The following is a 72089-nucleotide window of genomic DNA, read 5'->3' on the forward strand; positions in this document are numbered from 1 at the left end:
GTGAGTAGGCCCCCAGCGTGGCAGGTTGTTAGGCTCAGGGGCTTACAATTGCTATAAGCTTCCAGCCTTTAGGTCTCTTGTCAGCTCTCTGAGGATTGCAGCTGGGTGGGGCTGGCCTCAGGCACGGGAGCACCCAATTGTTTCAGGCTTTGGAAGGTGGGGCAAACCCCCTATGTGGGTCTTTGAGAAGCACAAGTCTTCTGCAGCTGACAAGCCCTGCCACCCACAGGTCCACACACACAGTCAACACAGTCCTGCTCTGTGTGCACACCCTGACCTCTTGAAGTGGACCTAGTCTCTCCACAGCCGGAGCCCCACACACTCCACCACTGCCCCACACTCTCCACCTGCTCCTTGTGCATGCCCTGCCCCACTGAAGTGGGCTCAATTGCCAGGTTGCAGAGAATCCAGTCACCAATCTCTGCAGGCCCACAAGTTGCCTGAGGGCTTGTTGTTGGGTGGGGCCAGTCTCTAGGGTGGGCTGCCTGCCCTGGCTGAGCTGGATTAAATCGGTGCTGTACTGAGTGGGGCAGACCTTGGCTAGCAGGCCCCAGGGAGAACTACAATGGTGTCTGTGTCAGCACGCCCACACCAGGCCACAACAATGGCCGCCGCCAATGTCCCAGTCCCTGGAGAGGTCTCACCTCTCAGCGAGATGCACTCAGGGCATATCAGGTGAGTCTCTTTTCACCAAAGCACTGTGCACCTTTCTTTCTGGTGATTTTAGGTTGCTTTCTGAAATGGGTGAGTTTGCACGTGGGCCCTTTAAGAGCCGGTTTTAATGTCTTTGTGAACCAGCTTTTCTGGGGGTACTCCCCAATGTTTCAGTAGCAGGCAAAGTCAGATATTATGCCACTTGTCTCGATTGTGCTGGGTCCACAAAATGCCCACAGTGGGGGCACTCCCCGGCTCAGGGCCCCGCTCCTCCAGGAAGGCTGCGTACCTGTGGGCTGCTCCTGCACAGCCGTGAGGTGCTGTGGCTTGTGAAGGTGGTGTTTTTTCTGTCCAGAAGGGAGTTTCTGCCTCTTCCACCTCAATTAGGATTGTCCTCTGTTGCAGGAGTTCCTCTTATCCAGTTTTCAGTTCTGTCTCAGGGGTAATTTTTCCATGAGTAGTTGTCAATTGGCTGTGTCTGTGGGAGGAGGTGAGTTCAGAGTCTGCTTACGCCACCATATTGACTTCTCTGATTTCTGTATATTTGTATTGCATTTGGTCATTTTGCTGAATTTTCTTGTTGTTCATAATACTTTTTTAGTGAATTCTCCTAGGTTTTCCAGGTATATAACTCTACTGTACACAGATAATTTAACCTTTTCCTTTCCAATTTGTATACTTTATGTATCTTTTGCTTCTCTAATTGCTTGGCTAGTACGTGCAGAAAAATGTTGAATAGTGGTGGTGATGAGGGACATCCTTGTCTTATCTTTGCATCTTAATGAGATAATTCTTGTGTTTCTTTATTAAGCATGACACTAGCTTTGGAATTGGATGCATATATTTTATGTTAAGGAAGTGTGCATATATTCCTATTTTATTAAAAGCTTTATTTTATTAAGAGCAGATGTTGAAGCATAAGAACTTTTTCAGAAGTTTTGGAGAATAATGCTTAGAATAAATAATAAGAAACATAATGGAAAATATTGATATATTTGATTAAAGTTAAAAACCTCTGTTCTTCAAAAGAAACCACAAGGAAAATTAGAAGAACTCCTACAAATTAATATTTTTGGCATATGAACTTTACAAATTAATAAAAAAGACTTATGACCCAATAGAAAAATAGGCAAAAGACATAAACAGATGGATATTGAATTTTCTCAAATGTCTTTGCAGCATATTTGGAGATGATCTTTGATAATTTCCTCTCTCTCGCTCTCTCTCTCTCTATTTATTCCAGGAATAAATTCCACTTGTTGATTTAATATGATTCTGGATTCTGTTTGCTGATATTTTAATTAGACAGTTTGCACTAGACATTTTTGAAATGCTCATCTATAGTTTTTATTTTTTTGTGTACTGTCTCTCTCAGGTTTAGGTATTACTTCAATATTTTATTTATATATGCCTTTTTTCTATACTCTGGAATAGTTTAAGTAGTACTGGAATTATTTGTCTTTAAAAATTTGGTAGATTTTCCCCTATGAAACAATCTGGATAAGGTACTTTTATTTATTTATTTATTTATTTATTTACTTATTTATTGTCGAGGAAAATTTGCCCTGAGCTAACATCTGCTTCCAATCTTCTTCTTTTTGTATCCGAGCTGCCGCCACAGCATGGCCACTGAGAGACAAGGGATGTAGGTCCACACCCAGGAACCAAACCCGGGCTGCTGAAGTGGAGCACACTGAATTTAACCACTATGCCAATCGGGCTGGCCCGAGGTACTTTTATAGATGGTGTGTGTGTGTGTGTGTGTGTGTGTGTGTGTGTATGTACTGATAAGGGGGTGGCAGTGAGTAACTCTGCCAACTTTTTCTATTTCTTCTCTCTTAATTATTCTTTAGGTTTTTTAGAATCAGTTTTATAAATTATATTTCTTGAAAATTACCTAATTTCTACCTCTGCTTCCCTCTTATATTACATCTTCACTGTGAAAATAGCTTCCTAACTTCTCCCTCTGCTTTCTATTTATCTCTCCACACCAATCCTTTCTCCACAGTGCTGCCAGAGTTGTATCTCTAAAACATGGATCTGGTGCTCTCATTATTCTGCCTAAGCAAAATCCATAAAAACCTTTCAATGACTCCTAGATAAACTAAGACCAACCTGACTACTATGTGCTGTACTAGTCTCATCTGCCTTGACTCATGTGGTTTACTCCCCCTGAAGTGTCCTTCTCATTTCCTTCACTATTCCTCAGCTGGTGAAATATCTTAAGGGCTAGATTCATTATGAGCTCCTGAAGTCAATGCTTGTATTCTATTCATCTTCATATCTTCGGTGCTGGTGTCTAGGACACGCGTGATCATAGCATATAAGTAATCAGTACATATTTGCTGAGTCACATTGGCTTTACGTATTTGTTTTCATGTTGATTGGATATGTGTGTGGTTATCAAGGTGATTCCTTATGAGATAAATACAGCTGAAAGTGTTGGTTATGGGGAGGTTGGTACAGACATGGTTTATAGACATCAGGACTTGGCTTCGAGCATGCCTACTATTTGATCAAGGGTGACAGGATTCCTCCCCTACCTAAGTGTAATACAGGCACACATATACACACTTGCACACACACATGCAAACATGCACATTTCAGGAGGCTAGTGTGGTAACTGACTCAGTTGATCAGTTTATGTCGGCTTGAATATCTGCCTGATGTTTGAGATCCCAGAGAAAGGTCAAATCTTAGAGTTTTTTTCTAAGAGCAGTTAACAGCCTTTCCCTTGTGCTTTTCCTGATCCAGAGACTGAAAGTATTCCCTAGTCTGTCCATCAGCACTGAATGAGCATTTGAATTTAGGAGTCAGGCTAATATTTCTGTTGGCAGCTTTTTTCCTTTAAGGATGAAAATCTATGTTCTAAGTTTAAATTGCAGAGATTCAAAACTAAATGCCACATAGGAAACCAAATACTTCACTCTGCTTCTCAACAATATCAAGCTCTGCCACTATTGCCAGGCAGCTACTAGGGTAAGTGAGGTTGGATTTCTATTCTTTTACTCAGACTCTCCAGGTCTCTCTGCTTGACTGGCAGTGATGTCATACTAGTGCTGATGTTTGTATAATATTTGTGCATCTGAAGAATAACAATAAACTTTTTTGAAACAACATTCAAAATCAGGTCATTTTAAATTAATGCTTGTTTGTGCTTTGTTCTATAGATGAAGAAAAAATACATGAGATTCATAGATTTTCAGTTTTTATATTCATTAAACAAAACCACTCATCTTGAAAACAGTATTCACATGTTTTTACACTCATTCTACTTGATAGTTTCCTTACAACTTAGATGAATTATGGTTGTGTTTTTTACAATTGATTAAAGCCTAAAGTCACTATTAATGTGTACACTAGAACTTGGAAAATATAGTTTTCTGGAGTGTATATATCTTTTATTTGTCTAGAATGGGAAAAAACCTGCCACACACAATCTTATTCCCAACTGAAATTATATTTTGGCTTTTCAATTTTTATCTGTATACTTTAGGAAATTGTTCCTGTATGAGTCCCATACCAGATAACAGAAATAGAATGTCCACAGTAACTCCCGGCATCTTTTGGTGTTTTGTTCTCTTTTGTTCCCTTCACAGCCATCTTAATCCTTTTATTGCAGCTGCATAAATATATTTTACGGATCTCACATTCCTCCAAAGTCATATTAGAATCCAAATAAGATCATACCAACACGATAGCAATAAGATCTTGAAACAGAGTAATATATCAGTAGTAGAGCTAAAAATGGTTCCCTTAGACTTTGAGCCCTAAGATTCTGTCTACATCATTGGGATAAAGGAAGGAGGATAAAATAATGGATTTGGACTTTCTTAGAGTGATCTGGCTGGCAGTATGAATTCTCAACATTACACTTATAAAGAAGACTTTCAGGCTTTGGGGGAAAAACCTTGCTTTAGTTATTGAGTATTCCAGAAGGAGTTTTGGTGGATGTAAGAGGGACAGTCAGAGAGGAGCAGGTACCAGGGGGAGGGTTAGAGTTAACCTAGGGGCTGACTAGGAGGGCAGAAGGAAAAGAAACAACAATGAGAGTGGACCTAAAAAGAGAACAAGTGTCCTTGGGGTGGAACTCAGCTCTTGGGGCAGCAGCCCCAGGTGTAAATTGACCCAGCTTGTTTCAGACAAGACCCTGGATTCAGCTCTTGACTTGGCAATTTACTAGCTTTCTCCAAAGGAAAGTTACTTCACTTTTCTGAGTCTTGTTTTCCATATCTTAAAATGAGAAAAATAATACCCATTTTCTAGGGTTATTGTGAAGATTAGAAGAGATAAACAAAGATAACATATGCAAAACTCTCAGTCTAATACTTGGCACGCAGTAAGCACTTGACAAACGTTAATTTTCTTTTCTATCTCCGGGTTCTTTCTTATCCTCCCAATGCCCAGGAGTTAATGGAGAAGGTCTCCAAATGCAGAATTTGGTTGTTTTCCCATTAACCTTTTATTTTATTTTATTTTATTTTATTTTGGGGGGGGGAGATTGGCCCTGAGCTAATATCTGTTGCCTATCTTCCTCCTTTTCTCCTTTTTTCTCCCCAAAACCCCAGCAGACAGTTGTATGTCATAGTTGTATATCCTTCTAGTTGCTCTATGTAGGACACTGCCTCAGCATGGCTTGATGAGCAATGTGTAGGTCTGCACCCAGGATCCGAACCTGTGAACCCCAGGCTGCTGAAGCGGAACATGCGAACTTAACTGCTATATCACCTTTTAAATATGGCCTCACCATGGCCTTCATTCTAGTAGAAACCAAATTGTGTTGATGCACACTCAAGAAATTATAGGAGTGAATGTTCAGAAGGTTCCTACTACTCTTCCCAGAATATAGTAGGCTTTGATAAAAAGGCACATATTGTGATTTCACAAGTTCTCAGTCTCGCTGACTTGGTGAGATGGACCTGAGTTGGCTGGAAGCTGTGATCTCCATATAGACCACTTCAGATAGATGGGCACTTCCTTTAGTCCCCACCATCACCTTGGATTTTCTTACTAGTACATCTTTACTTCCATTCCCAGTATAAGGCCAAGATATTTCTTTTAGCTCTTGGTAAAGGGATTTCCCTTGATTTTTAAACTCATTTCCTTCCTCTTCATTAGGTTACTTGTCAATTAATTGGGAAAACTTCCCTGATACTCTTGGACCAGGCTAGGCCTGCTTTATATGCTGTCCTTGTTTTTGATAGTCCTTAGTACAATTATAATTAGAGTAATTATTTGTGTATATAGTGAACTCCATGTCCTGTTCTCTGCTGCATTTTTAGTAACTCTTATTGTTCTTGATCATGAGAGGAGATCAATAAATACCCATTGATTGAATGCACATATAAATAAACTGACCAGTCTCAGAAGATGAATTAAGTTATTAATTGGTCTTCACTTAAGTTTAAAATTTGGCTTCAAATATACAACTAGGCTTTAGTTAAAACTCCAAAGCTCTCTGAGTACTCTCCCATGTGCAGTGCTGCTTGTGGTAAACCTGCTCCCATAGGGGGTAGTTGTGGCACAACTGACTGCTTATTTTAATTATATAATGGAAAACAATTAGGGTGAGAGCTTTCCTTATATACCTACTTTCCTAACTTGGAATAATTTTTGTACTCACTCAAAACAGTATCAAGTTCATAAAAAACCAATTCTAATGTACAGTCTACAAGAAAGTGAAGTTTTATCCAACTCCACTAACTTCATTGAGTTACTCTGCACTGGGCCAGTGGTTCTCAAACTTTAGTACACATCAGAATCACCTGGGGGGCTTGTTACAACCCAGATTGCTTATTATTGGGGACATCGACGTCACACTTTCAATGACTGATAAAATGACTAGACAGGACATTATCAGGGAGATAGAACTGAACAATACCATCAAACAACAGGATCGAATTGACATTTATGGAACACTCCATCCAACAAAAACAGAGCACACATTCTTTTCAAGCACCATAGAACAGTCACCAAAATAGACCATATCCTGGGTTATTAAATAAACGTTAAGCAATTTAAAGAATTGAAATCACACAGAGTATGCTCCCTGACCATAATGGAATGTAGCTAGAAAACACTAACAGAAAGACAACAGGAAAATCTCCAAGCACTTAGAAATGAAGCAACACATTTCTAAATAATGCATGGATCAAAGAAGAAATCTCCAAGGAAGTTTAAAAATACATAAAACTTAATGAAAATGAAAGAACAGTATATTAAAATTTGTGGAATGCAGCTAAAGCAATGTGGAGAAGACTCAATGCTTATGTTAGAGAACAGGAAAGATCAAATCAATAACCTAAGTTCCTACCTCAAGAAATTAGAAGATGAGATAAAAACAAACCCAAAGCAAGCAGAGGGATGGGTAGCAGATATCAAAGTAGCAGAAATCAGTGAAATTCAAAATAGGAAAACATTAGAGAAAATTAATGAAGCAAAAAACTGGTTCTTTGAAAAAAATCCACAAAATTGATAAACCTCTAGTAAGACTGACAAAGATAAAAATAGAGAAGAAACAAATAATCAATATCTATAATGACAAGGAATATAATTATAGATCTTGCAGCATTTAAAAGGATAATAAGGGATAAATATGAACAACTTTACACTCATAAACTCGACAACTTAGAAGAAATAAACCAATTCCTCAAAAACCACAATTTACCAAAACTCAGCCAAGATGAAATAGATAACTGAATAGACCTACAATAATTAAAGAAATTGAATGTATTATTTAAAAACTCTTAAAAAAATAAATTTCCAGGCCCAGATGGCTTTATTGGAGAATTTCATAAAACATTCAAAGAATTAACACAAATTTTACATAATCTCTTCTTGGAAATAGAAGAGGAGGGAACATTTCACAACTCATTTTATGAGGCCAGTGTTTCCTGGATATCAAAAAATAGAAATATGCCCCCAAAAGAAAACTGAAGACTAATAACTCTCATGAACTTAAGTGTAAAAATCCTCAACAAACTTTTAGCAAATCCAATACAACAATATATAAAAGGAATAATACACCATATCCAAGTGGGATTTATTCCAGGTATACAATGTTGGTTCGACATCTGAAACTCAATCAATGTAATACACCATGTCAACAGGCTAAAGAAGAAAAATCACATGATCATACCAATTTATGGAAAAAACATTTGGCAAAATTAAACACTCATTCGTGATAAAACTCTCAGCACACTAGGAATACAGGAGAACTCTTTCTAACTCATGAAGAGTATCAACATAAACCCTACAGCTGACATCATAATGAGGAAAGACTAAATCCTTTTCTTCTAAGATCGGGAACAAGTTAAGGATGTCTGCTTTCATTATCCTTATTAACAGAATGTCTGAAGTCCTAGTCAGTGAAATAAGGCAAGAAAAAGAAATAAAATGCAGACAGATTGCAAAAGAAGAAATAAAACTGTCTTTATTTGCAGATAACATGACTGTCTATGTAGAAAATCTCAAGGACTCTTAAAAACAAACAAACAAACCAAAAATTCCTAGAAAGAATATATGAATTCAGTAAGGTCCCAGAATCCTAGATCAGCACACAAAAATCAATTGCTTTTCTATATACTGACAACAAACAAGTAGAAACAAAAATGAAAAAAACAATACCATTTACAGTTGGTTGCTCCAAAGAAAATAAAATATTTAGATATAAATCTAACACAACATGTACCAGATTGGTATGATGAATATAATAAAATGCTGATGAAATAAATCAAAGAAGACCTGAATACTTGGAGAGACATACTCTGTTCATAGATTGGAAGATTCAACATGGTAAAATTGTCAATTCTTCCTCAATTGATTGTTAGATTTAACTCAATCCCTACCAAAATCCCAGCAAGGTTTTTTTTTGTAGATATAAACAAGAGTATTTTAAAAATTATATGGAAAGAGAAAGACTCTAGAATAGCCAAAAGAATTTTGAAAAAGAAGAATAAAGTCGGGGGAAACACCCTTCTTGATGTTAAGTCTTACAGTATAGCTACAATAGTCAAGACAGTGTGGTACTAGCAGAGGGGTAGATGCATATAAGTCAATGAAACCGAATAGAGGACCCAGAAATAGCTCCACGCAAATATGGATCACAGGTCATATTTGATAAAGGAACAAAAGCAACTCAATGGAAGAGTGATAGTCTTTTCAATAAACGGTGCCAGAGCAATTGGACATGAGAGGCAAAAAAAAAAAAAAATAACATCAATCTAAACCTCACACATTACACAAAAATTAACTCGAAATAGATCATGGACTGAAATGTAAAGCATAAAACTATAAAACTTCTTAGAAAAAATAGGAGAAAAATCTTTGGGACCTAGGACTAGGCAAAGAGTTCTTAGACTTGACACCAAAAGCATGATCCATAAAAGGAAAAATTAATAAGTTGAACTTCATCAAAATGAAAACTTTTGCTCTGTCTCGACAGAACAAATAACGTGCACAGACTTCACTGAAGAAGATATACAGATAGCAAATAACCACATGAAAAGATTCTCAACATCAATAGCTATTAAAGAAATGCAAATTAAAGCCATGATGAGATTCACTACACACCTATTAGAATGACTAAAAGTTAAAAGGGAAACATAATAATAACATCAAATTCTGGTGAGGATATGGGGAAAGTAGATCACTCGGATACTGCTGGTGGGAATGTAAAATGGTACAGCCATTCTAGAAGATAGTTTGGCAGTTTCTTTTAAAACTGAAAATGGACATATTTGATCCAGCAATTGTATTCTAAGGCATTTACGCAGAGAAATGAAAACTATTTGCCTGTAGAAATTTGTACATGAATTTGTAATAGCCTCAGATTGGAAACTACCTAAATTATCCTTCAATAAGTGAATGGTTGGGCTGGCCCGCAGCTTAGCGGTTAAGTGCGCACGCTCCGCTACTGGTGGCCCGGGTTTGGATCCCAGGCGCACACTTACGCACCGCTTCTCCGGCCATGCTGAGACTGTGTCCCACATACAGCAACTAGAAGGATGTGCAACTAAGACATACAACTATCTACTGGGGCTTTGGGGAAAAAAAAGGGAGGAGGATTGGCAATAGATGTTAGCTCAGAGCCTGTCTTCCTCAGCAAAAAGAGGAAGATTAGCACGGATGTTAGCTCAGGGCTGATCTTCCTCACAAAAAAAAAAAAAATAAGTGAATGGTTAAACAACCTGTGGTACCTCCTTACCATGGAGTACTACTGAGTGATAAAAAGGAATGGACTTGGATGCGCATAACAACTTAAATGAACCTCAAGCAAATTATGCTGAGTGAAAAAAGCGAATCCCCAAAGGATATACACTGCATGGTTCCGTTTGAATAACTTTCATGAAATAGCATAATTATAGAGATAGAGAACAGATTAGTGGTTTCCAGGGAGTCAGGATAGGAGGAGGAGTGGGTATATGGGGGCTATAAAGAGGTAGTACAAGGGGGGTCTTGTGGTGATGCTACAGTTAAATATCTTGATTGTGGTGGTGGTTACATGAAGCTACACATATGATAAAATTGCATAGAGCTGCACACACACACACACACACACACACACACATAGAGGAGTACATGTATAACTAGTGAAATCTGAATAAGCTCTGTGGATTGTACTAACGTCAGTTTCCTGGTTTTGAAATTGTCCTATAGTTATGCAAGATGTTAACGTGGAAGAGCCTGGGTGAAGGGATGGGACCTCCTTGTATGAGTCTTCACACTTCCTGTTAATCTGTAATTACTTCAAAATAAAAAGTGAAAAATAAAAAAACCTGATTGCTGAGCCCTGCCCCCACAGTTTTTGATTCAGTAGATCTGGGGTGGGGCCTGAAAATTTGCATTTCCATACATTTTAAGATGCTGCTGCTTCTGGTCTAGAGACCATGTATTGGGAACTGCTTGGCACTCTTGGCACACTGTGGGAAATATGAAGACAAAAGGTAAGAATTTCTATGGTTAATCTGTTTATAATTTAGTGAGAATGACAGGTGAAAAATATAAGACAAGTGGGTATAATACAAATGCTGAAAAAGTCATAGTTCTAAGACTTTTCTAAGGAGTAATAGATTAAAACTGAGGGATCAAGGAAGATCTCATGGAAAGGGTGTGTTTGAGGAGCATATAAAGGGATGAGGAGAATTATAAGATGCACAATTATAAGATGCTCTGCATTTCAGGCAGAGCCCTATATGAGCAAAGGCAATGGGGAGAGAAAACTATTATTAGATTATTCAGGGAACAATGTTTATAGAACTTGAATGGAGTACAGGAAAAGTGTAGGAGGGTAATGAGAAACCAGATGAAAAGTTTGGTTTCAGAGGACCTTGCATGCCAGGCTAAGAACTTTGTTGTTGTTAGTGCTATTGAGTCAGTTTCACTCCTAGTGACCCTGTGTACAGCAAAGCAGAACCCTGCCCAGTCTTTTTGTGTCATCCTTTCACCTTCCCACACTGTTTCAGACAGTGTTCCGCTACTCTTCATAAAGTTTGCGTGGCCACTTTTTTCGGAAGTGGGTGGCCAGGTCCTTCTTCCTAGTCTGTCTTAGTCTGGAAGCTCCACTGAAACCTGTCCATCATGGGTAACCCTGCTGGTATTTGAAATACTGATGGCATAGCTTTCAGCATCATAGTGACACGCAGCTGCCCCAGCATGACAACTGACAGACAGGTGGTGTGGTTCTCTGACTGGAAATGAACTTGGGTCCTGGTGGTGAGAGCTCCGAATCCTAGCTACTAGACCACCAAGAACTTTGTACCCAATACTAAAAGCAGTGGAGACCAGTTGGAGTTTACTGAAAAATGTAATTGGAATTATACTCTAAAGTTTGAGTAGTTTTATTAATAAATACTAAAAATACAAAATTTGCAACTCCATTTATCATATTAGAATTGAGTGTAGTGTGGTGATCAATAGCTTAGGTTTTAGAGTTCCATAAACATGGGATCAAGTTCATCACCTACTCGCTGTGGAACCTTGTGTGTTTTACCTAGCTTCTCTGATCTCATTAGCCTTTTCGTATTTATTCTCTCATAATATGAAGGTAACAATCTCTGCTCTGCTATCAAGACCCTCATGGTCAATAAGACTCTGGCTTTCTCTCTGCGTTTGTTATCAGACAGTCACCATTTACCTGTTCTTGAAATCTTTCCTGCAGTTCATGCCTGCCTTCAGTTCTCTATGTACCCTAAGCTTCTGTATCTTCCATAGCCCTTCAATACGCTGGGCTCGGGTTATCACAGCATTAACTTTTCTTTTGAAGAGCATTATAGGCTTTAGAGTACCATGACCTCATCAGCCATCTTCTGTTAAAGAGATCAGTTACCTGGAGAATGCTCTTGGCCTTGGGCAGTGTAACAGAATAAATATGTAAAAAAACTCACCATCTTAATCACTAGAGCTTATTTTCTTTCTCATCAATATGATAGTCTCAAGCCAACTGTAAGTGGGACAGAAACAGTGAATTCTGTATAAATATCACTAATGTTATGTGACTAGCACATTACCCATGAACCTTTGTTTGGTCTTTTAGAATGGGCCTTTCAGTGTTGACTTTTAGTTGCGAGAGGTTTGATTCTCTGTCACTGCAAGGACTTGTAGCGTGAGAGCACATAATAGGGGCATGATGGATGCTGGCTGAATTGAATTGAATTCTCTAGTCTTAGAGAAATCCTGTCATTGGAAGAGAATATAGTTAATTCTCGTAGGACAAGAAGTATTGGTTGCAAGTTCTTATTGACATATTTGAGCAGAGTGGATTAAAATACCTACTTGCCAACACAATTAATGATCTATGTTATTTTATTTCATTTTCCCGTACAGCTTATCAGGGCTGATTCTGGGCAGAATTCTGAATTCAGAAAACAGTGTCTTCTTTTTCTCCCCTTTGTGACCTGTTACTTGTCCTTTGGTTAGATGTCACTGGACTTTTCCCTTTCCCTCACTTCTGTCTAAGTATACAAATGTTCAGATCTGAAGCCCCATTCTCCCCAAGCAATTCTTGCTACTTCCTCAAAATTGACTAATAAGATAAATAGTAGACAAATCATTTGTTTAGTAAAACCAAATCCAGGCTGATGTGTTCTTGGGAAAAGGTTAACACTCCAAATCCCTTTTCTTCCTCAGTAACTCAAGTACAGTCATGCGTGGCTTAATGATGGGAATATATTCTGAGAAATGCATCATTAGGCAATTTTGCCATTGTGAGACCATCATAGAGTGTACTTACAAAACCTAGATAGTGTAGCATACACCTAGGCTATATAGTACTAATCTTATGAGACCACCATTGTTATGTGGCCCATGACTACGTTTAATTATTGTCTTCGCAGGACCATACCTTTGGTCTAAATTCAAAGGAGTGATTTTTATGAGACTTTCAAGTCAGAAGGAAAGTGGTAGTCACTTCATAGAAAAGGAAAAGTGAAGGGAGGGAGCTAGTATTTGTTGAGGGCTTACTCTGGGCTAGGCATTTTGCTGCAAGATATATACACATGATTTCATTAAATCCACACACCACCCCTGGGAGATAGGTTCTGTTATTATTCCAATTTTCTGTATGAGGCAACTGAAACTTAAAGGAGGTTAAGTTAATCTCCCCAAAGTAAAAGAGAGAGCAAATGGTGAAACTGGACCCACATTCTCTACACTACACCTTTTTTTTTTTTTTTTTAATAATTTTATTTATTTTTTCCCCCAAAGCCCCGGTAGATAGTTGTATGTCATAGCTACACTTCCTTCTAGTTGCTGTATGTGGGACGCGGCCTCAGCATGGCTGGAGAAGCAGTGCGTCGGTGCGCGCCCGGGATCCAAACCCGGGGCAGCCAGCAGTGGAGCGCGTGCACTTAACCACTAAGCCACGGGCCGGCCCTCTACACTACATCTTAATGTGTCTTGAAACTGAACTACTTTCCGGGTTTCAGAGACCCAACTGTTGCTGTAAGAAATACAGACAAGGCTTAGTCCCTCAGCTTCCCATTATCAGTATCTCCTGGCACATGTGGGGCTCACATCTGTGAGTCTTTGCCTGCCTTTATGTGAAAGTGGGCACAAAACTAACCTCTTCTACTCGACACATAGCTATGTGCTGTGGTGTTGTGTGCCTGCATATGGCGAGGATGTAAGAGGCAGACCCCACCAAGCATGCACATTTGGCAGCTCTGTGTGGGTATGGAAGGGACAAGAAAGTTTCCTGTGATCCTTATTTTGGAGACTTTGAAAGTCAGTTAAAAGAAAGGAATTGTCTGGCTTTACAAGGAAGCCACCTTAGTTAAGCAAGAGGTTGCTATCCTTCCAGAAGGAGGTGACACAGTGCATGGAGGGACCTATGGCAGAGTTCATGAACTTTTGAGCAAAAGTACAGTGAGAACTTCACCAAGGACACCATGGAGGTACAAAGTCACATCCTACAGCCTCCATTTAGAACAAAAGACAAGTTCCTTCTGTCCTAACTAATGCATAGGCTCTTGGAGAAGTGTTCCTCTGCCCCTCCATCACCAACCCATCATGCTTTATATGGGTCATCAGTAGTAGAGGCACCTGGGGAAGGGAGGAGACAAGAAGGCAGAGAGAACAGGTGGCCCCCTCCTCCAACCCCATCTCCCTCTCCAGCTGCGCAGAACGCTGCCCAGGCTTGGAGAAGTACTTAAGAACAATAGTACCGGAGTGCCTGAAAGCTGTGGAAAGGGCTGGTGATCCTATTCCTTCGTAACTAAATTTTATTGTCCTTGTTTTCTCTCCCCTGTCTTCGCCAAACATGTGGGGGAGGAGTGGACCTGAAAAGCAACTTGGATAGCACTGTTAGAAACAATGCTAGAGATAATCATATGGAAAAATTGGAGGCTATTTCTAGAGTTGAATGTCAACAGAGGATACTGTAATAGCATAAGTCAAAGTGTCAAGGTTCTGAGGTGGATTGATGTAGTGCCTAGGCATTGTTTTGGATTTGTGCCTCCTCCTTTTCCCATCAGTGCTTGGCTCATTCTGCTCCCCTCCTGGAGTGGCCTCCCTCCTTGGCTCTCCTCACCAAATGCTTCATAGATGATGGTCCCCTCTGACTCTCTGCCTGGATCCCTAGTACTTCTCCTCTCCTTCAGCTGATTCCCCAACCTCAGCTCATTGTTGTCACAGCTCTTCTGAATCTGCCAGGCTCTGCTGTCCCCTCCTGGTTTGCTTGTCTCATTATTATCTATACTGCAGTGGTTTCAGGATTATGTTTGAAAGTGAGTGAATCTTCAAACTCTGATGGCACTAAAATTCAAGTGAAGGCTGCAGACCACACTGCCCAATCATCTGGGGCTCCCAGGTTCCTGGACTTGCTCGTTCTTCACAGTCCTTTTGTCCTTCCATCCTGGTGCACCACTAGGACCTATCCTGCTGACCACCACCAAGTGGGCATCGGGCTTGACCAATTAGCTATCACTGAGGACGGTTACATTTCACTCGCGAAACTGCCATCAACTGCACAATATTTGCAATCTTTTGGAGAGTGTGTCATCTAGGCAAGCGTGACAGAATCAGTGTGGCAGGAAAATAAAGATTCGTGTTTATTCTCTCTGTATTATCCCGCTTCTCTGATCCCTCCCCAGACAGGTAGCTAATCTTTTTTGAAGCAGCAAAAGTTGCTTGAAGTTTCTGCTAGTTTGTGAAAGCTTAATTTTGGTGTTGTTAACAGTAAATGCACTGAAGACATTTTGCTGAGTGTTCTGAGTGGGAGGAGAGGCTTTCAAGGGTCCTAAGAGGGAAGATGGGGATGTGCTTGCAGAGAGGTTTTTAGGGAATAGTTGGAACATTGGTGGGGACTTGTGTCCTGGGGTGGGGACAACATTTCAGAGGCTTAGGTACTTCCAGCCAGAAGCAGCAAGGCCTTGGGATAAAAGGAAATCCTTTGGGTTGGGAGACTGGGCATCTCTGATAACCAGAGTGGATCAGTTACTGGAGGAAAGCCCCAGATACTTTTACGTCATGTAAAAATGATGATGATGATGATGGTGGTGATAAATATTTACTGCACACTTAAGCGCCAGACATTAGCCTAAGAACTTTGTGTATATTAACTCATCTTACCATTCAGTAACCCTATAAAGTAGTTACTATCATTATCTCCATTGATTATTAGAGAGGTTAAGTTACCTACCCAATGTTACATACTAGTAAGTGGCAGAACCAGGAAACAAATCTAGGTAGTGCGGTTCCAGAGTCTTCAAAGAATGTCATTTCCAACTTCTCTAAATGAGAACAGGAGGCCTTTGCATGACCTTGAGTTGGGGGTGGCAATGAGTAGGAGGAAAAGAAACCCCATAATGACTAAAATTGAATTTCCCACCACCTGGTGGGACAGAGATTGAGTTTTATTTAGGTTCATAGAAAGGAAATAAAGAAATGTGATGTTTCTTGTATTCCTGGTTTTTGGACCAAGAGTCAAACATTTTTCTTATATAAAATAACTTATTTTCTAAATATTAGCATTACCACCAACAAATACAAGGGGAGTGGACTTCAGCCCACTTGGTTAATTTAATCCTGCATATTTTGTCCTCTCATCAGGTCTAGAGTGCTTGCTGATTCTCCCTAGCTGTGGTTCTCTGAAGAGGCCTCTCCCCACTGAGACCTACGGGGAAACACAGCTAGACGGTAAGTGAGCTGTGCACTCGTCGAAGATGGATACCATGGTAACCTCATGAAGGAGGGCCAGTGATTCTGAGTTAGGTGGGTGGGTCTTTGTAAAGACATACAAATGCATCTGCATGGATTAGACAACTTCCTGGTGTTTTTCTGTATTTGAAGTATATCATTATACTAAAACAAAACAAAACACAACTTTGGAAGAAAAATTTCTTTCCTTTTACCACCAGCTTGAGGTCACGATTTAGACAGGATTTCTTAAGGAGAAGTGAAAGAGGAAGAATAATTTAGATACTGCAGGCAGCTGTGATTTCAAGATGATTGTGAGCTGTGGAATAACCCATGATGGAGAGGTGGTAGCTACCTCTGAGAAGGAGTACCAGTTTGCAGCCACATGAATTTTCTGGCAGTTCTTTGAATAGGTTGAGTTTTTCTTCCCTGTGGACCTTTGCACTTGCTGGGCCTTTTGTCTAGAAATCTCTTCCTCAATTGTTCTCAGGGCTGGCTCCTCTCATCCTTCATGCCTCAGTTCAATGTCACTTCAAGCATTTCCTGGCCACTCTTTCTAAAATAGGTCCCTCTCCCTGTTCTACCTCTCGGCATCCTGCTTGTTTCCTCCATTGCACTATTATAATCTTAAATATTTTATTTGCTTACTTTTTAATCAAGTTATTTATTTGATCTGCACCCCATCCCCACTCCCCTGCCATAGCGTGAGTTCCATGAGGTTAGAGACCATGCTTGTTCTGTTCACTCCAGTACTCAGCGTAGTGTTTTGTACAAAGAATGTCATCAATTAGTATTTGTTGGATAATGTATGAATGAAACTCACAGGCATCAGGCTTGGATATACAATTGTAGTTCCTTTTTCCTCCACTTGGCAGTGCTGCGCTTGAATAAACACCTCTATGCTTATATCCATTTTTCCTCTTGATAGAATTCTTTCCGTTTTATTATCTTGATTTGACTGGGCCCTAGCCTTTAGCTCTGCAGAAGATTGCTCTGTTTGCTCCCCGTCAACCTGCTTCTCCACTACAGCTTTTACTGCTGGTTCCCACTACTTGACCTGGTTTCTCGCAACTTCTGCTGCTTTCTTCTTAGCAATAGCTCCTGTCTTTGTCCCTGACTGGACTGGGTCTTCCTTCTTTTCTTCTGCTTTAAATTCCCATAGCAGATGAGTTCCAACAAAAATAAAAATAATTTAATTGAACAAAAATAAGCTATTCTCCCACAAAAGAAAAACAAGAAGCAGATCCTAGCATAATTTTCTATCAGCAACTCATCTTAATTAAACAAATTTAAAAAAATTCGCGAATTAGTTGTTCAATTCCGTACTCCAATTGTGAGGCTTAACGAGTCTATTTTATTACGGGCAACTTTTGAAAGTTTCTCTAGAAAAAATACCTACGTTCACATCATGTCCTCCACAGAACTGAGTGCCCAAATTCTCTGAGTCAATTTATGTGATAAGAAATATCCTAAGATGTCCTTATTAAACCTCATCACTAGTTGGAAACCATGACACTGAAATTAGGGGAAGAATTCTTATCAGGAATCCCATGGCTTTCTCAGAAGAGACTAAAGTCTTTATCATTAAATGCCTTCATTAAAAGGAAGAGATTTGAGATTTTGAACTCCAGCCAAAAGGAAAAATCCTCCCCAAAGATCACAACTTTCTCTACTTTTTGATTGATGCCAAAGCATTTCTATTTTTGTGTCTGAACTGAAATCATATTATCTGCCTACTACCTAACTTCTGCGCTCTTTCAACACCCCCCGCCTCAATCAAGAATAGAACCATCCTCGGAAATTTACCCTTATCTTAGTTGGTGTCCCTTCTGTGCATCAGATGGAGGCTTTACATTATGTTTTGGGGGAGCAGGTGGGAGGAGCAGCTGGTCTGAGAAGAAGTGAGCAGCCTGAAACAGTAAAATTGAGAGGAGTGTGAGCGTGTGTGTGTGTGTGTGTGTGTGTGTATGTGTGAAAAGAGCAAGTGCCACAACATGAAAATTTGCCCAAGAAATTGTAAACCTTACAGTCTGTTCCCTCAAGCTAACAGTACAGTAAATGTACTAGGCAAAAAGTGAGTGAGACCCTAGACATCACGGAAATCAGAGCAGCAGAAACTTGGAATAACACTTACTGAGGCAAAGCAGTTTACAATGAACTTCAATGATACCTCATAGCATTACATTTTTGGATGTTTCTTTTAGTTATAATTCCATTTAAATCTTTAATTTATCCTGTGAGTATTTGTTGTGTCAGGTCCTGTCACAGGCTCTGGGGATGGCTGGAAACAAGGCAAAGAATCCACTCTCCTGGAATTTACTGATTTTTCTCTAAATGAAAGAACACTGAGGCTATTTTGGAATTGCTGTAACTTTTGCTTTTATACAATGAAATAAACACCATCCCTTTGTTTTAAGTTTCAATTTATTAGCAAATTATTTTAACATTTGGTCTGTTGCAACGATGCATTTTATAGAGCTATCTAATTTAAATCTTTCAACTTTTTATCTGGAATGTTACCTGAGATTCAAAGTCTAAATATCCTTATCAAACATTTATGTTAGCCCAGGATGATACATTTAAATGGAGATTATAAATTATAATTTTTATCTTTTTCATTGTGTGAGACTTTTCTTTATCTTCTATTTCATTAAAACCTAATTATATAATTAATTTGAAAGATAATGTAAGAACATTTTATAATATGAAAAACATGCATGGAGGTGTAAAATTAAGTCTCCTCTACTTCTCTCCTAGCCAGATTCTTCTCCCTGGAGGCAACCATCTTGTGAGGTTTCTTGTGAGTTTCTTCTGCATACTTCAAAAGATATTCATCACATAAACAAGCATATGTGTATATATTCTTTGCTTTTTGAAACACAAAAGGAATTAGAATACACATATTTTTCTGCACTCCCTCACCAACAATATGTCTCTTTTCATCCCATATCAGTACATAGAGAGCTCCTTTTAACAGCTGCATGGGATTCCAGTATACAAATATACTGTATTTTATTTAACCAGTTCCCACTGATAGATATTTAGATCTTTTGCAATCTTTCCAAATAATGCAGCGATGAATATCTTTGGACATGCATCATTTGGCAAATGTTCACATGGATCATAGGACACATTTCTGGAAGTGGAATTTCTGGGTCAGAGGTATGTGCACTTGTACTTTTGATATATATTGTCAAATTGCTCTCAGTTTAAGTTGTACCAATTTGCACTTAGTAATATGTAACTACCTTTTCCTAAACCTTGCCTAAAGACTATATTATCAAACTTTTGTTTTTTTTGAGGAAGATTAGCCCTGAGCTACCATCTGTTGCCAATCCTCCTCCTTTTTGCTGAGGAAGATTGGCCCTGGGCTAACATCCGTGCCCATCCTCCTCTACCTTATATAGGACACCACCACAGCATGGCTTGATAAGCAGGGCGTAGGTCCACTCCTAGGATATGAATCCGTGAACCCCAGGCTGCAGAAGTGGAGCCCGCGAACTCAACTCCTATGCCACGGGGCCAGCCCCAATGTTATCAAACTTTTTGATTTTTATTCATCTAATAGGTAGAAAATGATACCTCTTAGCAGCTTTAATTTATATTTCCCTTATTATGAGTAAGACTGAGCATCTTTTCGTATGTTTGAGATAGTCACATTTCCTTTGGTATAAATTTGTCTGTTCACAATCATTTTCTATTGGGTCATTGTTTGGTGTTACTGACCAAGAAATAAAGTGGAATTTAGCCCTAGTCTAATGCAAAATATGCTGCAAATATTTTACCCAGTTAATTGTCTTTTCAACTTGTTGTGGTGTTTTGTTTTCTTTTTGCCATGCAGAGTTTTTATGTAGTTGAATTTATTAACCTTTCACCTTATGTTCTCTAGGATTTGTGCTATATTTAGAAAGGCCTTCGTACTTCAAAATTATAAAAATAATCCTCTCGTTTTCTTTTCATACTTTCATGGTTTTTTTTTTTTTGTGAGGAAGATCGGCCCTGAGCTAACATCTGCCAATCCTCCTCTTTTTTTGCTGAGGAAGACTGGCCTGGGCTAACATCCATGCCCATCTTCCTCCACTTTATATGGGACGCCGCCACAGTGTGGCTTGACAAGCAGTGCATCGGTGCACGCCCAGAATCAGAAACATTGAACCCTGGCCGGCCGCAGCGGAGATTGCGCACTTAACTGTTTGCGCAACCGGCCGACTCCTTTGTTTTGTTTTTAGCATTTAAATATTTAAGACCTCTGGAATTTATTTTGGTGCAGTTATGATACTAGGACAAATTGAATTGGTTCAGACTAAGTTCAGCTGAGAATAATAAATAAACGTAAAGTAATGATGTATTAAACAAAATTGAGGTTTATGTTTCTGTCCCATGGAGGCAGTGGGTCCAGAGCTTGCATAGTGTTGCATGATATGAGGCTATTTATGCTCTTTCCATCTGATTGCTTCACTCTGAGAAACTTTCATTTCCAAGGTCACTTTATAGTCCAAGATGGCTGTTGGAGCTCCAGCCAAAACATCTGGATTCCAGCCAGCAGGAAGGAGAAAAAAATGAAGAAAGGCATATCCTTTCTCTTTAAGGACACTTCATGGATGCTGCCTATACCAACTGTTTATTCATCTTATTGACTAGTACTTAAGTCACATGACCATAGTGAACTGTAAGGGAGTCAGGAAAATGAAACCATGTGCCCAGCTAAAAATCAGGGATTTTGTGATAGGTGAAGAAGAGGAGAATAAATATTGAGGGATAATTGGTAGTCTATGCCACAGGATACTATTTTATTTATTTTTTAGTCTGCTGTCTAGTTGTTCCAACAGTATTTATTAAGTAATTTATTTTCACCCACATTTCTGAAATGCTGCTTCATTTATTTTTGTATATGTTGAGTTTATTTTTGGACATTGTATTCTATTTCATTTTCTGTTCTTCTCTTCATATGCCAAGACCACACTGTTGCATTTTCATTTCTAGTTTTATATCCTACGATCAGAGAATGCTGTTTCTATTTTTTTTTTTCTTTGGAATTTATTCACTTTTTTCTGTGGCCTATAATAGGGACTTTTAAAAAATGTGACTGTTCCATGGATATTTGAAAAATGAGTTGTCTCTTTCTAGATTATAGAGGTTTTTTTCTAAATATAACAAATATTTCTAAATTCTTACTAATTTTTGTTCAATTTTGTTCACTTGAGCTTTCATAATCTGGAAGAAATGAATTGAAAACAACTGCTATTAATATATTTCTTCTTGTAGTACTTTGTATTTTTGCTTAATAAAAGTTGATGAATGGTTAACTATGTATGTTAACGGATGTTAACTAAACTTATGGTGGTGATCATTTCACAGCGTATACGAATATCAAATTATTATGTTGTACATCTGAAACTAATATAATGTTATATGTCAATAAGAAACAAATAAATAAATAAGAAAATTGTAACTATGTGAGGTGATGGATATCTTAATTATCTTGATTGTGGTGGTTACTTCACCATGTATACTTATATCAAAACATCAAGTTATATATCTTAAATGTAGACTTTTTTGGTCATTTATACCTCATTAAAGCTGAAAAAAATAAAAATGAAAAAAAGTTGATGACTGGTGATTAGGTGCAAAGGTGCTCATTACTTTTAGATATTCATTGTGGATTGCATCCTTTATTATGATAGAATATTGTCCTATATAGAATAACCAAATATTGGTTAAATAATTTTGGTCTTGAATTCAGTTGGGTCTGGCTATTGAGATCATGACCCCCTCTTTCCTTTTGTTTACATTTTGCTTGGCATATTTTTGTCCATTATTTCACCTTCAACCTTTTTGAATCATTTTTAAAGTTGTTTCTCTTATATCTCAGCAGATTGTTGAATTCAATCAGACTTTTTCTTCCCCTTTATGTTTGAATAAGTGAGTTTCCTTATCTGATGTATTTGTTAGTTCTGTTCTTTGTGTTTCACTCTCTGTTTCTGCAGCTTAAAAAACTCACAAATGACCTGCCTTTACTTTCTAAGTGTTTTTTTTTTTTTTTGATGTTTGGAAGGTTTCCATTTTTGTCAACTGGTACTTTTTATTATTATTAACTTTTTAAATTAAAACGTTATTAAATACTTTTAATAATCTATTCATTAGGAAATATCTCTTGACTCTATACTATAAACAATGACAAAAAATGAGTATATTTCCACTTTCTCTGAGTACCTTTACCCAACCATTTGGTTTTAGTTGTTTATATTCTTTTTCTAAATGTTTACCTTTAAGTGTATTATATATTACTCGACTAATTCACTTTAAATGATCTACTTTGACTTTTGGGTGTTAGAATAATTATACTAGCCCCTAGTTTTAAATTCCTAGATTTATTTTAGTTTTAGTCCTATGGTTAGAGTCAATACAGTCAGTTCTTTTTATTGGAGGTTCTCTGCTCATCTCTCAGTTGGCTGCAGTTTGTTCTCTAATAGCTTCTTTCAGAAAGATTCAGGGAGAAATATACTCTTTGAGTTTTTGAAAGTCCAAAAACATTTTCTGTTATCTTTATATTGGAGGATTGTTTGGTTGGGGATTAAGTCCTTGGGTTACATTTTCTTTCTTGAAGGTTTTCAGCTGTTTCCCAATTGTGTATTTCTGTTGAGTGTTGCTGAGGAGAGGTCTAAGTTAATCCTGAATTTCCCCATTATAGATGATTGTTCTTTCCTGCCTCGATGCCTAAAGGATTCTTTATTTGAATCCTTTCATTTTACTTGGATATGTTTGGGTGTTAAGCTTTGTGTGTTAATTTTTCCTAGATAGAGTGTATCTTTCAGTCTTTAGATTTCAATCTTTGATTTATTCTTTGTTTCTTGACTTATAACTTTTTAAAAATTTGCTTTGTTTCTCTTATTTAAAGACATTAAACAGTTAGTTATGTGGATCTTCTTTGTCTTCACTATCAGTCATTTTCTATTCTTTCTTTGCAATTTTTTTCACTTTTCTCATTCCTGTCTTCTGCGTTCTTTACTGTGTTTCCAGCAGAGTCTTACAATGAGTTTTCATTTCTGTGGTTGTTTATTTTCTTCTTTTAGTTCTTTCCTAAGATCTGGCAAGTCACTTTCATCTTTTTCTGGTATCTTGCCTACTTTTCTAAACTCTTGTATCTTTGCTTTGAATTCTTATTTTACATAAGTCTTCATTACTTCTTTAGAATTTTTTTGGTATAGTAGAGAGTTTTGGTCACAATTTCTTTGGCTCTGTGGCTACATTTTTCTGGTTTTTGAGCTTCATGTGTGACTTTTTTCCCTGTTACTTTCTTCCTTTTTTTTTTTTTTAATGCAGTATCTTAGTATAGGTCTGGTGGTGGCACATTTTAATTATTGATAATGTTTGAGTAAGGAAAGTTCTTCTCGGACCAGCTATTTGCAAGAGATTTGTACTATGGAGGAGTCAGGGTTGTGTTCCAGAGTTGCAGGCTTGCAAAAATGACATATCGTAAGATTACTTACTCAAAACCACCTTCCCTGTTTATTCTCTGTTGGGGAAGCTCCCTGACAAATGATTGTTGGCTTTGCACTTCAAACTTACCCACTTAGTTTGGAGAACTGTACTCCATTGGCTTTGTCTGAGATTTTTCCCTGCTGGCATTTTCTTTTTCCCATTTCTCTATTTGAACATCAGAGAGTTTGACAGTTAAAAGAAGCAAAATAGGGTAGTTAGAGATTATGTTTTGGAGTCAGATGGCAGAATTTGGTTCCTGACTCCTTTATTAACTAGCTGTGTGAACTTGGACAAGTTGCTTAGCTTTTCTGTGCTTCATTTTCCTCATCTGTGAAAGAAAGCATACTAGAACTGATCTCACAGGGTTGAAGTGAGTATAAAATGCATTAATATATGTAAGGTGCTTAGAAGAGGACCAGGCAAAAAGGGAAAGGCCAACTTTATTTCCATTTAAAACTGAAACTATAGAATGAATGGTTTCCTTTTCTACCTTAGACTTGCTATTCCCATTTCATTTTCCATGCTTTTTCCTGCTCTGCAGTGTTTGGAAGACATTTCTATTTTGGTTGAGAAGCAATTTGGACATTTTTCTCTAGCCTGTCTGAACTGACAACCTCCAGCTGTGTTGCTAAGCAGTCTGTGGATGGTCATAAAGTTATCTATAAAAGAGCAATTCACCCTCAAATGATTTTGCACCTCCTTAGAGAAGTTCAAGTCTCTTTCTCTTTTACTCATCTTCTCCCTCTCTTGGGCATTCTTTTTACAATAGAGTTTACTTTCTCATTAACACAGACACAAAATATGGTTAATAGATTTCATTTAATAATAAAAAAAAAAGACATCTTTTTTCCTCCGAGTATTCAAAAATAAATTTTGAGAAAAATATCCTCACACAAAACATGGTTATACACTAAAAGGTTAAAAGTAGTAATCTCATGGTGGTAGGAACATGGTATTTTAATTGTGATTTTGCTTGTCTGTATTTTCTAATGTTCTACAGTGCACATATATAGCTTTTGTGAAGAATTTTTTGTAATAAAAAAATTGTAGATCAGCTCAAAATTGTGGCAGTTGTAACATTATTGTTATATTCAAATAAAAGTTTATATAATTTGAGCTAAGATTGAACTATAATTTGAAATAAGAGAGGGAAACTTAAAAATTCTTTACCTGGAGGCAGAATATAACAAAATTGAATTTTTAATAAAGTCTCATTTTTTTTCTTTTAAATTAGTTAAATATAGATGGTTGAAATAAAAATGACAAGTATTTTTTCATTTTGTAACATTATCAAGTAAAATTGTTTCCCTATAGTGATGTCAATAATTCAAATGCTTATATTTTGAAGCTTTGTCTTTATTGGACAGTGTATGATAAATGAGAAATCTCTGATAAATAGTTTTATCTAAGGAGGAAGAGGTCTGAAAATAGGCTTTGTAAAGACAGGCTTCACAGTGGAGGTGGGAGAGATTACGACAGGGCCTTGAATGCCGGGGTTTATGTTTTTGATGGAAATCTTTCTTAAAGACAACGGTAAATCATTGGAAATTGTTAATTAAAGGAGATTATATAATCAAAGCAAACTAAGCCTACTTTTCTTCTGTAATTACTTGATTTTGATATCCCAAAAGTGAACTAACTTTGTGACACGGGTACATATTAAGGAATGGAATACATGAGACTGAGTTAATAGTGAGCACTTCGTTGGGCCCAGATAAACACAAGCCTGGAAAAAGTAACACTGTTTGAGGACTGTGATATTGCATCTCGATTCAGACTTACCACTTTTTCAAACAGTGATGATTGCCTTTCTAATCATGATCCACTGCATTTATCTGAGAGCATTAGGTTTCTGGGCCAAAAGAAGGAATTTTGAAGACAGATTGCTATTTGAACATTAACTTTGTCATCTTACTAATTCTATGAATTGGGGCAGGTCACTTAATCTCTGAGTTTCAGTTTCTTTATCTTTAAAATGTGGAGTAATGTTCATCTCACAGGGTTGTTGAGAGTTGAGACAATATCTATAAAGCATTTAATACAATGCCTGCCATATAGAACAAGTGCTAAATGAATTAGAAATAATTCCAAACCAAAAAACCCAATACCAAAGAAACTGAGGAGTGAGTTTTATAAGTAGGGGAGAGTTAACTGAAAGAAGTTAATATAATGCGTTTCATCTGCCTTCCATGTACCAGAGACACTTGCACTTGACGCATTGTACAAAAATAATTTCTCTGCCTATCTCCCCTCTTCAGACTGTGAGATTTTCAAGAGCAGGGAGAATGTCTTTATTTTTATATACTCATACCTAGGACAGTTGCCGGCACATAACTCGTAATCAATATTTGTTGCACTGAACTGAACTTGACCACCATTATCTACTTCTCTCTGTAAGCTACTACTTTGTGAGAAAATGGTTGAACAAATATCTCCCAACTTTGGAGTATGTTTGTGATTTTCTGACTTCAAATAGGAAGTTTGTGATGTATACGACATTCAATTACAGGGAAGCCCTCCAAGAGAGAGATGTCATCTGAAACTGAGGGCAGAAGGGCAGGGGGACGGCCTTAAGGACAGACTTGCTATGTATTGAGATGCTCTGGCCTGAGAAAGCAAAAATGGTGTAGAATATGAATCTTAAATGGAAAAATCCCAAGGATAGGCATTCTGCTTCATAGATGTGCAATCAGGCTGTTTCTCACACATGCAAGTCCTCCGGGGTGAAGAACAGCAAGGATTTCCTTTCTTCCTTCTAGGTGTGCTATAGGTACCAAGGACACAAAGGTGAATGTCTCAGTCTTTGCCTCTATGAGCTAGTTGAGTGTGACAGTCAGAGTGTGAAAATCTCATACAGTGTTCCATCTAGTTTTTGTCAAAATAACCCTTAAAAAATTTTTTTTTACCTCTTCTCTTCTTGCCCTGAGCATCATTGTACATCTGGCTCAGCCAAAGTTTCCCCTTTCCCACTAATCCTGTCTTCATAGTCCTGGTGCAATATCCATATTGCAAAATTCACAATCATTAACAATGGTCATTTCAGGATAGAGGGGATTATTGGTAGATTTAATTTCTTGTCTTTGTGCTTTTCTATCATCTCCAAATTCTGTGTAATAAATGGACATTACTTTTGCAATTAGTTAAAGAAGTTGTTTAAAAAAAAGTTGATCAACTTGCTCTGAAAAGTCCTGATTGTCTTCCTTTAAATAATTAAACCCATATACTCACGTTAAAATTGTAACACAGAAAACCTAAGTCCTCCCCCTCGCCTCCTGAGACATTAATGTGTTACACCCCATAGTTTTTTGGGAGGTGATATCTCTCCAGAGAGTACAAGATGGGGGAGTTACCCGAGGCCTGGCATGATTTATGCTCAGCGAGATCACTGCTCCATCTGAGGGCTCTTCACTGTCCAGAATGTTGAGAGATGCAGGACTTACTTCAAATGCCACATGAACCTGAGGACTGTGACCCCGTAATCACATTTCCTGAGAGGGGCTGCGAGATATTTTTTGAGAAGCCAGTTGGTATTAATTAGTATCACTATTTTCTTGTCAGCTGCTTTTGACACTTTATAAAATTATTCATTAGCTAGCTAGCTCTGTCCCCAGTTCTCTTTACCGTGTTTGCATTAATTTAATTTGGAATTGTTACAATTGTTGCTGCATTTTTCAGTGTGGCTAAATCTTAATCAGTAAATCCAAGGACCCATAAAGTTCAAGATGCAGAATATCAGAAGTGTGTTAAACTATGTCTAATATGCCTTCTGTATGAAGCAGATACTAACTGGTTATCTCCAAACCCAACTTTCTCTTTTCACCCAGCTCCTCTTAAACATGTAAGCACCCACCTACCTTAAGGTGGAAGACTAGAGTCTTAAAACGGGTGGTGATGGAGTGGTATTTATTTTGAGTACAGGCAGGTTGAGGTTAAAGTTACTTTCCTTAGCAATTAATAATCTCATGGATACTTAGATATTTATAGTGAAGAATTTTTAATCAGAATTACATGGAGAAGTTGCAGACTCACCTCATATACATGGTCCTAGGATAGAGTTGAACAACTGTAAATAATTGGGAGTCCCTGAAAGCCTAAAATAATTGAGTTGCCTGGTGAATATCTAGATAGTAAACAGATGAGTATGTTAACGGATGTATTGACTTATTCTGCCCCTCCTACATTGAGATCATTATCTACAAAAGCAGTATTGTAATAGGTCACTATTTTACTTTTGGCACATAGAAGACCCACTTTCTTTTAGGTAATTGAATGATAGAATAAAGAGTAGTAAGTAGTAGTAAAAAGATGGTGTGTAATTGCAAAATTGTCTCTGCATTTGAGGATTGAGAAACTTGGTAGACATTTAGAACTCTTTTTGTAGAGTTGAATCAGATACTTCCTTAATGTCCATTTCAATCTTGTGGTTCCATTCAAGCCACTATAAGAAATCTGGCTACCTACATATAAGACATCCCAAAACATGTCTCATTAAAATTAATTAAATTAAAATTCAGGGGATGTACTATAGAGCATAGTGACTAAAGTTAACAATACTGTATTGTATATTTGAAAGTTGTCAAGAGAGTAGATCTTAAAAGTTCTCATCACAAGAAGAAAGTCATAACTGTGTGAGGTGATGCATGTTAACTAAACTTATTTAGGTAATCATTTTGCATTATATACGTATATCAAATCATCATATTGTACACTCATACAATGTTATATGTCAATCAAATTTCAATAAAATTGAAAAAATAAATAAATTTAAAAAAATACCAAAAAAGAGACGTGCAAAAATATGTCTCATTAGAATCTCACAGAACTCTGAGAGGTGGGTGTATCAAGCCCATCTTAGAGAGAAGGAAATGGAGGCATAGTGGGGTTAACAAGTGCCCAAGGGCATGGAACCAACTAGCAGAACTGAGATTTGAGTCCCTGGTGTCTTGACTCCAAAGCCCATATTCTTTCCACTGCTCTGTCAAGAGAGTTTGGGGACACTGGGTGAGGGGAGATAGGGCCATGGGGGTCAGTGAAAAGAGGCCTTTGAGGGAAGCCAGCCTTGACCTCTTTGGAAAACTTCTCTTTCTTATTAGGTAGGTCTACTCTCCAAAGCCAGATTGGTAATTGAGAGGCTGCTCTTTGGATTTGGAATGAGCTCATTGGTCATGTAGGACTGCTGAATTCGAGTGGTGTGTTGAAAAGGGGACACGCTGGAGAGTCGGCTGCACTACAAGTTTCTCCTCCCTGCTCACCGACATCAGTCTGTGGGGCCTCAGGCAAGCCTCTGACTTTGTGGGCCTTAGTTTACCTGTCTGTAAAAGGAAGGCAGTGGACTAAACAATCTCTAAAGCCCCCTGCTTCGGTAAATGTTCTCTGTTGCTGATGTATCCTCATTCCAAAGAGCAAGAGGTTCATCAGTCCGTTACAAATTGAATTTGTCGTTAAAAGTTCTTCAATCTTATTTTGGTTTCAGAAATATGTAACACTGTATTGTTTTGGTAATATTTTCTTCCTCTCAGGGCAGATATAGTATACTATGAAAATGAAAAGAAGCCTGTGAATAGAAATGAGAAGAGTTGGGACAGTGAATCAGGTGGCAGAATATCTGGAAGCTTCTTGCAGACACAGATGGTCGATGTAAACTGTTGTGGCAGGGAATTTCTGCCAGACATCCCATGGAGTTTATTACTAAATGTGGGATCAGTAAACTTTTAAAAACATACTGTGCATGTAAAATCATTTAAAATACTGCAAGTGCAAAATCTTTTTGTTTCAGCAATATCTGATCCTTCCCTTCTGCTTTATAAATAATTTAGATTAAAATCTCAGCTTTGATGTTGAGCATTTTTATTATCTTTTATAAAATTTTATCTTTTATAAAATTGTTGAGCGACTCATTAAGAAAAATTGAAGTTCTGATTGTGTGGTGGCCCCTGCCTCAAATATATGTTTCATTTGACTCCTTTTTTTCTTTTTAAAGAAAGAAATACTATAAAGGACAATTAAGAAGTGTAAAATTAAAGTGAAACGCTGGAATAAAATGAAAGGATATTATGCCACAGTGTGTGGTCTGAGCAAAAAGCATTAAAGTTGAGCCAGCTGCTAAACTCAGCACTAAAGTGTACAGTTAATTTTATAATATAGGAAACAACGATAATTAGGGAATGGTTATATCTTTAAAATGTAACTTGGTGTAGTAAAACCAGGCAACCTTGCAGGTGGAAGCAGGAATTTTTATAGAACGTTAGAAATATTTCAATGCAAGAAATCTCAGCTGCAGAAAATTTTAATTGAATTATGCTGTTTTCCCTCTGTATATAATAGCTAATAGTTACAGTTAATGTTTTCAAATATAATATCTAGTTTGATTTCTACACATTGCCCAAAAGGTATGTGGGAAGTATTACTGCATTAATAGCTTCACTTTAGAGATGAAAAATAGGACTTCAGACAGGCTAACGACTTGCCCAAGTTAATACAACCAGTAAGCAACATAGCTGGTACTCAAATCCGGTTTCTATTGGAAGAGTCTCTCTCATCAGCAGCATATAGAGGCTCCATAGAAGAGCGTATAGGAGTGCTCACTGGGTCCTGAAATAAGTTGTAGACACTGGTACACTTTTGATGTTCCGAGAAAAAATGTTTACATTTGGCTCCCCCGAGTTCACTCCTACCTAAGTAAGTAGTTCATGAACTGATATTATCACATCCATTTTCTGGATACATTTAATTTGAGGATTTTAGAATAAAATAAATTTGCCAAACATCTTGTCCAGGTCATGTTAGTTTTTAACTTCTAAACGTGCTGATGACAAAGGATACGGGCTGACCCCTTCATTCAGCATGGCTAAAGGGGCTCTCTCCACCTTTATATGCAAATATATGAAGAAAAATAAATGAATGGAATATAGAATGTTGGAAGAGATTATTAGGTCATTGAGGGCAATTTCCTCCCCACTGCAGGGATATGGTTCACAGGTCTTTGGCAGATATTTGTCCAGTTCACTACTTTAAAAGGCAATCCACCTTTTGTGGGACAGCAGTAATTGTTATTGACTTATTTTCAAAGTGAACTGAACACTGCCTCTTGGTCACTTCCTTCCATTGGTACTAGTTCCACCCGCTAGAGACCTTCAGACTTAGTCTTAGTTCTTGTTCTCATGAAACTCTTTTCTTGCTTGGTTTCTTCTGTTCCTCTCTAGATCCCTTCATTTATTCTTTATGATATGGTTCCAGACCCTTCCACTTTCTGGTCCCCTTCCTTAGAAGTGTTTGTCAATGTGTCCCTTAAATGCAGAATCCAGAGTTGAATAGAATCACTTAGATATAATCAGATCCAGTAGCGGTATTACTGACACTCTTGTTAGGGACACAATAGTTCTATTAATTCTGCTAAAGATTGTGTCTGGTATTTTAGTACCTTGTCAGAAGTTTGGCTTATAGCAATGTTGTAATTAACAAAAGATCATAGATTTTTTTGCCCCACACAACTGCTGTTTTGCTAGATCTGTCACATTCTGAGCCTCAAAGCAGTTTTCATTTTGACCCTTAGTTCAAGGCTTCATATTGATTCCTTAATTTTATTATGTTAGTTTTGATCTATTATTTTAACATTTTGACGTATTCTTGATTTATTAAACTTTCTAAAATTTTGTATTCTTGGCAGACTTTGTAAACGTACTTTAAATGCCTTCATTCAAGTTGATAAAATGTTTGAGTCAGAGTTGAGTTTAATATTCTATAAAATGCATTCCCTCAATATTGACAAAAACCTATTAATATTCTTGGAGCACATTGTTCAATCAAGTACAATTCAGTCAGAATGATCATACTATTCCCCAACCCTTCGTGATCATCTTTAGTCCTTGGTTTCTTGTGAAATCCCTTATACAGCATAGGTCCCTGACAAAGTTTTGTTGAATTGATTTGAATGTCTCCCTTTGTGACTGCTCAGCATTTTGAGTCTTTGGCTCTCTGCAACCCAACAAAATCTTACGTATGCTCATCCTTCAGGAAGTTTTCCTCTGCTAATGCCAAGCCACATTAAATCTTTTTTAAGTCTTATAGCTTAAGTTGTGTGTATCACACATCTGAACATTTAATTGTGGGCTCCTGTGTGCTATTATCTAAAGGTTTATGAGCACAGGTTTGTGTTTGGATAGTTACACCTATTTTTCTTTTATTTCTGTGCAATATTCTCTACCATTTCTGCCTCTTTCATTACATGTCACTTGTAATGAGATCCCATTTTGGTTACATTTGATTGGTTCAAGGGTGGTCACCCGACCCCATCTATTAAAAATCAGAGTCCTTCCCTGGGAATTTTGGAAATTGAGAAAGAGGTGGCTAACTCTCTCTAGGAGCCTAATATTGTAAAATGAAAAGCTTGAGAGTTGTCCGTGGCTGCAGCCATGTAGGCAGAAGGCATTAATAAAATCAACCAAAGGGTAGATGAGAGACAGAGACAGACAGAGACATCACCATTAGTTATCAATACTTAGTATATGTCTTGTATTCAGACACCTGAGAGAGGTGTGATTGGGTGAGTCAGTCTCTATCTAGCACAAAACACTTCTAGTGGTCAGAGGTCTTTTCCCAGATCCTTATAGAAGGTGCAGGTCAGCCTGCAGCTGGTGGCTATTGGGTTAGATGTGGGCAAGGAGGTAGGTTCTCATGGGCAAATTTCCCAAGAGTACAGTAAACTTAACTCTAAATATGCCATAGCTGCGTACCTCCTATCATTTTACTTAATTTTGTGAAATTTGTTATGCAAGGTGTTGTCCAACTTAGCATAAATTATTTTTTGGAAGTAAGTAGGAGAGTACAATTAATAAATTTAACAAATCTAGGATAAATATCCCGATGTCTATTCTTGGCTTTCCTAAACTCAAATACGATAATCATAGTTCCAAGATTGTTGTTACTTCCACTTCATTCAACATTTCTTCAGCTTTGGTCAAAATGGAGATCAATATATTCACAAAATACTTATTCAAAGACTGAAAAACTAAAATCCTTTATGCCCAGTCATTTTCAAATTTTGTTTGATATACTTATCTTTATTTTACGTAAGCATGCAAAAATGTTATTAGAAAAGACCACTTGAGTATTCCCTTATTTAATTTCTGAACTAAGTATCTGGAAAGAAACTTTCAGGAACATTTTGTTTGAATAAGAATTAATCAGCATCAGCCATGGTATAAAAACTTATTTTTATTCTAGTTTTATCCAGCGCTTTCAGTCCACTTAAGGTGTGCTTGATCTCACAATTTCCGTTTATTGGAGTACAGTTTAGAAAATATTGATTGTGAGGGAACAATCATTGAGCCATCTTTTAACATTTTTGCTTTAAATGAACAGTGAAATGTGAAGCAATTTTGCATGAACATCTCAGGCACTTTGTTGTTGTTGAAGTATTATTCTGTGTATAACTACAGCCCGTTTAGTTCCACCTCACCACCTGCCTAGTGTTTATCAATAATATTGATTAGGAATGTCTGCCCATCAAGGCAAAATCAAATATCTGAAAGTGAAGTTGAATGATAAGCTATATTCCCAAGCTTAATGTGATGTTTTGAAGCTGGCATGTGATATTCTCTGCTTATTCTTTGAAACGCTAATTCAGCAACCAACATTCCTATTATGTGGCATTACGTGGTGTTGTCATCTTTCTGGTAAGAATGTGGAAACTGGACATGGATAAGCATTAATAATGTTAGACTTGCACTTGAAGGAGCACAGGTAAAATCACTACTAAGGAAACTAGTAGGTTGGAGCCAGGACAGAAGCTAGGAAAAATGAGCTGCTTAAAATTGTAAAAGTGTCCAATGACATGACAATCGCTTTGTAATCCATTGGCTGAATTCTGGATAGAAATGTAGACTTTCTGGGAATTTTGCAAATGTGGCGAAACAACAGAGCAGGAGGATGATGTCTTGGTAATTTTTGGCGGGGGTGGGTGGGAGTGAGTGGGGGTGGGGAGGTGGATTTCGATACACATCACTTATTGGTTTCGATTTCTCCACAGATCTTGTCATCGTGTTAGTTTATTATATATCACTTGAGACAACTTCAACAATTATTATGATTATCATATTAAATTTAGAAGGATCATTTGGGGCCATAAATGTTGTTTCCTTTTAAATGTTTTAAAGATTTTTAAAAAATAGATTAGAAACTTCTGATGGTCAAAGAAAGTAGAGTCTTTAGGCTTTTGACAGTTTTCAGAAAAATAGGCAACCACTTGAATGAAGAGAAAAAAATCACCAATATTATAGTAAGAAAGAAAAGTCAATTAAAATTCCTGGATTTAGAGTACTCATTTTCAGAAAAGAACCTCAGAAAAGTAAGAATCATGCTCTCCATCTCCCAATCCATAAACTGCATTTGATATATATTTCGCCATATGGGATTAGGTCTACTGAGTTTTTACCCCCCAATTGTTTATCGTCCTGAAGTGCAGGGACATACGTTTTCTAGCTAATGGTCGGTGTTTGTTTTTTATTTGACTTTGACATATGTAAACATATTTTGTATCTTGCGTTAGAGAGAAATGAGAAACTGCTTAGAAGGGAAAGAAATCTGAAGCTGTGACATCTTTTGATGCAAGAGATATACTTGTTGGAAAATCCACCTGCGTTTCTGGGCCAAACCTTGAAGATATTCTGATTACTAAACTATTTGAAAAAGTTTTCTAACATCAAATTCTGTAACCCATTTAAATGTTGGCTCTTTAAAAAAATTTTGTTGTAGCGAACCTACCTACTGCTTATTTTGCTCAACCTCCCCATTTGTGTTAGCTCATCTTTTCTCCATGAGCTCTTTTATTTTAGTTATTAAATGATTATTTGAAATTTCACCTCCTACACCAAGGCTTCCAGTTTTTAGCACAATACCCTAGACACAAGATCATCCCTGGATAAATATTTGAAATCATTAATAATGGTGATTGTGCAATAAACTCTAAGAAAGAAATCGAGTAGTTTCATGTCTCAAAGATTTCTGAATTTTTTATGTTCTGCTACAAATGTTGAAAACATGGAGTAAAGATTAAGTCTGTCAATTTTGTATAATTGGATGGAACCAGGTAGACCTGGGTTCCATCTTTGCTGTGACTCTAGTGTAACTCATTGTACAAATCATTTTTAACCTCTTGGGAACTGTTACCTTATTAATAAAATAAAAGGGGTTGGTTTGGTGGGTCTCTGTAATCTTATTCTGAAATTGTGTTAATTTCAATTTCTTTCTCAATAATCTTAGACCTTTCTTGATATCAAACTTTTTTTTCCTTTAGGGTGGATTCTTTTTGCTTTGGGGCTACACAAAGGCTAGGAGAGTTGCAGAGTTTGGCCTATTATGGGAGACAGCAGGTCTAGCCAAGGTGCCCAAGTGGGAGGCTCTTAGAAGTCAGGATGCAGCATGGCATCACGGGGTATCTGGAGGTGGGTCTGGGGAAAAAGAAAGGGAGGAAAGCCACTGAAGATCAACTTTACTTAGTGCACAGTTTTGCCCAGGGCTCTGTGTGATTGATTTTTGTGGGAGAGAAATTTGAGGAAGTAGGATCATGCAAGCATAGAAATGTTACAGTGATTTTACTTTCTTTTGTCATAATAAAAACCTTTCTAGCCACTAGTGCTGTGCCGAACCATATTGGAGTCAGAGATAAAGGGATACTAATATTATCTTTATTTAGAATTTTGATATGTTGCTCATCATGGATATTTTTGCATTAAATTTTATTTTTTGAAAATATTGCATTAAAACATTATTTTGATTACTGAGATTTTTGGCACCCATTAAATTTTGCACCGAAGGAGAGTACCTCGCTGCTAGCCACTCGATAATAACATTTTGTCTGTGACCCCTATTTGCCTCCTAACTAGGTCGGCAATACGAGAAGAGGGTTTACTTTGGCTGCACCTTGAGAATGTACCCTCCGGTGGGGTTCTTGCTCTCTGAGAACTTAATACATCAATTAGTTGAAACCCGTCTGCTTGGGGCACATGGTGGGCCAAAAAGATGTATAGAGTGCAGTTTTCAAAAATTGCCATCCATTCTTTTGGTTGCAATCATGTGCAGTTAACATTCCTAGTAACCATTAAATTGTATACTTAGTGGAGTTATTCCTGAAATTTTAAGACAAAAGATTAGTGCAGAAGAAATTCCTTGTCTAGGCAAAACAAAACCACACCACTAAATGAGACAATCAATCTGGCAGAAGCAGGAGGAGCAGCTTGCAATTGCTTTGGGAAATGAGATGGGAAAACTTGTTAAAGGAGGAAAAAGACTGGAAAGTATAACCACAGTCTGGTGAGGTGGAAGGATCTGGGTATTTAGGGGAACAGAGAACAACTCCCAGCTATATCTAAGGAAACTAATAACAGGCCTTGGATGTGCTTCCTTCCATCCAACCAAAATAATGCTTTCCCACAGCCCTATCATGGAAAATGGAAATAATATGGGCTGGTGAACCAAAAGGAGAAATATGTACTTAATTACACACCACTGTGTAATAGAAAACAATGAAAATAAAACCAAGTGTTAAAATGAGGTCCATCTTGCAGTTCATTTATAAAAGTCAGCAAGACAGCATGACAGAAAGAAAGAGTACATAGGCTTGGTCCTTGAGATACAGGCCAGTTCCTTATTTCTTCCTTCTCTATTTTGTGTCTATTCTGAGGCTTAAGAAAAAGTTGCTTAAAAAAGAAAAAACTGGGGTCGGCCCAGCGGCATAGAAGTTAAGTTCACGCATTCTGCTTCGGTGGCCTGGGGTTTGCTGGTTCGGATCCTGGGCGTGGACCTACTCACCGCTCATCAAGCCATGCTGGGGCAGCATCCTGCATAGAAGAACTAGAAGGACCTACAACTAGGATATACAACTATGTACTGGGGCTTTGGGGAGAAAAAAGAAAAAGAGAAAGATTGGCAACAGATGTTAGCTCAGGGTCAATCTTCCTCAAAAAAAAGAAAGAAAGAAAGAAAGAAAGAAAGAGTGTTTCCTCTAAAAAAAAAAAAAAGAAAAAAGAAAAAACTGCTGGTGGGAATGTAAAAGGGTGCAGCCACTGTGGAAAACAGTTTAGTGGTCCCTCACAAAGTTAAATGAAATTACCATATGACCCAGCAATTCTACTCCTAGGTATAAATCCAATGGAATTGAAAACGGGGACTCAAACAGATAGCTATATGCCAATGTTTATTGCAGCATTATTTACAATAGCCAAAAAGTGGAAACAAATCAAATGTCCATCAACAGGTGAAAGGAGAAACAAAATGTAGTCTATTCATACAATGGAACATTATTCAGCTGTAAAAAGGAATGAAGTTCTGATACACGTTACAACGTGGATGAACCATAAAGCATTATCCTAAGTGAAATAAGCCAGACACAAAAGGCCAATTATTAGATGATTTTACTTTTGTGAAATATCTAGAGTAGGCAAATTCCTAGACAGAAATTAGATTAGAAATGACCAGGGGTTGGGGGGAAGGGGGAATGAGGCAGTTATTGCTGAACAGGTACAGAGTTTCTGTTTGGGGTGATGAAAAAGTTTGGCAATAGATATGGTGATGATCATATAACAGTATGTATTATAATTAATGTCACTGAGTTCACACTTAAAAGTGATTAAAATGACAAATTTTATGTTATATACATTTTATTAAAAGAAAAAGAAAAAAATAAATAAAAATAAGGAAAAACGGGAAAGCATAGATTTGTGTGAAACATAAATATAGTATTTCTGCATATTATTCAATTGAGGCAATTCCTGCATTTAGAAGCAGGAATTTTTTTTTCATAATCCTGTGAGGCACTTTATTGTCTCCATTTTATTTTACTGTTTTATTTTTTATTTTATTGAGGTCATATTAGTTTACAACATTGTGTAATTTCAGGTGTACATTATTATATATCAGTTTCTGTATAGACTGCATCGTGCTCACCACCAACAGTCTAGTTTTTATCCATCACCGTACATATGTACCCCTTTTGCCCACCCCCCTTCTCCTCTGGTAACCACTAATGTGTTCTCTTTGTCCATGTGTTTGTTTACCTTCCACATATGAGTGAAATCATAAGGTGTTTGTCTTTCTCTGCCTGGCTTATTTTGCTTAACATAATACCCTCAAGTTCCACCCATGTTGTTGCAAATGGGACCTTTCTGTCTTTTTTTATGGCTGAGTAGTATTCCTTGTATGTATATACCACAACTTTTTTATCCATTCAACTGTTGATGGGCGCTTGGGTTGCTTCCACTTCTTGACCATTTTGAATAATGCTGCAATGAATATAGGAGTGCATAGATATCTTTGTATTGTTGATTTCGCATTCTTTGGATAAATACCCAGTAGCGGGAAAGCTGGGTCATATGGTATTTCTATCTTTAATTTTCTGAGAAATTTCCATACTGTGTTCCATAGTGGCTGCACCAATTTGCATTCCCACCAGCAGTGTATGAGTGTTCTCTTTTCTCCACATCCTCTCGAACATTTGTTATTTTTTGTCTTGTTAATTATAGCCACTCTGACAGGTGTACGGTGATATCTCATTGTAGTTTTGATTTGCATTTCCCTAATTATTAGTGATGTTGAACATCTTTTCATGTGCCTGTTGGCCATCTGTATATCTTCTTTGGAAAAATGTCTGTTCACATCCTCTGCCCATTTTTTGATCCTGTTGTTTTTTTGTTGTTGAGTTGTATGAGTTCTTTATATATTTTGGAAATTAACCCCTTGTCAGATATATGATTTGCAAATATTTTCTCCCAGTTGGTGGATTGTCTTTTCATTTTGTTCATAGTTCCTTTTGCCTTGCAGAAGCTTTTTAGTCTGATGTAGTCCCATTTGTTTATTTATTCTTTTGTTTCCCTTGCCTGAGTAGACATAGTATTTGAAAAGATACTGCTAAGACTGATGTCAAAGAGCATACTGCCTATATTTTCTTCTAAGAGTTGAATGGGTCCAGGTTTTACATTCAAGTCTTGAATCCATTTTGAGTTAATTTTTGTGCATGGTGTAAGATGATGGTCTACTTTCATTCTTTTGCATGTGGCTGTCCAGTTTTCCCAACACCATTTACTGAAGAGACTTTCCTTTCTCTATTGTATGTTCTTGGCTCCTTTGTCAAAGATTAGCTGTCCATAGATGTGAGATTTTACTTCTGGGCTCTCAATTCTGCTCCATTGATCTGTGTGTCTGTTTTTGTGCCAGTACCATGCTGTTTTGATTAGGAGATAGCTTTGTAGTATATTTTGAAGTCAAAGATTGTGATGACTCCAGCTTTGTTCTTTTTTCTCAGGATTGCTTTGGCTATTCATGGTCTTTTGTAGTTCCATATAAATTATGGGATTCTTTGTTCTATTTCCATGAAGAATGTCATTGGGATTCTGATTGGGATTGCATTGAATCTGAAGATTGCTTTAGGCAATATGGACGTTTTAACTATGTTTATTCTTCCAATCCATGAGCATGGAATATTTTCCCATTTCTTTAGGTCTTCTTTCATTTCTTACAGTAATGTCTTACAGTTTTCAGTGTATAGGTCTTTCACCTCATTGGTTCAGTTTATTCCCAGATATTTTATTCTTTTTGTTGTGATTGTAAATGGGATTGTATTCTTGAGTTCTCTTTCTGCTAGTTTGTTATTAGTGTATAGAAATGCAACTGGTTTTTGTAAGTTGATTTTGTACCCTGCAACTTTACTGTAGTTGTTGATTATTTCTAATAGCTTTCTGGTAGATTCTTTAGGTTTTTCTGTATAGAGAGTCATGTCGTCCAAAAACAGCAAGAGTTTTGCTTCTGCCTTTCCAAATTGGATGCCTTTTATTTCCTTTTCTTGCCTAATTGTTCTGGCTAAAACCTCCAGTACTATGTTGAATAGGGGTGGTGGTAGTGGGCACCCTTGTATTGTTCCTGTTCTCAGAGGGATGGCTTTCAGTTTTTCACTGTTAGGTATGATGTTGGTTGTGGGTTTTGTCATATATGGTCTTTATTACGTTGAGGTACTTTCCTTCTATGCCCATTTTATTGAGTTATTTTTTTATTATAAATGGATGTTGGATCTTGTCAAATGCTTTCTCTACATCTATTGAGATGATCATGTGATTTTTATTCCTCATTTTGTTAATGTGGTGTATTACGTTGATTGATTTGTGGATGTTGAACCATCTCTGCATCTCTGTTATAAATCTCACTTGATCATGGCTTATGATCCTTTTAATGTATTGCTATGTTCAATTTGTCAATATTTTGCTGAGGATTTTTGCATCTATGTTCATCAGCAATATTGACCTGTAATTTTCCTTCTTTGTGTTGTTCTTGTGTGGTTTTGGTATCAGGGTAATGTTGGTCTCTTAGAATGAGTTAGGAAATGTTCCATCTTCTTCAATTTTTCAGAATAACTTGAGAAGGATAGGTATTAAATCTTCTTTGAATGTTTGGTGGAATTCTCCAGAGAAGACATCTGGTCCTGGACTTTTGTTTTTTGGGAGGTTTTTGATTACTGTTTCAATCTCTTTTCTTGTAATTGGTCTATTCAGATTCTCTATTTCTTCTTTTTTTTTTTCACAAGCATTATCTCTTTTAATTCTCACAATGACCCTATGAAGTACATCCCAATAGAATTCCCATTGTATAGATAAGAAAACTGACGGCTTGGAGAGGTTAAGAAACATGTGCAAAGGCGTTTGGATAAAAAATGTTGGTTCCAGGAATGCAAGCCGTGTTTTAAATCATTAAACTCTACTAAAACTCCCAACATTAATGTATTTGAATAGAATAAACAACTATAAATCAAAATAGGAGACTTCACAGAAACGTCTTGTTAAATGGAGGGTCACAGTAGCCCTTTCACTTTCCAATGTGTACAGGTGCATATCAAAGAAATTTGATGAGCTATTTCTTCTTGATTCAGTTTTGGGAGGTTGTATGAGTCTAAGAATTTATCCATTTCTTCTAGGTTATCCAATTTGTGGGCATATAGTTTTTCATAGTATTCTCTTATAATCCTTTCTATTTCTGTGTTCTCCATTGTAATTTGTCCTCCTTCATTTCTAATTTTATTTATTTGAGCGCTCTCTCTTTTTCCTTAGTGAGTCTAGTTAAGAGTTTGCCATTTTTGTTTGTCTTCTCAAAGAACCAGCTCTTTTTCATTGATCATTTATATTGTTTTTGTTTGTTTGTTTTTGGTGAGGAAGAGGAGCCCTGAGCTAACATCTATTGCCAATCCTCCTCTTTTTGCTGAGGAAGATTGGCCCTGGGCTAACATCTGTGCCCATCTTTTCTACTTTATACATGGGACGCCTGACACAGCATGGCTTGATAAGTGGTGTGTAGGTCTGCGCCTGGGATCTGAACCTGTGAACCCTGGGCTGCTGAAGTGGAACATGCAAACTTAACCACTATGCCACCAGGCCAGCCCCCAATCTTGCTCTTTTTGCTAGAGAAAGATTGTCCCTGAGACAACTTCTGTGCGAATATTACTCTATTTTGTATGTGGCATGCTGCCACAGCATGGCTTGATGAGCAGTGTGTAGGTCCACACCCGGGATCCCAATCTGCAAACCCCCGGCCACCAAAGTGGAGCATGTGAACTTTAACCACTATGCCACAGGGCCAGCCCATTTGTATTATTTTTTTAGTCTCTATTTCATTTATTTCTGCTCTAATTTTTATTATTTTCCTCCTTCTGCGGACTTGGGGCTTTGTTTGTTCTTCTTTTTCTAGTTATGGTAGGTGTAGTTTAAGATTACTTATTTGAGATTTTTCTTGTTTGTTGAGGTAGGATTGTATTGCTATAAATTTCCCTCTTAGTACTGCCTTTGCTGCATCCCATAAGAGTTGGTATGTTGTGTTTTCACTTTCATTTGTCTCCAGGTATTTTTTGATTTCTCCTTTGATTTCTTCATTGATCCAATGGTTATTCAGTAGCATGTTGTTTACTCTCCACATATTTGTGACTTTCCCAGTCTTTTCCTTTTTTCTTCGTGAGGAATATTAGCCCTGAGCTAACATCTGTTGCCAAGCCTTGTCTTTTTGCTGAAGAATATTGGCCCTGGGCTAACATCTGTGCCCATCTTCCTCTACTTTATATGGGACACCGCCACAGCATGGCTTGATGAGCTGTGTGTAGGTCTGCACCTGGGATCCGAACATGTGAAACCTGGGCTGCTGAAGTGAAGTGCACAAACTTAACCCTATGCCACTGGGCTGGACCCCCAGCCTTTTTCTTGTAGTTGATTTCCAGTTTCATAGCATTGTGATTGGAAAAGATGCTTGATATGATTTCAATCTTCTTAAATTTGTCGAGGCTTGCCTTGTTTCCCAACATATGGTCTATCTTTGAGAATGTTCCATGTGCACTTGAGAAGAATGTGTATTCTGCTGTTTTTGGATGGAATGTTCTATGTATATCTAAGTCCATCTGGTCTAGTATTTCATTTAAAGGCCACTGTTCCCTTGTTGACTTTCTGTCTGGATGATATATCCATTGATGTAAGTGGGATGTTGAGGTCCCTTATTATCATTTTTTTATTGTCAATTTCTCTTTTAGGTCTGTTAATAGTTGCTTTATATGCTTTGGCGCTCCTGTGTTAGGTGCATGTATATTCATAGGTCTTATGTCCTCTTGCTGGAATGTCCCTTTTATCATTATATACTGCCCATCTTTGTCTCTCATTGTCTTTTTTTTTTTTAAATTTTTTGTTTATTGCAGTAACATTGGTTTATAACATTGAATAAAATTCAGGTGTACATCATTATACTTCTATTTCTGCATATCTCATTGTCTTTTTTATCTTGAAGTCTGCTTTGTCTGATATAAGTATGGCAAAACCTGCTTTCTTTTGCTTGCCATTTGCTTGGAGTATCATCTTCAATCCCTTCACTCTGAGCCTATGTTTGTCTTTAGAGCTGAGATGTGTTTCCTGGAGGCAGCATATTGTCAGCTCTTGTTTTTTAATCCATCCAGCTACTCTGTGTCTGTTGATTGGAGAATTCAGTCCATTTACTTTTAGGGTGATTATTGATATATGAGGGCTTAATATTGCCATTTTATCTCTTATTTTCTGGTTGTTTTATATTTCCATTTTTTCTTTTCTCTTGTATATCTGACTGCCATTTCAGTTTGGTGGTTTTCTGTGATGGTTTTCTCAGTTGTCTCTTTATTTATGATTTGTGGCTCAGCTATGATTTTTTGTTTAGTGGTTACCATGAGGTTTGTAAAAAGGATCTCATGGATGAGATAGTCTATTTTCTGATAGCCTCTTATCTCCATTTTATCATTATAAATGATGAAAACCCTCCAACCTAAGAGAGTTCCATCACTTTCCTCTTCCCCTTCTGATTTATTGCTGTCATAAGTTATTCTTTTTTGTGTTGTTTGTGACTAAATTGAATTGTTTGTAGTTATTTTTGATGATTTCCTTCCCTTTATCTTTTGTGTTATAATTGTTTGCTAACCTATTCTTATATAGAGCTGCAATTTTTTATTCTATCTGTCTATTTATCTCCTTGCTCAAGGTTTTGTAAACCTTTGATTTTTAGTTTCAGATAGGAGGGCTTCTTGCGATGTTTCTTGTAAGGCAGGCCTAGTGGTGATGAACTCCCTCAGCTTCTGTTTATCTGGGAAAGTTTTATTTCTCCATCGTAACTGAAGGATAGTTTTACTGGATAGAGTATTCTTGGCTGAAAGTTTTTGTGTTTTGGTATTTTGAATATATTATTCCATTCTCTCCTAGCCTGTAAGGTTTCTGCTGAGAAATCTGCTGAAAGCCTGGTAGGGGTTCCTTTGTAGGTGATTTTCTTCTGCATTGCTGCCCTTAATATTTTTTCTTTGTTATTGACTTTTGCCCATTTTACTATTATAGGTCTTGGAGAAGATCTTTTTGCATTGATGTAATGAGGAGTTCTGTTGGCTTAATGTATTTGTAAGTCCAGTTCCTTCCCAGGTTTGGGAAGTTCTTAGCTATTATTTCTTTGAACAAGCTCTATGCGCCTCTGCACCTCTCTTCTCTGTCTGGAACACCTAGAACCCTTACATTACTTTTCCTAATTGAGTTAGATATTTTTCAAAGAATTTCTTCATTTGAAAAACATCTTAGTTTTCTATTCTTGTCCAACTGAAGCATTTCCATATTTCTATTCTTTAAGTCACTAATCCTGTCCTCCATAATGTAAGCTCTGTTTTTTATGGTTTCTAGATTATTTTTTATCTCATTAATTGTATTCTTCATCTCCAGAATTTCTGCTTAATTTTTTTTAGAGCTTCAATCGCTTTGGTGAAGTATTCCTTCTGCTCATTAATTTTATTCCTGAGCTCATTGAACTGTCTTTCTTAGTTTTCTTGTAACTCTTTGAGTTGCTTTATGACAACTATTTTGAATTCTCTGTCATTTACATTGTAAATGTCTGTGACTTCAGGATTGGTTTCTGGAAACTTGTCATTTTCCTTCTGTTCTGAAGTGTTACTGTAGTTCTTCATGGTGTTTGATGAGTTGATCCTTTGCCAGAACATTTTTAGTAGTATCAGGTTGCAGATTCCACCTGCCACCACTAGGGAGTGGGCAGCAGCTGTGTTTTCTGATCCTGCCCCCTTTGCTGGAAGTTGTGCTGGTAATGCTGCTCTACATTTGTGTGGCCTGGCCACAGCCACTTGGCAGGTGATGCAGCATGTGCAGGCAGGGACTTTGTGCTCTGCTGGTGGGTCACTCTCATGTCAATGGGACTGCTGCACTTGGGAGGGGACTGTCCAAGCTGCTGTGCTAGGCAGGAGGGGAGGGGTGCTTTCTTTCACATGCGGGCTGGCTCTGTGCTCACAGGTGGCTCAGCTGAGCTGCTGCGCTTGGTGGGTAGGGGTCCCTTGTGGGGGCTGAGCCACTGCCACTCAGTGGGGAGCATTCCCATGGGCAAGACTGCCGTGGTATGGCGGGTGATCGCACCAGCCAAGCCACCACTCCAAAAGTATTTGCGTGCAGGCTGGGCTTCCCCCTGCCTTCCCTTACAGTCACATGGGCCATTGTGTGAGGACCCACGACCTGGATCACTGCTGCTGAGGACAGAAAGGGATCCGCTCACCCAGTTCCACCACTTCCTGGGGATCCTGTCCACCCATCTTCAGATGTATGGCTGCATGGATCTCTCAGATGCCCTGTTGTGCTGTGAAGGAAATCCTCTGTTGGTTAATGAATGTCCATTTAGTTGTAACTTAGATGGGAGAGACAAAGGGAACAACTCACTCTGCCATGATGCTAATGTCACCCATCCTTGGAAGCCATATTCTTAATTGGATTTGACTAACTCAACCCAGCATTAGGGAGCAGAAGACCAACCTTCTCCAGAAAAATTTTTCAGGAGTACAAGTGGTTCTAGCAAAATAAAACATTATCAGAATCATTAAACAGGTACTTAATATGAATTAAAGCACACACATTGCCCATTTTGGTTTCACAAAGCTCTTTCCTCAATTAGGGCTAAATTATACCCTGGCTGTAGTAACTGCCAAACCTCCTGTTCTTCCTACAGCTAATCAATAGCACCATTTCCTAGGAAGAGAGAGGTGATCCCTGGCATCCCTCCCACAACTGCTCTAATGTTTTCATTAATTAAAATTTCATTAGTAATTTTTATTCATGGTGGTAGTGGTCAAGGGGCTGTGGGTGGGGAAATGTGGTGCTTCATAGCTCTTCCAAATTAAAAATAACTGTATCTTTTTGGCACAATTTTGAAACATTTGTGATTCTAAATGTCTGAATACATTAGAAGGTGGATTTAAAGCATTTATGCTATAGATTTTCTGTGATAAAAAAATAACAGTGTGGCAGGTTATACTTTAAAAAAAATATGATTTGAATTTGATATGCATTTCTAGGCAATAAGAATATTTGAGGGCTAGAGAAGAAATTTTATTATTAAATCCAGGTTCTTCATATTAACCACTTGTTGGTCTTCTTGAATTGTTATAGATATTTGAAAGTATTAAAGTTTCATTAAAAATATCTATTTTCCAATTCCAGAGTAGACTTTCTAGCTGGTAGTCTATCCGTGTTTCACTGCATTCTCAGCTGATAAGTTAAGGTACAGTTCTTCATATTTGTCTGACTGTTTAATTCAGATTTGGAAACTTAAGGAAGAAATGTGTATTTATTCTGGTGTTGGAAAATTTTATTCTCTTAATCATATTTTTATAATTTTCTCTTCAAAATTTTCCATGTTATTTTTAGCCTTTGTTATTTTTAGCTTTTTGCCAAGTCCCCATGTGTTTTTCTTCCTTTATTTCTTTGACTATTTCATGCTTTTACACTCAGAAAGGGTAAAGAGCATTTTATTACTCAGTGAATCATTTATAAATATGCTACATGTATAGAGTCTCCACCTCAAGTATAAGAACATGCTTGGTGTTATGTAGGTGAATGCGTAAGTACCTGTATATTGGCATGTAGACATGCATCTCTATTCACTTCCTACGAAGAAACAGGAGCCAGAAAAAATACAAGTAGGGTGGTCTGTTTGAGGCAGGTGCCACTTGAAACCCAGTGACTGTACATATAGGGCTGACATCTAGACTTATATATAAACAATGATCTAATAATGCACCTTTTATAAAGACACTTAATTTTAAGTACATTTGAAAGTGTCATAAACATATGTATTCATCTCTAGAGTTGTCATTTTCAAAAAATTTCAACTGCTTTGTTGTTTTGAACTTGTTAGAACTCTTGCTTTTTGTGTTATGTTTGGTTGGGTCTGGAATTGATGAAGTGCCTCCTAACCTAATGTGTTCTTCGTGACCATGTTTAACTTTGAGGAGTCTTTAGAAATGGTTCTGTGTGTACATTTGCATCAATAGCTTATTTAGCTACTAGAGTTATGCCTCAAGGGCATGGTTATTGATGATGAAGGCTCAAATAATTGCACTTCTCAGTGTTATTTCCTGGCCAGAGACAGCTGTTGTTGAATGAATGAGTGAGTGAATTAATGAGGAGATAGTATTTTAAATGGTCTGTATATTTTCATTGGAAGGAGAGTGTGGGGTAAAGAAGTCCCTCTTAATCCATCAGTGAAATGAGATTTTTGGCGTAAGAATGAGAGATAGCTGAAATATAAATAACTGGAAGCAGAAAGAAAGACAAGCAAAATTCTTGCATGCTGAAGAATGTTCTAGATTGCTAAGTGTCATCAGAGAGAGAGACAATAAATCTATTGTCTCTGGATCCTGTGGGCCTCTACTGTGAGTTTATGCACATGCCCCTAGCCCTCCTTCTCTCGTTAGCTACCCAACTGCTCTGGCTTGTTAGTGCTCATACTTTGGTTGATTCTGTCTGCCTATCATCCCTTTCCACCCAACTGCTCTGACTTGTTAGTGCTCATACTTTGGTTGATTCTGTCTGCCTATCATCCCTTTCCACCCAACTGCTCTGACTTGTTAGTGCTCATACTTTGGTTGATTCTATCTGCCTATCATCCCTTTCCAATAGCTTAATTTTTCTTTTGGGAAATGGCCCCCACCGTGCTGAATTCAGTTTCAGTGTGACAATCAGGCAAGGTGCCCATTTAATTTCTGACTGAGGGGTGAGCAGACTCAAGATCCAATTCTTTCTCCTTGATTTGAATTCCGTCCTGAGTGCCACGAGGACAATTGATTAGGCCTGGAACTCACTCCTCCTGATAGATGTGTGGTGGTCATGGTGGCTGTGACAGAATTCTCTATCTGTTCCTAAATTCCTAGAGCTTCCTGGATTCTAGTTTTTTCTCCAAAAATCTTTTTTCCCACTGATTGTTCTTTAATGCTATGAGTAACCTCATGTTATTGTAAAACATTCTGTTTTTTCCCTTAAGCTAGCCAGAGTCAGATTCTATTGTTTGCAACTGACAAAATCTAAGTGATACAGGCTCTTTTTCCTGGGTCCCATGGCCAGCAGGGGCAGTTCTTCCTCAGCCCAGGCTCAGCCTTGGGCAAGGAGGACAGGGGAAGAAACCTGTCCAGGCTTCCTTGGTGTTGTCTCTATTTTCTCTTCTGCTCAAAGATGATATTTAGTCGTCTTCTTTTTTGACTCTTCAGGTTACAGAAGACAGATGAAATACTGTACTTAGAGCACTTTTCCCACTTTCATTATTCTTAGTCTATGGCATCAGGATGGTGTTTATTCCACCCCATTCTCAGCTGGGGAAATGCCCCTCCACAGCAATTTGAGTATGTCTGTGCAGCTGTGACCTGCCCTGCTTCCTCTAAGGGAGTGAGGGTAGGATCATACGGAGAGGCACCATCACACCCTGTGCACACACACACCCCTCTCCTGCCTTCTCAGCTCTCTGTCACCCTACCCTAGAAGGGAAAGAGTTGAGCCCATTCTTTGGATGAAAGACCTATACTAGAGAACAGAGAAACCAGCAATCATGGTGTTGAATACACACATATTACTTATTCTGGGACTGTTCACACTTTAGCATGCAAACGCCTCGGAATTACGTATGTGTTTTTTGTTCAGTATAATTTTGACAATCGTATAATATTATAAACATCAATCGAATATCTGTGCTTTCATGAAAGTAAGGTCCTGCTCTTACACAAACATTAATGAAGTAGTTAAGAAAACACAAGGAAGTAACAAAGAAAATATGACTCGTGGGCAGATGGTTTGTGAAATTATATATTTTTCTGTGAAGCAATAGTTGTTTTAAAAGCATTAATGCTGATCTTTCTTCTAGAATGTGGGTGTATAATTTAAGGTAAAACACTTTCATTGTGCAATGCAAAGTTTACTTTGGCAAGTACTCATTTATAGTGATTTTTTTGATCTTAAAATATTTTCTCATATAATTTTTAGTAATTTTTCATGGGGATGGTGTTTCTAGAAAAATTCTTATTTTAGGACTGAGAAGTCTTGAGAGAATTATCCAGAGCAGAATAGAATACATTTCATTAAAGAATGCCTCCTTAAAAGGAAATTCTACAACTTCTAATGCAGACCCTTTCTAAAGTTTATCAGCTTCTCTCTGTCAGAAAGTTATAAATTTCTTATCTAAATATCTCATGTTGCACATTTAAACCCTTATTTTCCTTTTCCTAAGATGAAGAACAGCCAAGAACAACATTCTGGCTAAAGCTTTTCATATATGTGAAATGATTAGATAAAATTCTCTGATAATGTGATTTTTAAAACAATTTTTCTCTTAGGCATACTTTTATAACAACTTGCTGATTTTGAAGAATCTCCTCGCCCATCTTCATTTCTTCATACTTGTTTCAAGTCGTGGAGATGGAAGTACATACACTGTGGAGCAGAAGTGGGGAATAACTGGACTCATCCTTGGGGCAGGGTTCCTATTTCTGTATCGCATTATTGTAATTGATTTTTAGATCACAGTGACATGCTAATGTTTAAAAGTCAATTTGATGTCCAAGCTGACTTCTAAGTTTATTTCTACTCTCAACTGATCAGTCCTAGCACATGAGACCCTCTGGCTGGTAGCCCACATGATTGGGTCACCAGAGTGGATTTGCCTCATCAAACTGCACGGAGTTGCAGCTGTGGAGAAGCCAGGCCCTCCCTCACTATCCTGTGTCTCTCATCAAATTGATTACTTGATGGAAAATCCCCACTCTCCTTGCCAAAGTTGTTTTTCATGTGAAGGACTATGAACTGTGCTTCCTAGTTAGAGCTTCTTTTCATCTTTTAGGTGTACAATATGAATTTCTATTCCTTAGATGTACTACTCTTTTGGTATCCTTTCTTAAAATATTAGACTGGTTTTGACCACTTTCTTAATTTAATAAATGCATCTCCATACGGCAGAACTCTTCTCACTCCCTCTTAGATGTCAACTGTGCATTTGAGGCCTATGGTCTATTTTACCACTGAGGCCAAGAGACATGTGAACCTAGGATTGCCTCTTGTTTTGCTCGCAAAGGTTGATAATGGTTTTTAAGAAGAGCTATCCATCTTCTTGTGTGCTGTGTACTTGCATTCTATTGGCTGGAGTCTAGATCTAGACTAAGCTATCCCCACTTTCATTTTAAATTTTCTTTCCCTGCCCTCCTTCTTTTTTTTTTTGATGAGAATACCATATGGCACAGGATAAGAATTCTTGCCAAGTTGGGACATTGCATTTATCTCTTATTCTTGATCCGCTAGATCTATTATTCTGTCATGTTACACAATTAGGTGAGTCTGATGAGAACTGTTTCTTACAGATCATACATTCTGATGCTTTTGAAGTGTTTTTGAATTTATTGTGTAATGATTTCTTCTAGCAATTTTCTAGCATGGCTCATAGATTTGAAATATCCAGAAGTATTTACTTTTTCAAATATAACTCTCTATTTACCCTCTCCCGGCTTGTTTTAAAAAATGGAAATATTGCAAATATTCAGAAAAAACGTAAAGATTAATCTGTAGCTTGTCTTTTCTTGTTTAGTTGTCTTTTCTTGTACTCAAGAATTATTATTCAAATGTAGTCAGTAGTAAAAGTATTTTCTTTACTGTTTGTATTTTTAGTGACTTGTTTCAGAAATCTTTTTCTACTCTGTAGACATAAAGATTGTCACCCTTTCTTATAAACATTTAAAATTTTTGTATTTCTTTTTTTTTTTTTTGCCTTTTAAACCACAAGCAACTTTTTGTATATGGTAGGCCAATTCAATTATTTTCTATACCTTCAATCAATTATCTGTCCTACAACCACTTATTGGTGGTAAGTGTTGATTTCTTCCTGCTCTGTCAAGTTACCCCAGCTTGTTCTTTGTTCCAAAACTGCCTTGGCTTTTATTGTTCCATTGCTTTTCCAAATAAATTTTAGGATCAATTTTTCAAGTTCCATAGAAATCTCTGTTGGAATTTTGATTGGAATTACATTAATTTATGTATGAATTTGAGCAAAATGAAAATCTTTATGATTTGACTCTTCCTAGCTGTGAACATCATATATTTCTTCTTTTATTTTTGCCATCCTTTCGTACCTTTCAATAATGTTCTGTAAGTTTTCTTCACATAAGTGCTACTCAATTTTTAAAATTTTATTTCTATGTATCTTGTACTTTTCGTTGCTTTTGTAAATGGGGTCTTTTAAAAATTACATTTTATAGGGGCCGGCCCGGTGGCGCAAGCGGTTAAGTGCGCGCGCTCCGCTGTGGCGGCCCGGGGTTCGCCGGTTCAGAACCCTGGGAGTGCACCAACACAATGCTTGGCAAGCCATGCTGTGGTGGCCTCCCATATAATGTGGAGGAAGATGGGTGAGGATGTTGGCCCAGGGCCAGTCTTCCTCAGCAAAAAAAGAGGAGGACTGGCGGATGTTGGCACAGGGCTGATCTCCTCACAAAAAAGAAAAAAAAAAAAATTACATTTTATAATTGTTGCTAGTATGTGGGAATAGTATAGGTTGTATATAGTGTTTTTTTTGTTTCACCTCACAATTCTGTTGAACTCTCTTATTATAATTTGTCTATAGATTCTTTTAGAGTTCTCTAGGCTGAAAATCATGTTATCTACAAAGTAATGACATTTATGCTTACTTCTTTGCAATCCTTAAATCTTTGTTTTATTTTATTTTACTGCATTGGTTAGGACTTCCAGGACACGGGTGAATAGAACCAGTGATAGAAATATCCTTGTCTGATGTTTGACTTTAAAGGGAATGCTTTAGACTTTCCATTAGTAAGTATAATATTCACTCTAAAGTTTTTGGTATGTGTCCTTTATAGGTTAATGAATTCTTTTTTCTAGTACTATTTTGCTAAGGATTTTTTTTTAAATCACGGGCTGGATGAATGTTATCTAATACTTTTTCCTCCTCTACCTATTGAGATGATCACGTAATTTTTCTCTTTTAATCTATTAATGTGGTCAATTACATAAATATATTTTTATCATATTTAATCATCCTTGCATTACTTTATAAATAAAACATGGTTATGGTTTTTTTAATACACTGCTAGATTTGGGTTGATAATATTTTGCTTAGGATTTTGCGTCCGCGCTCATAAGTGAGATTAATCTATAATTTTCTTTTTAAAAAATATCCTGGTTTTTGTATCAAAGTTATTGTTAGCTTCATTAAATGAATAGGGCGCCAGCACCACCATTCCACTTTTAAATTAGTGAAACAATTTGTATAAGATTAGAATTATTTGTTCTCTGAATGTTTGGTGGAACTTACCTCTCCCTTGTAAATGCATCTGGGCCTAGGTTGTATTTTTTGTGATTGAACATAATCTTTTAATAACTATTGTTATATTTATTAATGTCCCTTTATTTAAATTTGTCTGTGTTATAGAGAATTATTTGTGTATGTGTGTACGAAAATGTACCACTCTCCCTATGACACACTCTAACTTACAGAAATATAAAAATACACATTCCATGAATATTATTTATGACAGTGATCTAATCAAGAGTACAACTTAAAATTTTGAGCCTCTATGTAAATCTTGAACCCCTTAGCTTTTGTAATTTTTTATAATCTGAATATATAAGTTTGAGTGTGTTGGTGGCATAACAATAACTAATATTTATTGGGTATGTATTCTGTGTCAGGAAGTTTGCCTATGTTTTTACATTTAATGCCTATAGCAATCCTGTGAGAGTTGACTAATCCTATTGGACATGAGTAAGGCCTAGGGCTAGACAACTTGTACAAAATCTCATGGGTAGTGAGAGGCAGATTTGAGATTTAAACTAAATGTGTCTGAAGGAAAGCTTGTGTTCTTTTCACAGCATCTTACTGGGAAATGGATGACAAAGACTGAGAATCTGTTTTGATAATAAGTAATAAACTCTGTTGCTGTTACTTTTTGAAATTGAGGTGCACGATATAGGCCTCTAGGAAAACTGACTATGATAAATATAAATCCTGTGAGGGTTTTCATGTGCTGTCAAATAGCCTATACACTGCACAACTCCAAGGGGCACCATTTCTGTGGGCCCCAAAGTGAATGGTGCGTCTCTGGATTTGTGCAATATGATGACATTTAATGCTGCAAACGCCTGCTTTGCAAGGTTCTGAGGAAAGAAAGAAACCACTCCAATGGGGATATACAATTAGTAAAAGATTAACTGCATTGTTGGACTGAGTTTTGGGATTCCTATTAGTACATATAACAGGGCTTATTAAGATTGTATTTTACCACCAAAATACTAATTACAACCCATCACCACACACATGATGTAGTCCATGCAGAAATAGAAGTACAATGATGTACACCTGAAATTTTTACAATGTTATAAACCAATGTTACTGCAATAAACAAAAAATTAAAAAAAAAAAAAAGATTGTATTTTACAAAACTTGTGCTTGATATTTGCTGTTCTCGGTTTGCTACTTCGTGAAAAAAAGGAGAAATGTGTTTCAGATGAGGGTAGCTAATTAACTTCCAGATTTTTAGTTGGGCATTGGCTTTAATATTTAAGAAGTTTAAAAAGGAAACTCACAAGGCTTGATGATTTGCTCATGAAAGAATTCTTGCAATGCAATGTAAAAAGAAAGCAAATGTGTTTTCGTAAAGAAGTCCAGACTTTGTTTCCCATTTAATTATTTTTCCTTAATGAAATGCAACTTGGAGTTTTTAGTATCTAAGGATAAATGATAAATATAGCAAATGTGACTATTTAGTCATGCTGCTAGATTTGAAAATAATGAGTAGACTAATGAAATACAATTTCATAATATGAACATATTTTATAGGCACTAGAAATAACATAAGTTTTTTTTGAAAGTTTATTTCTGGGCCACTATTGTGCCGTTACATTTCATGTTTTGAATGCAAAACTTTTGTAGTATTTCTGATTTCCCCTGACTCATCCATTCTTGTGTGCTTGTTTCTCCATTTTCCACTACGCTTTTACTTCCTTTACCCAAGATATATTTTTTCCTTCTAAGTCTTTTCTTCGCAGCAGTATCCATTCTCCCTGCTGGCTGTCAGTTCTTTCTCTCCTCTCAAAGTCATTTCAGTCATTGTTCTTTATGCCTCTCAAAGGAATAAAAAAGGACTGGTCTCTGAATTATTATTTCTCTTTGAAGCAAGGAGAATGCAGAGTGTGCTAAAAATCATTTTAATTTAATAGGCTCCCAAAAAATTGAATTCAGTTTTTCTCTCTGTTGCCATTAAAAAATTTATTTACCCTGTCATTTAAACTTTATAATAGATTACAAAAACTTTTAACACTTAAAATGACACAAACACTTGGTACTTTTCTTTCTGGACTCGCCTTTAAGCAATGTATAAAAACAGTGTTTCTCTAACTGTGGTAAAATGTTTGACTTCTCAAAACAAATACGTTAATGCAATGTTTTTGAGTGAAGAAAAGCTAAAAAAGTCAACATTTTCCTCTCTTGAACTTTTTAAAAGCTCAAAATCTTGAAGTCTTTCTTACATAGTACACACATATGCACATATGCGTGTAGCCCCCAACTTGTACCTCCCAAAAGTTAAAATGTTTGCTCATTGACTGGGATATGGAATGCATTTCCCCACAATAACCATAAAGTGGGTGGTGGTTATGTTCTGGTTAAGCCTACTTGACCCTAATGTTAGTACTATATCACCACGTCTAGCATCCATTGATAACTTTGCTTATGACCACTACATCGTGATATCTGATATTAATGATGGTTATGGAGGTGGGGTGGGCAAGGCCTGTGAGTGACATCTTCCTATAGAATGACCTTGGACTCCAATGTGAAGAGAGTGTGGTGAGGTGATGACAGTCTAGAGTCAGAATCTGAGTTAGCTAGCTACATATAACCTTGCTTCACAACGAGCTACATATAACCTTGAGGTGATTTTACTTGTTATTTATGTAGAGCACAAAATGTTACATATCTTGGGGAAATAGGATAATCTTCTGAAAAAACCAAAGCTACATGGGAATCTCCAGTTGTAGTGAAAATTAGAAGAGAGTATAATATGGGTCAAGGGGAGTTCTCAGACGTATGTAAGTCAATACATAAGTGCATTACCATAATTTAACAAAAATATAATTAGGATTCCCTGAGTAAAAATATTTCTGTTTTCAACATTGACCACAAATGCCCCTTTAATTTCTCTTTGTTGCCAAGTCTGTTATAACACAGCTAAAGAACACAAACTTTAACTGCCTAATTCATAAAGAAGTCTGAGGGATAAAGGATGAATGGAGTATTAGTTTTCCCCATTTTTCAGCCTAGCTTTTCTCTACGTCTAACTACCTAGTTTCCCTTGTGGAATCGAAAGTATATTTGTATATAGATATTGGATCATAATTTTAACCTCTAGAATTTCCTCTCTCCATTGCTATTTCTTTCTCCCCCTACCCTCTCTTCTCTTGGCCTTTCTGCTGTTTTTAGTTTATCTTATTTATCTCTCAAATTTGGTAGTCTGAATATTGTGCCTGTATACAATTTCATTAGATTTCTCCAGTTTTATTTTGTATATTGGAGTTAGGGATTTGTGAACTTAACATACAACTATGTACGAAACTCTATGAAAATTTTATTTTAGTTTTTCTGGGGATCTAAGACCAACAGTACCTGAATTTTTCAAAATATTTATAACAATAGTACCTGGGATTCCTCCCTTTTGGATCTGGCTTTGATCTACATTGAGAGTTTAGCCTTGATTCCTAATCTAAATTCCATTTTTCTGGATTCAATCTGCCCTTCACCTGAGAGTTACGTCACAGAGAGTCTACATGCTACTTCAAATGAAATCCAAAAAAAGGAAGTAAAATAAACTTTCTTACTATTACTGTACTAATCTTTTACGAGGGAAAGATCAATGACAAATGAATAAATTACCATCAGAGGCTTATTCAAAAGGATTAAGAATGCCACGGAAGCAGTAGACAGTTTAATCTTTTTGTTCTTGTATGCTGATGTGATTGAAAAGATTTGAAACTCAGTCAATTTATATCAGGTAATTTGGGGTGAGGGAAGGACACAAGCAAGATATGAGAATCAAGAGGAAACCAGAACTAGATGTCGGCTCAGAAGCCCAGGCAGCTCCAGGGGTGTGGACAACAGGAGTCTATTGATTCTGAGTCAAGAGCTCTACTATTAATGTGATTCAGTTCCTTTTCAGATGTCTGCTCCATTCTTCTCACTCTATTGACTATATTCTTCACCCTCCATTCTCTATATATCTTTTCTCTACCTTCTGCCTTCTGCTTACTCATAATTTTTGTGTACTCGTAAATTCGGCTGTCACAATTTCCTCCATCCTATATTTTTCCATGAACCTTCTCTGGCTTTCTCTGACAGCCATATATACATATGTATATATGTGTGTATATATATATATATATATATTTTTTTTTTTACATGTTTAAATTCCCAAAGATAGGAGTTGATTTTTTCATGTTAAAGCGCATTATAGATTATTGGCTAGACTGTGGATTGGCTTCTTATCGGTCAAACAATCACTTCAGTCTAATCAGCAGGTGCTACCCTAACTTTGAAACATAGCTGCTTTGGGCTGCCACTATGCAGAAACTGTGGGCATGGGAAGTTTCCTTTTGAAGGGGCTGCTGGCATGGCGGGCACCATGATTAACAAATTGATTACTACAGAATCTCTAACTCTTTCTTTCTGGATAATCTATGATCACTGCTTTCATAACAAGGACCTAGAATCACAAGATTCTGAAGCTCCTCAACATCCAGAACATGAATTATGTTCAGTAGAGTTTTGGTGTTAAGTGTATTTTACAGTATTTTAATAGTTTGAAAGTTGATAGTTTCTCTATGTCTTTATACAGTAAATCTTAATTACCCCAAACTATTTCTATTAATTAGGACACACCAATTCCCAACAAAAAAGCAATTATTTCTGTACTGAGAAATATTGGCATTTTAGAGACAAGGTCCCCCTCCGCTGCCCCAGCTGTGAAGTGATGGATGGCAAAAAGCTGGTGCATACTACCTTATGAATCTTTACTGGGCATGTTTTTCTTTTTCTTTAAGTTGCTGGTAAGAGGCAATCACAATTTCTGTTGATCTGTAATCAGTTGTCAAAATGTATTCCTTGTTACATATTAGAAGGTAAAGGCTTCTCAGCAAAATGTTTGATCTATTAAGCAATGATGAACTTTCCCTTAGAAATAAACTCATAGAAGTAGGGGTGATCACACACGGAGAATATCTGGAATATTCTTACACCTCGATTCAGTAATGATTCATTAGCGTGCAAATAATTTGATTATAATGTAATTAAAGTTCTAGGAGTAAAAGCTTTCCAATTCTTACTATTGTGAAGCACACTTGCCTTTTTAACCTTAATTACTATTTACTGACTATTGTCACCTGTGATACCACAGTAAGTCTAAATTGCACAGTGAGCAGTCTGGCTGCTGAAAGAGCAATGGCGAATATAGGGTTTAGGAGCGTGCATTGTACAATTCAGATAATTCTACAAAAAAACATTGAGTGCTTTTAGGTACTATGAGATGGTCCCAATGCATTGCTTAAGTCTGTTTGGGAAATACAGCTGCTCTTTCTGACATTTATTTTCATAATCTGGAAGATGAACTATAATGACAGAGATGTCCTTAAACACCAACAAATTACATCGAGTTAGGGATTGGACTGGGGGGCCAGAGGGTGGTTAGAAGGGAATCACTATTAATCATTTACTGTGTACCATGCAGTGTGCAATATGTGTCTATGAAGCATTTATAATGCTCAATTTGCAACTGGAAAGTTGGCTTAAATACAGTCTAATGTCACACAATTCCTAAATGAAAGACCTAGAATTCAAAACCAGGCATGATTCTTTTGTTCATGTTCAAAGCTCTTAATCTCTTGATGACATGTGCTGCTTTGCTTTGACTCCTCTCTGATATTCTTCCCCTCCTCAATATTTCTCAATTAACGATGATTTCTTCAGATATTTACTGAATAGTTTCAGTATTCCTGGCAGGTGCAGTCAGCGTGGACTGGCGAGGAAGGATGAGATGGAGAAGTAACTTAGCTATAGACTTCTGGACTGTTAAAGAACTCTCAAAGTTCTTGGCTTTGAATACAAGGAAATGAGCATGAGTATTTGCAACTATTTTTAGTGCTGATTAGTAGAATGGGCAGGGTGGTCGACTAAAGCTTGTGATAGAGAAATGAAGGTATTTTTCCAGTGGGATACCTAGCTCAATTTCTATGCCATTTCAGAGCAGCTCACTAAATTCTAATCATTATTTACAGCCTAGATTTTATGGAGTATACTATGCAAGAAACCACAGCATAAATAAAGAAGTTAGAGATCAATTGGCTTTAGGAAAATAAAGCAAAGCATCGTAATAATCCACTGGTTTGGGGACAAAGTCTCTTTAATTTTTTTTCACATAACTTAGGTTAATTAGAATTAAACCTATAAGGCTAAATGCACTGACCACTGTACAAGTTCAGTTTTATTTCATTTTGTAAAAGTATGAGTAATTCTTAGTTTTACCTTTTATTTTTTTACTAATCTTATATTTTAGAACAAATTTCCACTGATCATTCAATAAAGCATTCTAATCTACATTTTCTAGTGTTATGCTTAATCACAAAATTTCAGAACAATGAGGGATCTTAGGAAATCATGGGGTCTATAGCTTTCAAGCTGATTTATTGCCTTAGGTGATGATATTCAGCTGTGATTTGGTAACATTCCACGGTGAGTCCAATAACCTAAAAATTACTGAAAAAAAAATTTAAAAAGTAAATGAATCCTTGAATACTGGGTTGATAGATATAAAAAATAAGTAAACCAACTTGATTTAAGTGTCATTAATAGAATACTCATCTAAACAATGGCAGAATATGCATTCTTTTGAAGTGCATATGGAATGTTCTCTAAGATAGACCATATGCTGGACTATGAGACAATTCTCAACTGCTTTTAAAGGATTGAAATTAAGCAGTTTGTTCTATGACCACAACTGAATTATCTAAGTTATAATAACAAAAAATATTGAGAATCCTGAAATATTTGGAAATTAAATAATATACTCTAAAAAACACATGGGTCCAAGAAGAAAAAGATAGAGAAAGTAGAAAATAGAACTGAAATGTTAATGAAAATACAATATATCAAAATTTGTGAAATGCAGCTAAAGTAGTTCTTAGAGATATAATTATATCTTTAATTGCTTATATTAGAAGACTGGTTTAAATTTAGTGATCTCTGCTTCTACTGTTAGAAGCTAGAAAAAGAACAACTCAAAGTAAGTAGAAGGAAGAAAATAATAAAGAGAAGAAATTGGTGAAGCATAAATCAGACAAATATTAGATAAAATCAATAAAACCAAAGGCTAAGCCTTTGAAAAGAGCAATACAATTGATACACCTGTGACTAGACTAATCATAAAAAAGTGAGATAAATCACCAATATCAAGATTGAAAGAGGGGATATCACTACAGATTCTATAGACTTTGAGAAGATAATGGAGGATGTTTATGAACAACTTTACGCCAATAAATGTAGAACTTATAAAATGAACAATCCTTGAAAGACACTAGTTACCAAAATGAACTAAAAAGGAAATAGAAGATCAGAATAGATCTATGTCTATATCTATTAAAGAACTTGAATTCATAAATAGAAATCGTGCTTCAAAGGAAACTTCAGGCTCAGATAGTTTTACTGGTGAATTCTATAAAACATATGAAGGAAATATTCCCAACCTTACAAAAACTCTTCCAGAAAATGGAAGAGGAGGCTAAACTCATTTTATGAGGCCAACATTACCCTAAAATCAAAATCAGACAACATTACAAGAAAACTACCAATCAATATCCTTCATAAGCATAGACACAAAAATCCTTAACAAAATACTAAGAAATATGTAATATGTTAGAATCACTAAATGGAGTTTATGCCAGAAAGGCTAATCCTATTTACACCCAACCTAACTAAATGAGACATTTAAGTTGGTACAAAACTTAAAAAAAAAACTGCTAGATGACTTTGTGAAATATAAAATTGCCTAGTTTTAAATATATCTATAGGAGTACTAAACTTATAAAGTTTTACAATTCAATTCTTGTTTAATTACTCCTAAAGATATATGACATAGTTCTTGCCCTTGTTTTGCTAGAACCTTCCCATTAGCACTGGTACTGTGCCCTATTTGACGAAAGTTTCCATAACTGAGGAAAAGAAAATGGAGGAGAGTAAAAGAAAAACTTTTAGTTATCACCTGTTTTTCTGGCCCAGAATAATTTTTCTATTTAAGGCCACACACTGGACAAATAGAAATTTTTTAAAATTGAAAGTATAATGTTTGCTCATGGTACAAAACTTATGTAATATAAATAAGCAAATCCCATGCTTGGAGCAAACCATTATTAAGCTCTTGATAAAACATCTCCACTCTGTACGATTTAATAATAGATAACATCGATGGAAAGAGACCCAGAGAGAATAAAAAACTTGTGAGTTCTAATTTGGGCAAAATGGCTGTAGGACATTGGAGGCAAGCGATTCATTCTTTTGGGCCTCAGTTTCCTCATCTATAGACTGTGGCGGCTCCATTAGGTGTTCTATATGGTCTCTTCCAACTTTATATACAAATCCAAAGCAAATTTCACGACTCTTGAAGGTGTAGAACTAAAAGTAAAGTCCACACTAAACAGAAGGTGGCAGTGTTGTTGAAGAAAAGGCCTAGATTTTAATCCTAGTAAATGCAGGTGGATTGCTCTACAAGGTGTTTATACTTTGATAAAATTAGTGCTGTAGCAAATTAGTGACAAACCACTAATTTAGCAGGATTAAGATATCCTGTTACACCAGTTATATGCTTTTCTGAGGTTGATAACATCATTATATATGACATTGCTTTACTGTGAAATGAGACGGAATCAAATGTGATCACCTAAAGCTTGCACAAATATAGAAGTCATGCTAAGCTCAGAGCTTTCAAGTGAATGATAATTATTGTTATATTGGTTTCAGGTATTTTGAAAGAGTTTGCCTGGCTATTACTAAGTGACAATTTTCCCACACATATTTGCAACTTGGCCTGGATATTTTTAGTGAGGCAAAGTTTTTCATTTTTTGTTTTCCAACTTTTTGAAATGAAGGAGCATTCAAGCATATATATTTTAATGGGCTTTAGACAGCTTATCTTTAACACTTGGTAATGGAATTTAATAATTCGGTCTTTCTTTATCCTATAGCTTAAAAATATTTAATAAGAGTTAACGCTTATAGTAGGGTTAAGATATGAAATGTAAATTTATGATCTATCGTTTGTTTATCAGAACATACTAGAAGAGTACTTGTTCCATAGAGCAACTGATTGTAAAGGCATTTGTTAAATCAAGATTTTGTTTAGGCTGTTTTAATACATATTTCTTGAGTCAGGGGCAGCCCTTCCCCTAAGTTCCTCAGGTTCCTAGATTAGGTATACTACCTTTTATTGGGACACTCCTCTCCCCTCAGCATTTCTGGGACTATCCACTATATGGAACAGACCATCTTCCAACCCAAATTGTTTTTCTGTCCTTCTGCAAAATTTTTAGGAAAGATTAAACTATCAGAGAGAACAGAACCAGCCATGCCAAAGATGAAGCATGCAGATTACACGTTAATGCTAACACTGACAAAACCCCTGTTTTGTTTAGGTTTTTGTCATTTCCACGAAGCTCACAGGCGGCAGGGAGAAAGCAATGTGGGAGAGTGGGAGGGCCTCTCCAGTCACGCAAGTCAAAGCCTCCAGCCCTCGCACTGCTGGGCTGCCACCTTCCACGGTTGTCGACTTGCTCCCCAATTACTGTGGCTCTTCCTGCAGGAAGGCTGGAGTTTCATTTTAGGTAACACCCTCTTTCCTCCTTCGTGAGGCCTGCTCCTCTCTTTGACTATTATTTTATAGAAAGAGTCACTCCACATCGTTATATCGTGGTTTCTCCACCCCCAATCCCTTCAGTCTAAAGTATGTAGTCCTCTATCTGCAGTAACCTCCTATATTGTACCAGGAGCATCCTTCCTACTGCCTCAAATCCCCAGTGGCAGCAGCAGTCATGGTGACCTCCTTGCCCTTCCTCAATGACCTGCTCCCACCTCGGGATTCTTGTAGTTGCTGTTGCCTCTGCCTGGAATGATTTTTCCCTCGGATAATCACATGATAAATTTGCTTAGTGCTCCCAAATCTTTTTTATTGTAATGTCACTTTCTCTGTGAGGACTTCCCTGATCATCCTATTTGGAATTGCTGTTCCCTCCACTTCCACTCTGCCTGCCCCCAGCATCCCCTACCCCTATCCCATTTTATTTTTCTCCATAGCACTTACCATTTTCTAATAACTACATACCCTGCTTATCAATTTTGCTTATTTCTTGTCTCCCTACACTAGAATATAAACCCTACAAGGGCAGAATTTTTGTCTGTTTGTTCATTGTTGCATTTCCAGTGCCCAGAAAAAAAAATGCGTGGCAGAAAGGAAGTATGCCATAAATATTTGTTGAATGAAGATACGATCAAATTTCCTCAGTGGAATTTTCCAAGTGATTAGAAAATTTTTCGTTATTCATTTTCTTCAAAATAGTAGAAAGAACACAAATGCAGTAAGGCAGCATACATTAGATGTTTTTAAAGTATTTCACAATGATTCCTTGTATTCATAATGTAACCAAAGACAACTTATACAAAAATATGTGGCAATATAAGAATTGAATTCATATCCTGCTGTATCGGCTTCATAATATAATCATTTTCAACTATAGATTAGGGTTTAGATCTTTTTGCGTCTTCTCAATGATGAGTTTATTACTCTTTTGTCAGTGTTTCCTCTAGTAGGCTGCAATGATTCTTTGGCTGCCAGCTCACTAGGCAGTGTTGCTGGGAGGTGCTGGACATTTTTGCTCCTTCCTTTCTTTCTCCTAGCCAAACCTGAAAAGTACAAGAAGCACAATATATTTTACAGATCACTAGTCAAAGTGTGCTTCCTCTGAAGTGCTTGTCCAAGTTATGTGCTCAAGAGCTGTTCAAGTTAAAAATTTGTGCTTAAAGAAAAGTATTCTGATGGCACTTCTCAGACACTCTGAGCTCTAACTAAACTAGAAGCTCTCTTTTCTTTATAAATACCATTTTTAAGTTAGCCTTATTCCAATGTCCCCCTTTCTCACGAACAGACCTTTTCAGTCTTTACACATTCAAATTTTCCGTATTCTTTAAAGTTCAATTCAAAGACTACCCCTTCCTTACTTTTGTCTTTGACTTTCCCAGATGGAAAGTGATATTTGTCTTCTCTCTACCACCAAAACACTTTGACTATATCTGCATTAAATGCTATTCTTGCATTTCAAGGAGTTTACAGGCCAGCAGCAGGATGAGACATACACGCTAATAACTATGACACTAGGTAGAGGCTGATCAATACCTTTTTAGATAATCAGATAAAGCCCTATGAGCATTTAGAGACAGAGTAGTGGCTTCTGACTGCTTCATGGTAGAGATGGTAGAGGGCCCTTGAGGAATGCATGCAATCTTGGGGGCAAAGAGGAGGAGGAATGAAACGCTTGCCATGGTAAGGGATAGACAGAGGCATGGCAGCAGGAATATGTGTTTCTTGTAAGAAACAGTAATTGGTTCAATGAATACAGTCTAACAAAGTTTGTCAAAGGGAATTTAATGAGAGCTAGGACTGGACAGGTAGGACTGAGCTAAATCCTAAAGGGCTTTGAGTGCGGGCCAAGGAATTTAGACTTCTGTTGGAAATGCAGAACCATTGACATGTTCATCAGAGGAGTGACATGGACAGAGATGTACTTAAGGGAGATTAAACTAAACCAATGTGTACATAAGATGATTTAGAGGGGGTGCAGACTGTAGACAAGGAGATGACTGCAACAGTCAAGTGATGAGATGATCAAAGCATGAACATTATAGAAGCAGTGAGAAAAAGACCGGGATGGCTAATTGACATGGCCAAGCTAGAACTGAAAGGACTAGACAACTTATTAGCTGAGTAAAAGACAGAGGTATTGTGTCTGGGTTATTGGGAGGATGGTGTTCATGAACCAAAATAGGTATAGAGGTTTCCATGGATGCAGAAGGTGAGGCAGGTTTTACTGGGTGGGGAAAGGAGGAAATGTTGAGTCTGAAGTGCTTCCAGGAGCACATCAAGGTGTGAATATTTAGTAGGTTATTGGATGCCAGTTTGTCTGATTTCATGAATATTATGATGTAAGCCAGTTAAAGTGAGGAATGGTGTCTGAAATCTTTTATTTACGCTTTTCGTCTCTTCTGAGCCCTGGCACAGTACTGAGCACATTGTAGGTGCTCAAAAAATACATATTGATTAATAATGCATTTTTCTTTTGGAGCCAGGTTTGGGGAAAGAAGGTACTAGCTTAAGTCTAAAGTTTCTGATAAAAAGCCCCCAAGCCTCTAAAATTTCCTTCCTTGTCTAGCTTGAGGCTTGAAATTCCCTACACTTGAATAGCCTGAGCTACCACATCATAAGCGGATATTAACATGTAAATGATGTCTGGGTGGTTTTAAAACGCTAAAGCATTAAGCCTTTATTAGTTAACATATTCCTTAAATGAATGTATCAGTTCCTTAGAAGACACCTGGGTCCTCAGAGAATATGAGAGAGGACAGATACTTTCTGAGGGGAGGAAATGAGAATGGAAATTGTGAAGTAAGGGTCAGTGACTGGTCCAGCACAGTGGTGAATTTGGGGCAGATGTGAAGTAGGGGCTGGAGGTAAGGTGGAGAAGAGTAGTGCTTGGCAGGCAAAACCCAACAGATGTTCACCACGCTGAATGAATGGGATAATTTAATTCACAGTGTCATCTGTCTTCAGTCAAAAATATTGAACTTGCAATATTACAGTGACTGCCAGGCTGGGAGCCAGGAGACCTGCCTGCCCTCCTTTAACTGGTTACATTGCCAGGATGATCTTTTAACCTTCCAGTAGCTCTTTGTGGAAAGAGGCTCTGGATCCAGAAAAATCTGGATTAAATCTTGGCTCTATCATTTACTAGCTGTGTGCCTTTAGAAAACTTACTTAACCTTGCGGATCCTTAGTTTCCATCTTTATAAAATGTAGCTCTCATTACTTCATACTTCTTAAAAGAATAAATGAAATGACAAATATAAAGTAATTGACAAAAACTAGGACTGCAATGAATATTATCCTCTTTCCTCTTCTTCATTTTCTGAATCTATGAAATGATAGAACTGGACTAGATGCACTGTACATCCCCATCCCCCTGCTGCTTCTTTTTTTAAAAATAATTCTATGAATTCTTGAAATCCTTCCTCCCACTTTCCTGCCAAAAGTTTTCAAGTATCATAAATTAACGCTGCCAGGAAAATGAGTCAAATAAATAATTTCCTTCTTTTCTCCCCCACTGGCATGCTGCTGATCCCTCTGTTACCCTTCCTTTTCTTTTCCTCTCTCTCCAGAAGGCCTTCTAAAGGGAGACTGCAATTGAGCCTCTCAAAATGGTACTAAATGGTCACGTGTGAAAACAAGGCTACTTTTTTTTGGTATTGGCCAACAGGCTAACAGATGTTGTCAGGAGAAAAGAAAACTAAGACTCCTTTGGTGACGGTGATTCAGGATTCATACTATTTGCTGGGAAAAGAAATACTCTTGACATCCCCTGAGGAGGCAAGGAAATGGGTCCTTCTGGTAATCCACACAAATACAGAGGGCTAGGAACTGCTAAGCCCACTCATGGGGATAGTTGCGAAGCAGATGTGCTCAGAGACTGCCTGGTACAGTGAATACAGGACAAGCCCTTCACAAAGTATCCGAGGCCATGCTTGATTCTTCCAGGCCACCTACCTAAAAGGGGATGGGGTCTTCCCACTGCCTGATACTGACTCTTGAGTGCTGGCTGTTGAGACTTGGGTTGGAGTCCCCCAGTTCCCCTCCTAGGATGTTTTTCTATCGCTTACAACAGGTGTGCTTCTGTTTTGTCCCGGAAGCGTTCTGTAGCAGGTCTTTTTCTCTTTATTGTTCCTTGTTCTTACTCCTTGGCCTCCCCTGTTCTTATCTGAACAGAATCACAAATGTACTAATACTCTGATTTTTGGTTCACCTCAAGGAAGGTTCCAATCTGAAGCCCCTTTCAGAGTAGAAAGTGTTCTTCTCTGCCTTTTGCTCTAAGACTTACCCATCAGGAATGTTCAGGATCCCCACTTGGCACCCAGGTTGGCCTACTGTTTGCTGGGTAAAGTTGGTAATGGGTCTTAACAAAAGCAAAATACCACTCCACATAAAGACAGTAAGCCAGTCCTCTTTCTTTATATGTTAATTTGCTGTTTTAGTCAAAGAAGAATGCTTTTCAGGTTCATACCAGAGGATCAAAAAAAGAATGTAACTTTCTTCTGTTAATTAATCACTCTCAATTTAAGTCAATCAATTAGTCAGAAACTCATCTGAAAAGGCCGGTAAATTGGATTTAATCTGACGAGACTTTTATGTAGGCTGGCTGGAAAGAGAGCCACAAATCATGTTCCAGCTCTCTTACAATCCTGATTCTGGGCTCAAACTTTTCATTGATGAAGTTAAAGTTTTTCCTGGACAAAGAAATCATCTGTGCAATGTTTCCCACCAAAGCTCTAACTCTTGTGGCAGCATCAGAGAATATTCTGAGTATCATCCATTTCATTAATTCTTATGGAGCAGAATGACATCTACTGCTACTATAAGCTATTTTCATAAAATTTAATAGTGTTATTTCTGAGAGCAGAACTGATGAAGGTGATTACCCGCAGGGAGTAGGAGTAGAGAATTCATATATTTGGATTGATCCAGAGTTGGGTTTTGTAGGATGAGTAAAAAGAGTGGGAGAGCATGAGAGAGGAGGAAATGAAGACGTAACTGAAGGAGTCTGGGGATGGATCTTTAGCTCAAAAGGCAGCTATAGATTAGAAATAAATGGGGAGGTGGTGTTACGGAGGGACCAGAGGTTTCAGTGCAGTAAAGAATTAGACACATTGTGCTCAGGTAGTGAATAAGTTGGACAGATAGGAGGTGTCGGTCATTCAGTGAGGGAATTTATTTAAGATTTCAGAGGGAGTAATGACTACATGTAGATACTTTGCGAGAAGAGCTTCAGTAATTAGGACTGGGGAAGTAGGTGGAGCCAGGCTGAAGGGCTTGTAAGCCTGTTTAAGGTGCTTGAACTTCAGCTGAAAGCAGTTGAGATGGAGCAATGGCGATCTTTATACTGGGGAGTGACAGGATCAGCAGTGGCTTTTAGGATCAGGTGTGTGAATGCTCGCAGGATGGGGAGAAACTGGTGGCCGGAAGACCAGTTAAGAGGTTACGTCATCAATCCATTTGACAGATAAGATGTGGTTGGTCTAAGCAGAGGCAACGCTACAGGAGAGAGATTTGATTTGTGAAGCATTTCTGTGACAGAAATAATGAGCTTTGGTGCTTCACGGGAGTGTCGGGTGTGAGAGAAAGGGAGGAAGCACAGAGTATTCCCAGATTTTTACATTTGGAGTATCACCATTAATTGAGATGAGAAAAATAGAATAGGTTTTGAAGCGGGGTGGGGTGGGGCAAAACTAAAACAAGTTTTGGTCAAGGTATGTGAGAAGAACCTGTGAAACGTAAGGGTGGACCCGTGTGTCCAGATCTTGGGAGAGAATGGGGCTAGAGATGAAGATTTAAAACTCACAAGCCTGTAGATGGTAGCTGAGATCATAAAAGGAGAGGAGGTGGTGAGACGGGAGAAAAAGACTTAATATGTAAAGCATGGGAACCACTAGAAGTAGAGGTTAGAGGTTAGTTAAGAGAGAAAATGATCAGAGAAGGAGCAAAAAGGGCTCTGGAAAGCAATGGATGAGACAATCAACATTAATAGATGCTGCAGAGGGCCAGGAAAGGCAGAGACTGAAAACAGAGTTGGATTTAGCAATTGGAAGGTTACCGGTTAGTTTAGCTAGAGCAGTTTCAGGGGAGTGTTGAGGCAATGAATTGAGGAATGTCCTTGTAATGAGAAAAAGTGGATAGTGAGGATGGAACTTGCTTTTGAGAAGTTTGGTGATAAAATAGGTGTACAGCTATAGAAAAGGAAGACCTCTGGTGAAAGTTATCGCTGGACTCAGGTACCTAAGAAGCTTTAACCTTGCAAAGGGCTGTGAGAGAGTTTGGTAGATGTAGTCATAGAGAAAACCCTCCTTACAGCTTTGTCTTCCTGGGCTTTAACTACTGTAACTGTTATGACTTGGGGGACAGGAATTTGATCCTCAGAATGTCTAAATCCGTTTACCAGCGAGCTGTGTTATAAACAACTCTGCTGTATGTTATTTTAAAGAATTTAAAGCCGTTCTTTTTGTTTTCTTTATCCAACCACAAACATTTCCTTTTTTCAATGCATAGCTGGTGTGAGACGACAGTTTATGGCTTGCGACACAGGCTTTGAGAACTCCAGTTCCAACGGGCTGTTTCCAAGTCTTCCCTAAGTTCTTGGAGACCCTCTGGGAATGGGGTTCTCTGTGCATGAAGAGTTAGACATCTTTAGTCCCTTTAGTTGCTCATTTCCTTGATACAGATAGACCCAGAGCCTTCTGTGGAATTCCTGCTCTAGTTTCTTTGATGAGTGACATGTTAGCTATGAAGACTATTTTCAAGTTATTGTTTTAATAGACATTTACCTTCAGGCTCAAATAAATCATGACTACTTCACACTGGTTGGAAGACAGATTTAGACTTAATGGGGGAGCACTACTAAATCACAGTATAACAGGTGGAAAATTTACCTCCTTTTAATGTCATATTTCTTTCTAAATGGCTGTGATGAGTGGTTTTTTTAGAAGGCTCATGAAAGTAGTGAAGTATTTAAAAAAGTTAAGACTTTATGACAGGCTTCAAAAATATCTGAAAGTCAGTATATATGTTCAAGCTTAACAGTTCCGTATTATAATACCTGTAACAGATTTTAAAAACCTATCTTGGCAATTAAAAAATTAACTAATGCTAAAGTGATATAAAAAAATCCTCTAAAACCAAATGAAATGTGTCAAGATTATTAGGGAGAGCTGAAAATGAATATGTGGATTGGAGAATAAGGGTAAAACTCTTTAATTAAAGCTATCTAGAGTTTACACAATGCGAAATTATTAATCAGGAGAATTCTCTCCTTCTGCAACTAGGGGAAAGAATTCTTCCCCCAATGGTTAGAGATCTGCCTCGTTGTGTTTATGATAATGTGATTTCTAAAACCATGGAAGATGGGGGTAGCACTAAATACAATTTTGGACCAGGTAGAATTTGTTTTCAGTACTTTCAGGCCTCCTTTCTGTCCCCTCTCTCAGGGCTCTCTCAGATTCTTTCTGATCTTGCCCTGCCCAAGCCTCTTCTCAGAAAAGGGTCAGGTAAGGGTAATTTCCAGCTTAAATTGAATTTATCCATGCTTTACCTCTTCTAAAGAAATTTACATTTTAAGTTTTATTTCTAATTATTGTATGGAAGAAAGGCTCTGTCTTCTGTCAGATTTTCAGGCATTAGTCAGTTGGTGGAAAGGTCTTTGCGGGGAAAAAGGGAGCTTCCTGGCATCCTTAATAGCATGCCATGTAGAGGGTAGCTTACCATAACCATCTCCTCAGGACCAGCATTGTTTTAACAGGTGTTTAACAAGACACACATTGTGTGTCTGCAATGTGTATAAGATGAACTGCATGTGTGTTAGTCTAGAGAGAGCTGGGTCTGCTTACCATCACTTGCTCACTTCTTATTTAATCCTCAACCCAGGAAACCCAGCATCCACCCTATCCACTCCCCTCAAACTCACTAATGGCTCCTTAGTTATCAAATTCAGTAGACATTTTTTTTTTCTGTGCTTTTCCATGTCCTGGCAGCAACGTTTGGTACCAGTGACCACTCACTCTTCCTGTCTGTGGTCTCTGTGACTTCCAGCTTCTCCTTAGGAATTCTGCTGCCTCTGCTCACCTCATATATAACAGATTTCTCGGTCCCTTCTCCCCCCATCTACACACTAGGTGGGCAAACTCATTCATGCCCAGCACTTTAACTGCCCCTTCTGTTCTCTCCACATCTAAATCTCTATCTTTAGCCCAAGTATCTCTCCTGACTCTGGATCCAACATCTGCCCCTGGAAATTCCACAGACACCTCATGTGTCCTAACCTGAAGTCACAAACCTCCTCTTCCTGCCCTGATCTTTCATCTGTTTTAATCAAGATAGGAACTTTGGCATTATTCTTGTTTCCTGCCTCTTTCTCCTGCCTACATCCAATCAATTACCAAACTCTGTGAATTTGTGCCCCCAAATATGTATTTGAGCATTCTCTCATCTCTATTTACTATGGCTATTGCTTTATTTTAGGCACTCAAGCCTAGGGTTCTTACTCTGCTTCTCCTCTGATCCAGTCATTATTTTGTGGCTAGAGTCACCTTTCCAAACTTGAAATCAGTTAGTATCGGTCCCTTTGTCATAGTTCTTTGTGTATCACCTATAGAATAAAGCCTGAATTCTGTAGCTGGGCATGATTGATCTGCTTCCCACCAACCGCTCCTGTTTTCTCTCCTACCTCTGACTCTCCACCCATATTTCACTTTCAGTAGTGTCAATCTCTTTGCAGCCCATCAAACAGGCTCTTTCATGCCTCCAGGTTGGGCAGATGCCATTCCCTTTGCCTGGAATGCCCTCACATCTTTCCCAAGCTGAGAAAATCTTCTTTCCCATTTTTTTTTCTGTTGTGAATTTTTGCCTGACATTTCCAGGTGGACATTGGTCCTCTTTCTTTTATGTTCTCATTGTATCTCATGCATACTTCTAACACTTCTGTTATCATACTGTATCGTAATTGTTGGTTTACGTGACTGTTTTCCCACTAAACTATATGCTCCTTTAGGGAGGGAACAGTGTATTTACTTATGTATCTGTGATTTCTAGAACAGTGCTTAACATTTTCAGTAGATATTTATTCAACGAATGAGTGTGTGAGTTAATTTGAAATGCATAAAAAATATTCTTCTAAAAGTGTTCAGCCCCTTAAAAAGAGGCCCAGCCACTAGGTTCTTTACCCTAATTCCTTTATAGACATTCTTAATGAAGAATGCCATCTAGAATGTCTTCTCTAGTAATCATTTATAGGACCTACCCATTTTATACTCTTTTGAATCACTCTGGTAGTTCCACAGTTACAGAAACTCAGAAAAAGAATAGAAGCTACAAAGGATAGAGTGATAAGGAGGAAAAGCAAACCCAAATATAGCTCTGACTACTTTTTTGTTTTTTCTAATGGAAATAGCATTTGATTTTATTTTAGGAGTATAATTGTGATCAGAAGGTATTGATGAAAAAATACCCTATAAATACTCTAATTTATTTGGTCTTTCCAATAGGATGGAACCAAATATTTAGAAAGTGATATTTCATTAGAATTAGTTTCTTTTTGGCTCTAATATTTAATTCCTAAGTAAAGCCAAGATAGCACACGCGGCACACAGTTTTCATACAATCACAGGCCTAGGAGCTGGGAAGTGCTTCAAAGTGGTCTCGATCACCATGGAGAGCATTTATTCAGCAGTTACTACCAGACTGTTTTAGCTGCTTTCATGTATTAATTCACTTCATGAGGTATGCACTATTACCATCTCTCATTTTACAGATGAAGAAACTGAGGCATAGAGAAGTTAAATAATTTGTTCAAGATTATAGAAATTAAGTGGTAGAGCCAGGATTTGAACCTAGCTAGTTTGGTCTGTTCATCTGACATATGAGAAAACTAAGACCTGTCAAGGGTACACTTAATTACAAGGGACCCATTCCTACATTTTTGGCTTCAGGTAGTACATCAGCAAATCAGAAAAAAAAATCCCAAATAAAACACACACACCCTTGCAATGACCAATCTTAATCAGTGAGTCTCTGATTATCGTGGGGATATAGAACAGGCCAGAAAATTCTAAGAATGCCCATTTGAACAGTATAACAAGATGCAGTAATATATATAATTATTACTTGAGATTTTCTTTTAGAATTTCTGATATTTAACTTTAATGCAAAATAATTCCATGTCCAGTTTTTCTCTAGTTCTGATGTAAGAGCTTGAATTCCCAAGTTCTCGGCCTCATTCTGAGAAGCAGTTGACTCATATGAGACTGCACATGTGAAGTTGCTATTGTTTGTAAGGCTCATGAAGAAAGCTATTTCACTGTTTTCTGCAAGGATTACAGAAATAATTGTCACGCTGGTTTTTGTATCTTTAAATTAGAAGTTCTTTGTGGTGGTGGGCTATTCTTTAGCAGCATGTTTCTGCTTATTGAAAAGCTTTGTTGAACACAATATACCCACTTTGCTATGTAAATAAAGACATTATTGTTGGAATAATGAAGTTCATGGGAGTCTCTTCTGGTAGGCCTATCTGTCAATCTGTGTTCAGTTGACC

At 37.4% G+C, this 72089-nt stretch overlaps 1 long non-coding RNA gene across 1 annotated transcript; it reads left to right on the forward strand.

Annotated features, from left to right (window-relative positions):
- Positions 1-2267: 2267 nt before the first annotated feature.
- LOC147915826 (uncharacterized) lies at positions 2268-19443 on the forward strand. Its single transcript, XR_015553741.1, has 4 exons — positions 2268-2384; positions 16201-16287; positions 19045-19087; positions 19362-19443. It is a non-coding gene; the product is annotated as an uncharacterized LOC147915826 (long non-coding RNA).
- The last annotated feature ends 52646 nt before the right edge of the window (positions 19444-72089 follow it).

Source organism: Ceratotherium simum, chromosome 12 (genome assembly GCF_057802395.1).
Source record: "Ceratotherium simum simum isolate JZ-2026a chromosome 12, ASM5780239v1, whole genome shotgun sequence".
In the NCBI taxonomy this organism is placed as follows: Eukaryota; Metazoa; Chordata; class Mammalia; order Perissodactyla; family Rhinocerotidae; genus Ceratotherium; species Ceratotherium simum.